General features: G+C 37.2%; 2 protein-coding genes and 1 long non-coding RNA gene across 3 annotated transcripts; all 3 read right to left on the bottom strand.

The window, feature by feature from the left end:
* Positions 1-8,865: 8,865 nt before the first annotated feature.
* Positions 8,866-9,207, bottom strand: LOC125868534 (uncharacterized). The gene has a single exon (XM_049549158.1). The coding sequence runs from the start codon at positions 9,205-9,207 to the stop codon at positions 8,866-8,868; it is 342 nt and encodes a 113-aa protein (XP_049405115.1).
* A 20,315-nt stretch (positions 9,208-29,522) lies between these two features.
* LOC125868535 (uncharacterized) lies at positions 29,523-30,532 on the bottom strand. The gene is made up of 3 exons (XM_049549159.1): positions 30,490-30,532; positions 29,933-30,426; positions 29,523-29,879 (listed from the first exon to the last, which is right to left on the bottom strand). Exons 1-3 carry the CDS (start codon positions 30,530-30,532, stop codon positions 29,523-29,525), a joined length of 894 nt encoding a protein of 297 aa, XP_049405116.1.
* Positions 30,533-36,980: 6,448 nt separating this feature from the next.
* Positions 36,981-38,225, bottom strand: LOC125869449 (uncharacterized). The gene is made up of 2 exons (XR_007446825.1): positions 38,090-38,225; positions 36,981-37,113 (listed from the first exon to the last, which is right to left on the bottom strand). It is a non-coding gene; the product is annotated as an uncharacterized LOC125869449 (long non-coding RNA).
* Between the last annotated feature and the right edge of the window lie 33,864 nt (positions 38,226-72,089).

Consider the following 72,089-nt stretch of genomic DNA (forward strand, 5'->3'; position numbering starts at 1 on the left):
AACAAGCAACTCGATTAAATTAGAAGAGGAAGCAAACCTCTATTTTTCCACCAAACTACGTATACACAACAAGAAGAGACCGCTGCTATGGAAATCCACTGTTGTTGAGATTGGGGCAGAGTTTCGCTGGAAAAATACTATAGAAGCATTGATCCTGATGATTTGAAGAGATTACTAGGTTAAAGTTGCGATCATATTCTAGAAAATAAAGACTTTTCCTTTTACGTTTTTACTTTTTAGAAACCGAGGAGTTTTTTACTTTTTTGGTTTCTATGAAAAAAAATTGGGGCCTGAAATTTTGGTGAAAAGAAAAGCTTTTCTTATTAAGAATTAATTTATTAATTAGGGTGGAAGTATATTTTCCCGCTTAAGTCCTTCAATTAGAATTTGGGACTAGTTAATTAGTTCTTTAGGGACCGGATTTAGTATCTTCGCAATAAAGTATATAAATAAGGACTGGAATATAATATCATCCTAATACATATATATTTAGAGACGAGATTACTAGATCCCCCCTAAATGTTGGTCTTAACTGACAGCTTTTCTTGTAGTGATTGCAAAATAATTTCAAAAGACCAAAACAAAAGTCTAAAATAATGTCTAACTCGCAAAAACAGAAATAACAACTAATATTTATAGTACACACCCTAAAGCAAGTAGGAAACAAAATAAGGAAATAATTTCTCAAATGCGGTTTCAATCGACTACATGACCTACGGATCGTGGGTCAACCTATTGTCCGTGGTCTCCCTCCGTGAATCAACACTTGGAAATTATTTCAGGGCCTTCAGACGACGGTTGGACCTACGGTCCATGGACTGGACTATGGTCCGTCACTTGCCTCTGTTGTTCAAGTACTGGAACTTCAACTTTGTGATCACAAACGATGGACATGCAGGGCAGTCTGTCAATCGATCTACGGGGCGTCGATGGCCTCTGTGGTTCCACACGTTGTCAGAATTTCTTGAACCCTAATCTACGATTCGTGGTTGGCTCTGTCACTGGCCACTTCTGCAATTTTTATCTTTTATCTCAATCCACCGTATTCGAACTTAGTTCCTGCAAGAATTACACAAAAACCATCATATCTAAAAACAAAATGCTCAAGACTTACACAAAACTCCAAGTGAAATGCATCAAAAATACAGTAAAATCACGGTAGATCACCCTCAACTTAAAATTGTTGTCTGTCCTCAAGCGACACACTAAAACTCAAAATGACACTTGTGTAGAAGCAAACATCCAAACTCAAGAAATCACATGTCTTTCTCAATCAAGTCCTTCACTTAGTGCATATATTTCAATTTAGACTGAATAAGCTAACTCATGTGGATCAAAACATGACATAGACAGACCAACATATATCATCACATGCACTTTCAACAATCACAAAGGTACCAACTCTCCAACAATGTAATTAGTGCCCTGACATCAAAGAAATCCTTATTCCCACAACAAATCTGATCTTAAGTTCAACGATTCAGTTAACACTCACTCTCAGAAGTGAACTCAATACGGTTAGTGCTCAATACCATAGACTTGCCCTTATTTTCATTGCATAGACTCTCAAAACTAGTCACTAGGATTACTATAAAGCTTTCTTAGCCTGTAACGTAGGCTCAGGGTCAGGTAGGATATATTTGGGTATTTTAAGTGACTTTTCTACTGTCCTTGACATTGCATTGGCTATTTACCTCCTTTCTCAACCCATTCTGACATATTTTTATCTTTCTGCTCTTTTCCTTGACTTTATTTAGTACATATGTGACTTTGCCTTTTTCATTCTTCTTTTTCACTTTTCTTTTTCATTCTTTGTTATTCTTCATCGTTATCACTGTGTTGTTTCTTTTGGATTTAGTCACATCTCAGTCGCAACTTTTTCAATCCTTTTCCTTCTTCTATACACAACTCTTTTAATACCCTTTTTCTTTCGGTTTCCTTTTTCATAGCCACCCTCAACTTGTTTATTTATCATGAGTTGAGTTGCACAATGCCTGAGGTTTGACCAGGGCCAAGATTAAGGTAACTTTTGAATCAAACAGTCTTTTAGGGAAGGTGAGTTAGGTGTATTGAGAGAACTGGTCTATCTTAGGCTCAAACATTTGGATCAAAGGGAACATTTATTTCTTTTGGTTGGATCATTTTAGGCTTAAGTGGACTCATTTGAACAATGGCATCAGATCATTTCCCAATTCCTAGCTTAGATTTTCTTAATAGGACCAATGGGGCAAGTTCTAGATTGGCACACACTGCATGAACATACAAAATTATCTCTCACACTCTTGGCACATTGTTTCATTATTGAATTATTGAAGCACCTAGTTCAAATTTTAGCTTAAGCATGCTATCATACCGGGTCCTATCATGTCATAAGAAGATCCAACACATTCATCTCATTCAGACTATAAATCTAGCACATTTTCAAAATATTTAGACAGGTATCGATTTCAAGCCTTTTATGCCATCATGCTTTAATTCTTTCTATCTACTTCTACACAAAACAATCCTCCACATGCCGGTTAAACAGAAAAGTAAAACAATCCCTTGGAGAAAAAGAACACAGGCAAGAAAACCCCAAGGTAGGGTTATGAGTTGGTTACTCGGACTTCACCCTATCACTCACAACCCATTTACCCCACCCCCACGAAAATTTGGTGCAATTACCCTCAATGCACAGAAAAGAAAAATAAAACATAGGGTGATGCAACTTGTGACACATAAGCGCCGATTACGTATCAAGAAGCGGGTGGGTTCGGTTTCCCGGAACCCACTAGATCAGCAATAGTTACACCATCAGTAGCACTCCAAACAATAGTGGGAACACCCACAGTAGTGCTCCTCGAACAAGATGGGCCAACACCTATCTTACTGGCCCTCTGCTGCCGCATCTCTTCATCAATAATCGACTATCTCTGGGCTACTGCCATCTCCTACCGCTTTCTCTTTCTTGCCCATCAGGCCTCATCAGTATCAGAAGTGTGCTCAGAAGAGCAGTGGCGCTTCCCAACAACATAGGAAGGGTCGAGTGGTGGCATAGTATCACAAACAGTGCAGACATCACCACCTCATCCTCCTTAACCTCAGGAGCAGTCTCCGGTACAACCTTAGCAGGGGCGTGCAGGGCATCAACATCAGACCAATCCCAGATAAATCATTATTCATCTCTTTCAAATTTTCATCTATCGCATCAAACTTCTTCATCATCATTTGCATCATATCCTCAATGCGAGTCATACTAGTACCACCCTCTCTAATATCATATTCTTTATTACCAGGTTGAACATAGGGCCAAACTCTCTCATTCTTGTTTCCATAGTTGTTTCGGTTGTAGTTGTTATCACGATTGAAGTTCCCATCCCTGACATAGTTTCCCTCTCGATTTTAGTTTTCATAGTTCTGACCTTGGTACCAATTATCCGAATTGGAACCTTGGGCGTTGGTTTAGAAACCCGTCGTCTGATCATTAACCAAATTCGCAAACTCCTCATAGTAACATTCCTGAACTAGCGGTGATGGAGTTCTAGTTAAATAATTTACTGCATTCACTTTTTCTGCATTTCCACTCACATGTTTCAATACCAAGCCCAGTTTTGTCCTCACTTGAGCCATCTCTTCATGAATGTCATCATTGGATTGGCTTGGTGCAGTTTGGACCGCGGACGTGCTCCTACTAGTATTTTCCTTTCTAGTGTTCCATGCCTTATTGTTTTAGGAAATCCTCTCAAGTTTTTCAGCAATCTCCTAAAAAGTGCAGTCACCATATGATCCTCCAACAGTAGTATCTAACACAATCCTTCCATTTTCATCCTGTCCTCTGTAGAAGTACTCATTGAGTGAGTCGTCATCTATGCGGTGATATGGAACACTCCTCATGAACGCAATGAACCTATCCCAAGAACTTCTTATGTACTCTCCAGGTAGTGTTGTGAAATTATTCATTTTATCCTTGTGATTTAACTTCTTGGACACTAGAAAATACCTTGCCATGAACACCTTATGTAATTGGTCCCATGTATAGATCTAATTGTATGGCAGCTCAGAAAACCACACAGCAAAATCACCAGTCAACGACAACGGGAAATCTCTCAAACCTATGACATTCATATCCAATTTTGGTCGTCTCACACAACTCTTACATACCCTTTTTAATTTAGCAATGTGAGCATATGGATTTTCCGAAGCTAACCCAAAAAACAACCCTCTTGTTGTAAGCATTTGCATAAGACTGTTGGTCACCACAAATATATGCCCTTGAGGTAGATGAGGATGTACAATAGGTCCTTGTGATTAAATCGTGTCGTAGTTAACCCTGTAATTGTCACGAACCCTTGGTGCTGGCGAATTCTGCACCCTGCTTGCATTTTATATTATATTACCATCATGGACCTTAGCGGACACATTAACATCCATAGGAGGCTGCAATTCAACTCCATCTCCTAGACCCTCTACGATTGGATTTTTGGATTTTTGTGTACCCTTTGATTATTCATCTTCCTCGAAGTTCTTCTTCATTCAAGATCTTAGGAGGCCAAGGGTTCGCCTTAGCTGCGTGTACTTGGCATACATAAGAGGTAAGACCTATAGAAAATTAAAACAAAACAAAAATGTAAAATCAGGAAATACTTGAATAAAGTTCAATAATGTAGTTAAACTTAATCTAAAAGTCGTATTCCCCGGTAGCGGCGCCAAAATTTGATACCCTCAAATTACACCTCTCTAATGAAGCATAAGCGATCGTTATCAAGTAAAGAACCCAACTTGTAGGTTGAGGTCGATCCCACGAGGAATATGGCTTAGACTTAAACTTAACTCACAATTATCTCGTTTTAGTCAAACTATTTTTGAGAAAAGTAAACATGGGGCTTTTGTAACTAAAGTAACAAATTGTTGATTTGAATCAATAAGTAACAAGTAAACAAGATTCACAATTTGAGATATCAATAGAAGATGGAAACTAGGGTATATGTGTTCCCTACAAGCTCTTAACGCAATAATCCTAATAATAGTAATCCTATCCTAGTATTTGATATGCAAGGCTGATAAGTTATGTTTCCCTACATTATTGGTAATATTAGTAGGAACTTTCATTCGCGACTTGGTAAATCTACGAGTGTATGCTTTACTAACCCTTACCTTCACCCCAGATTAGTCATTGTGTCAATTAACTTAGGGTATTAACTGATTAACGTATCAACTACACCTCATCCGATCTAGGTGTAGACTATCGTTAAGCAGTATAAACCCAATAAGAGAATTGGGTCGATCCCACAAGGAGTAATTCTATTTTGAATTCAAGTATGTGATGAGTCCGAGAATTGGACTCATTTAAGGCTTTTTTTTATATAGAATTATTGTCCTCAAATGCTTAATTTGTGCCAATAACTGATGCAAAACCCTTGATTTTCAGGTATATTGATTGAGGAACAAAGCAAGGATACTAACAAGCAAAAATAAACAAAACTGGTTGAAGAAATAAAGATGCGCGAGCCTGAGGATCGCCAAGAGCACTCGACATGTCGTCGAGTGGCTCATCTAACTGCCTTAAGTTCTAATGCACCAAACCCTGAGGAAAGAAACTAATTCCGCGAGAGAAAGGAGCAATCAGCAGATCACCAAGTAGTTCTGCAATGCAATGCTAGATCGCCCAAAGTTACAGACCGTGAGGATGCTGAATGTCAAGGTAGAAGGGCGATAAAAGTGACCAAAGGGTAGCTTGCCGAGTGGTTCGGCGAGCAAAACTTACTTCGCCAAATGACTCTTCGCAGCATATTTTGGGTGACTATAAATACAGTTTTGAACATTTAGTATAGTATCATAATCTTTTTGAACTAGTTACTCTTTAGAACAATATTTTATTAAGTTCTTAGCATCTCGAGATAGTTTTCTCTAGTTTTCCTAAGCTTTGAAGGATTGAAGAAATTCACTTTTGAGAAATTGAAAGTGGGTCTTTGAGAAACTTCAAATTGGAGCATTGTAAGGATGAAATCATTCTTACCCAATCGATGGATAGTCAATTTGGTAACAAATTTTATCGTTTTATGATGTCTAGCTTAAACCCCAAATCTTGGGGTGTGATTTTGTGATTATGGTCTGATTTAGCTTATGGGTATTGCTAATTATTAGATTAGATTCTATTTAAAAGTGAGTTTAATCATTAATTATGGTTCAATTTAAGAATTGTAGTTGCAAATGCAGTTCTATGTTTGTGTTCTTGGCTTGCTCGAGAGAGAGGTTTTAGAACTGTAATTATTGATTAATGGTTTATGAGTATTGGGTTGACCTGGGTTCAGCTCGAGAGAGTTAATCCTAAACCCAATCCCACACATTCAGCTCGAGCGAGTGAATGGATTAAGGTGTGGGCTACTCTTATTTTGCATGCTTTTTGATGTTTGAGAGAAATCACTTGATTCGGGATAAATTATTCGAGAAAAAATTTACCTCCACTATAGTCTAGCTTACTTACTAATATCAAGCTATTTACTAATAGTTGCAATTATCCATTTCTCTATATTAGCCTATAATCGATCACATCCCAAGAACCCGTCTCATTCGTATTGTTATGAGTGCTGTTTGTAGTTGATAGCTTAAACGAAAACCCCCATTTGACATTCGTGTCACCCCTTAATTTGAATGATGTCTTTATTCGATAATGTTTATTCCTATGACTTATTTGACCATGTTCATACTTCCCAATTGAATCTTAAACACGTACCGCTCCCTGTGGGATTCGACCCCAACTCATTTAGTTGGGTTTTATACCGATTAGCGGTCGTTGACGCTTAGAATTGGATGAAGTGTCTTTGAAACGTTATTAATCGGTATGAAGTTAGACTAGTGATTTCCACAGCTGAAGGAATAGAAATTGTCGGAAACTTTTAATAAAATGAGAAGGGTGACATCAATGTCAGGGTAAGGGGTTTTAGATCAGAAAGCATCCTCAACAATTAATTAAAAGTGATGAAATAGGAGAACGATACTTGGGGGATTGACTGACCAATTGCTAAACCCAACTGAATGGGTGTTTATTGAGAATCAATAGTACTAACTTTTCATAGGTAAGATGAACTTTTAATGAGATACTTTTTCTCTCAAACAACTACCTTGTTCCAATTGAGTTCTCTCGAATCTCAATGTGCTAAATATGGAGGGTAGTGACCCTTTCGAAAGGATACTACCACTTAAAAAAGAAATATAATTAAATACTTGAAACATTTAAATGAGATTAACTATGACCATATTGATTATAATTTAGTAGAGGGATTATAAAATGGTCAACTTCCATTCTTGAGATGGACTGAAAATCCAGAGTCAAGATGGCAAATGATCTAAATCAAGAAGCATGCCAATAGTGATAAAGTCACAGCCACAAGAAGGACAAGGTGCCCACAAGAGTACCAAGTGATCAAACAATCCGTACAAGTGGGCGAGTTACACAAGCGTCTTTTATGTCTTAAAAGGATACCAACACGACAATGCAAAGTGACAAGGGGTAACCAAGGTACCAAGATAAACTTTCAGATATACCAGTAGGTAAAAAGAGTACAAGTACAAGTTTATACACAAACCTCAGTGCTTAGCTTAGAAACAGGCCTACACAACTTCAACAGTTCAAACTATAGACCAACCAACGTATCAAGGTCCTCAACTTGTTCATGAGTATATGCAACCTTAAAATAAAATTGAATAACTTCTTTAATCCCTAGTAGCTCAATAATGTTAATGTAAAACATGATTATCATAACAAGTAAGCTTAGCTTGTACAAATACGAATATGCTCCCGAAACATTAATTCTGGCCAGCCTAGTACCTCATGTCGCAACTTAGATTTGAAAAGGAAAATGGTAAAAAAATGGATTGTATATCCTTCATGAAATATGTAGGTACATCTTGTAAGGTTACAAACAATCAAGAATCACCGCAAAATAAATTTTGTACAAAAAGATATCATCAATACACTAACAGTTGTTCATAGAGGATTTCAGAATCCAAAATCCAGGAAGAACTTGTATCTCGAATTCCAGCAAAAAGGACCAAGATTTTCTTGAAATTTTGTGAGTAATATGGTTAGAGGAAGTTCTACAGGTTTCTTAGAGTTAAAGGACACGAATTCTAATAGAGGAGGTGTGAAATTATATATTGTAAAAGTGATATTTATCACTTACTAGATACAGCCAAAGTCAAAGGTTGGCTGCCCAAAAGAAAAAGGTGTGCTGCCCCAAAGTATACATATATACCAATATGTATATACCTCACCTCCCTTTCAAGTTATAGATAATTCCAACTAGAATATTACAAAACTACCTCAATACAATCCATTGAATTACGATCACAATTTATGTAAAGCAAATTTGCAAATTACACAACATTTCAAATTCCCAATATGAGAGTAAAACGTACAATAATAATTAATCAATGGTGTATCGACAAGCGACTCTTGCTTATCATTTGAGGGTGTTACAACTCTATCCCCCATAAAGAAATTTTGTCTCGAAATTTACGTTATGCTAGTCCCCCAACATGTGCGGATACTGGTCCTCATGTTTTCTTCTCTCTCCTAGGTTGCTTCTTTTCTAGAATGGTTCCTCCAAAGTACCTTTACTAAATGGATTCTCTTGTTTCTAAGTTACTTTACTTCTCGAGTTTCAATTCGTATAGGTTCTTCATTATAAATAAAGTCAGGATTAAACTAAATAGATTCAACTGGCAGAACATGTGATGGATCAGAACCATATCTTCTGAGCATAGATACATGAAAGCCATTGTGGATCTTGTCTAACTCCGGTGGCAAAGCTAAATATATGCAACTGGTCCAACCCTTTCAAGTATCTCATAAGGTCCAATAAATCGGGGACTAAGTTTTTCTTTTTAATCAAATCTCATAATCTTTTTCCATGGAGACGCCTTTAAGAATTCTTTATCTCCAACTTCATATTCAATGTCACGCCATCTAAGATCAGCGTACCACTTTTGGCTATCCGAAGAAATCTTTAGACGATCCTTGATAATTTTTACCTTGTCCTCTGTTTGTTCCATAATTTCAGGACCAACAAGCTTTCTTTCACCAACTTCACTCCAACAAAGAGGGGTCCGACATTTCCTTTCGTACAAGGCTTCATAAGGAGGCATTCCAATACTCAATTGGTAATTGTTATTGTAAGCATATTCTATCAAAGCCAAGTGTTTGTCCCAACTACCCTCAAACTCCATAATGCAAGCTCGAAGCATATCCTCCAAAATTTGAATCACTCTTTCCGACTGGCCATTTATATGAGGATGGAACGAAGTGCTAAATTTCAAGTTAGTACCCAAAGCTTCCTGCAAGCTGCCCTATAATCTATATGTAAACCTTGGGTCTCGTTCAGGTAAAATAGACACAAGGTATCCTATGTAGTCTTACAATCTCATTGATGTACAATTCGACTAAATGCTCAAGTGAGTAATCCAACATGATTGCTAAGAAGTGAGCATTGTTGGTTAGCCTGTACACAATCACCCATATTGCATCATGATTCCTTTGAGTATGAGAAAGTCCACAAACAAAGTCCATAGTTATTCTCTCCCATTTCCATTCCGGTATCGACAGGGGTGGTAGTAAACCAACTAGGACTTGACGCTCTGCCTTTACTTATTGACAAACTAAACATTATCGAAAGGATACTACCACTTAAACAAGAAGTCTAATTAAATGCTTGCGACATTTAAAAGAGATTAACTATGGCAATATTGATTATAATTTAGTAGAGGGATTAGGTTCATAAAAAAAAATAGTTAAGGCAGTGCATCCTTCCCATTTAAACATTTATTTGATGTCAAATTGATGTTGCGCAGATTTTAACTTATGGTGGAAAAACCCTTCCAAAATAATATAAACCAATAACTCACAAGATCTTTACGCATATATTATCCTCACAGTGCGAAAATGATATAAAAAGAATATTACCAACTTTTGAGTACCCAAATTAGGTGATTCATGCTTCGCACAACCAATCAAAACAAGTGGAAAATTTAATATATTACAAGACTTGGGCTTACACAACCCAAAAGAACAAAACATATAGCCAAACATATATTACAACCCATGGTGATATGATCAAATTAGCCCTCAAAATGTCATGTAAATATACAACACATAGATCATGTATAAGTCCCATGGTTTATATAAAATATAGATGCCTATATGCAAATGTGTTCTTCCTTAAGGCTCTCAAAATCTCCATCTCCAATGGCCAGTTTCATGCCTCCTCTCGATCATTCCCTACGATATAAACTACTATCGCTAAGCATATAGCTTAGTGGTGTAAGAACTATAGCTTCGGATACGTCAGATTCACCAAGCTACCTTTCTCAAGTCATAGGCAGCATAATTGAAACATAACAACAAATCGAGTAAACAATATATAAAGAGTATCAAGTTTGATATTTAAAGATCCAAATGTCAAGAACGCTCATAGCACCATTTTCCAACAGATTCAATAACAAAGCTCGCCCAATATATACATCAAGTCGTCACACCAAGCACAAGCAGGTATCAAGAAGGGAAAACTCCTGGTATCAAGAAGGGTCAAAGCCCAAAAATCAAGAGAACCAAGAACCATATTAAAAATGGATTTCTAGTTCGTACTTAAAATGAACAACTTCCATTCTCAAGACGGAGTAAAAATCCAGAGTCAATATGGCAAATGATCTGAATAAAGAAACATGTCAATAGTGACAAAGTCACAGCCACAAGAAGGACATGGTCCCAACAAGAATACCAAGTGATCAAACAATCCGTACAAGTGGGTGAGTTACACGAGCGTCTTTAATGTATTAAAGGATACCAACACGACAATGCAAAGTGACATGGGGTAACCAAGGTACCAAGAAAAACTTTCAGATATACCAGCAGGTAAAATGTCTACAACTACAAGTTTATACACAAACCTTAGTTCTTAGCTTAGAAACAGTCCAACACAACTTCAAGAGTTCAAACTGTAGACCAACCAACAAATAAAGGTCCTCAACTTATTCATGAGTATATACAACCCTAAAATAAAATTGAATAACTTCTTTAAACTCTAGTAGCTCAATAATGTTAATGTAAAACATGATTATCATCACAAGTAAGCTTAGCTTGTACAAATACGACTATCCTCCCGAAACAGTAATTCTGGCCATCCTAGTACCTCATGTCGCAACTTAGATTTGAAAAGGAAAAAGGTAAAAAAATGTATTGTATATCCTTCATGAGATATGTAGGTACATCTTGTAAGGTTACAAACAATCAATAATCACCGCAAAATAAATTTTGTACAAAAATATATCATCGATACTTTAACAGTTGTTCATACAGGATTTCAAAATCCGAAATTCGGAAAGAACTTGTATCTCGAATTCCAGAAAAAGGACCATGATTTTCTTGAAATTTTGTGAGTAATATGGTTAGAGGAAGTTCTACAGGTTTCTTAGAGTTAAAGGACACAAATTCTTATAGAGGAGGTGTGAAATTATATGTTGTAAAAGTGATATTTATCACTTACTAGATACAGCCAAAGTCAAAGGTTGGCTGCCCAAAAGTAAAAGGTGTGCTGCCCAAAAGTATACATCTCTACCAATATGTATATACCTCACCTCCCTTTCATGTTATAGATAATTCCAACTAGAATATTACACAAACACCCCAATACAATCCATTGAATTATGATCACAATTTATGTAAAGCAAGTTTGCAAATATCACAACATTTCAAGTTCCCAATATGAGAGTAAAACATACAATAGTAATTAAGCAATGGTGTATCGACAAGCGTCTCTTGCTTATCATTTAAGGGTGTTACAACTCTCTCCCCCATAAAGAAATTTTGTCTAAAAATTTAAGTTATGCTAGTCCTGCAACAACTGCGGATACTGGGTCCTCATGTCTTCTTCTCTCTCCTAGGTTGCTTTTTTTCTAGAATGGTTCCTCCAAAGTACCTTTACTAAATGGATTCTCTTGTTTCTAAGTTACTTTACTTCTCGAGCTTCAATTCGGATAGGTTCTTCATTATAAGTAAAGTCAGGATTAAACTAAATAGATTCAACTGGCAGAACATGTGATGGACCAGAACCGTATCTTCTGAGCATAGAAACATGAAAGCCATTGTGGATCTTGTCTAACTCCGGTGGCAAACCTAATTTATATGCAACTGGTCCTACCCTTTCAAGTATCTCATAAGGTCCAATAAATCGGGGACTAAGTTTTTCTTTTTAATCAAATCTCATAATCTTTTTCCATGGAGACGCCTTTAAGAATACATTACGCCAACATCATATTCAATGTCACAACATATAAGATCAGCGTACCACTTATGTCTATCCGAAGAAATCTTTAGACGATCCTTGATAAGTTTTACCTTGTCCTCTGTTTGTTCCATAATTTCAGGACCAACAAGCGTTTTTTCACCAACTTCACTCCAACAAAGAGGTGTCCGACATTTCCTTCCGTACAAGGCTTCATAGGGAGACATTCCAATACTCAATTGGTAACTGTTATTCTACGCAAATTCGTTCAAAGCCAAGTGTTTGTCCCAACTACCCTAAAACTCCATAATGCAAGCTCGAAGCATATCCTCCAAAATTTGAATCACTCTTTCCGACTGGCCATCTATCTGAGGATGGAACGAAGTGCTAAATTTCAACTTAGTACCCAAAGCTTCCTGCAAGCTGCCCCAAAATCTATATGTAAACCTTGGATCTCGTTCAGATAAAATAGACACAAGGTATACTATGTAGTCTTACAATCTCATATGTACAATTCGGCTAAATGCTCAAGTGAGTAATCCAAAATGATTGCTAAGATGTGAGCATTGTTGGTTAGCTTGTACACAATCACCCATATTGCATCATGATTCCTTTGAGTACGAGAAAGTCCACAAACAAAGTCCATAGTTATTCTCTCCCATTTCCATTCCGGTATCGACAAGGGTTGTAGTAAACCAACTGGGACTTGATGCTCTGCCTTTACTTATTGACAAACTAAACATTATCGAAAGGATACTACCACTAAAACAAGAAATCTAATTAAATGCTTGCGACATTTAAAAGAGATTAACTGTGGGAATATTGATAATAATTTAGTAGAGGGATTAGGTTCATAAAGAAAAAAAAATTGTTAAAGCAGTGCATCCTGCCTATTTAAACATTTATTTGATGTCAAATTGATATCGCGTAGATTTTAACTTATGGTGGAAAAACCCTTCCAAAATCATATAAGCCAATAACTCACAAGATCTTTATGCATATATTATCCTCACACTGCAAAAATGATATAAAATGAATATTATCAACTTCCAAGTACCCAAATTAGGTGGTTCATGCTTCGCACAACCAATCAAAACAAGTGAAAATTTAATATATTACAAGACTTGGGCTTACACAACCCAAAACAACAAAATATAGTGCCAAACATATATTACAACCCATGGTGACATGATCAAATTAGCTCTCAAAATGTCATGTAAATATACAACACATTGATCATGTATAAGTCCCATGGTTTATAAAAAACATAGATGCCTATATGCAAATGTGATCTTCCTTAAGGCTCTCAAAATCTCCATCTCCATTGGCCAGTTTCATGCCTCCTCTCGATCATTCCTTACGATAGAAACAACTATCGCTAAGCATATAGCTTAGTGGTGTAAAAACTATAGCTTCGGATCCCTTAGATTCACCAAGCTACCTTTCTCAAGTCATAGGCAGCACAATTGAAACATAACAACAAATCAAGTAAACAATATATAAAGAGTATCAAGTGTGATATTTAAAGATCCAAATGTCAAGAACGCTAATCACACAATTTTCTAACAGATTCAATGACAGGGCTCACCCAATATATACATCAAGTCGTCACACAAAGCACAAGCAGGTATCAAGAAGGGACGACGCCCGGTATCAAGAAGGGTCAAAGCCTAATAATCAAGAGAACCAAGAACCATATCAAAAATGGATTTCTAGTTCGTACTTAAAATGAACAACTTCCATTCTTAAGACGGAGTAAAAATCCAGAGTCAATATAGCAAATGATCCGAATAAAAAAGGATTTCAATACTGACATAGTCACAGCCACAAGAAGGACAAGGTCCCAACAAGAGTACCAAGTGATCAAACAATTTGTACAAATGGGCGAGTTACACGAGCGTTTTTAATGCCTTAAAGGATACCAACACGACAATGCAAAGTGACAAGGGGTAACCAAAGAACCAAGATAAACTTTCAGATATAACAGCAAGTAAAAAGTCTACAACTACAAGTTTATACACAAACCTTAGTTCTTAGCTTAGAAACAGTCCAACACAACTTCAAGAGTTCAAACCGTAGACCAACTAACAAATAAAGGTCCTCTACTTGTTCATGAGTATATACAACCTTAAAATATAATTGAATAACTTCTTTAATCCCTAGTAGCTCAATAATTTTAATGTAAAACATGATTATCATAAGCTTAGCCTGTACAAATACGACTATGCTCCCGAAACAATAATTCTGGCCAGCCTGGTACCTCATGTCGCACCTTAGATTAAAAAAGGAAAATGGTAAAAAAATGGAATGTATATCCTTCATGAAATATGTAGGTACATCTTGTAAGGTTACAAACAATCAAGAATCACCGCAAAATAAATTTTGTACAAAATTATATCATCGATACACTAACAGTTGTTCATACAGGATTTCAAAATCCGAAATCTGGAAAGAACTTGTATCTCGAATTCCAGCAAAAAGGACCAATATTTTCTTGAAATTTTGTGAGTAATATGGCTAGAGGAAGTTCTACAGATTTCTTAGAGTTAAAGGACCAGAATTCTTATAGAGGAGGTGTGAAATTATATGTTGTAAAAGTGATATTTATCACTTACTAGATACAGCCAAAGTCAAAGGTTGGCTGCCCAAAAGTAAAAGGTGTGCTGCCCAAAAGTATACATCTCTACCAATATGTATATACCTCACCTCCCTTTCAAGTTATAGATAATTCCAACTAGAATATTACACGAATACCCCAATACAATCCATTGAATTACGATCACAATATATGTAAAGCAAGTTAGCAAATATCATAACATTTCAAGTTCCCAATATGAGAGTAAAAAATACAATAGTAATTAAGCAATGGTGTATCGACAAGTGACTCTTGCTTATCATTTGAGGGTGTTACAACTCTCTCCCCCATAAAGAAATTTTTTCTCAAAATTTACGTTATGCTAGTCCCGCAACAAGTGCGGATACTTGGTCCTCATCTCTTCTTTTCTCTCCTAGGTTGCTTCTTTTGTAGAATGGTTCCTCCAAAGTACCTTTACTAAATGGATTCTCTTGTTTCTAAGTTACTTTACTTCTCGAGCTTCAATTCGGATAGGTTCTTCATTAAAATTAATGTCAGGATTAAACTAAATAGATTCAACTGGCAGAACATGTGATGGATCAGAACCATATCTTCTGAGCATAGAAACATGAAAGATATTGTGGATCTTGTTTAACTCCGGTGGCGAAGCTAATTTATATGCAACTGGTCCAACCCTTTCAAGTATCTCATAAGGTCCAATAATTCGGGGACTAAGTTCTACTTTTTGATCAAATCTCATAATATTTTTCCGTGGAGACTCCTTTAAGAATACTTTATCTCCAACTTCATATTCAATGTCACTCCATCTAAGATCAGCGTACCACTTTTGTCTATCCGAAGAAATCTTTAGACGATCCTTGATAATTTTTACCTTGTCCTCTGTTTGTTCCATAATTTCAGGACCAACAAGCTTTCTTTCACCAACTTCACTCCAACAAAGAGGGGTCCGACATTTCCTTCCGTACAAGGCTTAATAGGGAGGCTTTCCAATACTCAATTGGTAACTTTTATTGTAAGCAAATTCTACAAAGCCAAGTGTTTGTCCCAACTACCCTAAAACTCCATAATGCAAGCTCGAAGCATATCCTCCAAAATTTGAATCACTCTTTCCGACTGGCCATCTATCTGAGCATGGAACGAAGTGCTAAATTTCAACTTAGTACCCAAAGCTTCCTGCAAGCTACCCCAAAATCTATACGTAAACCTTGGGTCTTGTTCAGATAAAATAGACACAAGGTATCCTATGTAGTCTTACAATCTCATTGATGTACAATTCGGCTAAATGCTCAAGTGAGTAATCCAACATGATTGCTAAGAAGTGAGCATTGTTGGTTAGCCTGTACACAATCACCCATATTGCATCATGATTCCTTTGAGTACGAGAAAGTCCAGAAACAAAGTCCATAGTTATTCTCTCCCATTTTCATTATGGTATCGACAAGGGTTGTAGTAAATCAACTGGGACTTGATGTTATGCCTTTACTTGTTAACAAACTAAACATTTTCGAAAGGATACTACCACTTAAACAAGAAATCTATAAATGTTTGCGACATTTAAAATAGATTAACTATGGCCATATTGATTATAATTTAGTAGAGGGATTAGATTCAGAAAGAATAAAAGAAATATTTAAGGATGTGCATCCTGCCCATTTGAACATTTATTTGATGTCAAATTGATATTGCGCAGAATTTTAACCTATGGTGGAAAAACGGTTCCAAAATAATATAAGCCATTAACTCACAAGATATTTATGCATTTATTATCCTCACACTGCAAAAATAATATAAAAAGAATATTATCAACTTCCTAGTACCCAAATTAGGTTGTTCATGCTTAACACAACCATTCAAAACAAGTGGTAAATTTAATATATTACAAGACTTGGGCTTACACACCACAAAAGAACAAAACATATAGCCAAACTTATATTACAACCCATGGTGACATGATCAAATTATCCGTCAAAATCTCATGTAAATATACAACACATAGATCATGTATAAGTCCCAAGGTTTTTACAAAATATAGATGCCTATATGCAAATGTGATCTTCCTTAAGGCTCTAAAAATCTCCATCTCCAATGGCCAGCTTCATGCATCCTCTCGATCATTCTCTACGATAGAAACTACTATCGCTAAGCATGTAGCCTAGTGGTGTAAAAACTATAGGTTCGGATCCCTCAGATTCACCAAGCTGCAATTCTATTGAAACATAACAACAAATCAAGTAAACAATATATAAAGAGTATCAAGTTTGATGTGTAAAGATCCAAATGTCAAGAACCCTCATAGCACCATTTTCCAAGAGATTCAATAACAAGGCTCGCCCAATATATACATCAAGTCGTCACACCAAGCACAAGCAGGTATAAAGAAGGGCCGACACCCTGTATCAAGTAGGGTCAAAGCCCAATAATCAAGAGAACCAAGAACCATATTAAAAATGGATTTGTAGTTCGTACTTAAAATCGACAACTTCCATTCTTTAGACGGACTAAAAATCCAGAGTCAAGACAGCAAATGATCCGAAACAAGAAGCATGCCAATAGTGACAAAGTCACAGCCACAAGAAGGTCAAGGTCTCAACAAGAGTACCAAGTGGTCAAACAATCCGTACAAGTGGGCGAGTTACACAAGCGTCTTTAATGTCTTAAAGGATACCAACACGACAATGCAAAGTGACAAGGGGTAACCAAGGTACCAAGATAAACTTTCAGATATCCCAGTAGGTAAAAAGAGTACAAGTACAAGTTTATACACAAACCTCAGTGCTTAGCTTAGAAACAGTCCAACACAACTTCAAGAGTTCAAACCGTAGACCAACCAACGTATCAAGGTCCTCAACTGTTTCATGAGTATATACAACCTTAAAATAAAATTGAATAACTTATTTAATCCCTAGTAGCTCAATAATGTTAATGTAAAATAGGATTATTATCACAAGTAAGCTTAGCCTGTACAAATACGACTATGCTCCCAAAATAGTAATTTTGGCCAGCCTAGTACCTCATGTCGGAACTTAGATTTGAAAAGGTAAACGGCGAAAGTGGACTGTATATCCTTCATGAAAGATGTAGGTACATCTCTTAAGGTTGCAAACAATCGAAATCACCGCAAAATATATTTTGTACAAAAAGATATCATCGATACACTAACAGTTGTTCATACTGGATTTCTAAATCCAAAATCCGTAAATAACTTGTCATATGTTTTGTCCCATATTTTGAATCCATAACAGGTAAATTAGAGTTGTACAAAACATAAGAGTTGTAGGTATATGAATTATCTTTCCAAATCATTTTATTCACCGAAAGAGTAGTTCTATAGAACGAGATATTCTGAAAGTAATAAACACTACTCAGCTCAAAAAACAGATTTCGACAACTCCCCAAAGAGAAGAGTATATCTCAAATCCCAGCCAAAAGGACCAACATTTTCTTGAAATTTGGTGAGTAATATGGTTAGAGGAATTTCTCCAAGTTTCTTAGAGTTAAAGAACACGAATTCTTATAGAGGAGGTGTGAAATTATATGTTATAAAAGTGATATTTATCTCTTACTAGATAGAGCCAAATTCAAAAGCAGGCTGCCCAAAAGTATAAATATATACAAATATGTATATACCTCACCTCCTTTTCAGATTATAGATAATTTCAACTAGAATATTACGCAAATACCCCAATACAATCCAGTAAAATACGATCACAATTTATGTTACGGAAGTTTGCAAATATCACAACACTTTCAAGTTCCCAATGTGAGAGTAAAACATATGGTAGTAATTAAGCAATGGTGTATCGACAAGCGACTCTTGGTTAGCATTTCGGGGTGTTACAACTGTCTCCCCTTTAAAGAAATTTCATCTCGAAATTTACCTTACGCTAGTCCCAGAACAAGTGCGGATATTGGGTCCTCATGTCTTCTTTTGTCTCATAGGTAGCTTCTTTTCCAGAATGGTTCCTCCAAAGTACCTTCACTAAGTGGATTCTCTTGTTTCTAAGTTGCTTTACTTCTCGAGGTTCAATTCGGATAGGTTCTTCATTAAAAGTCAAGTCAGGATTAAACTAAATAAATTCAACTGGTAGAACATGCAATGGATCAGAACCATATCTTCTGAGCATAGAAACATGAAAGACATTGTGGATCTTGTCTAACTCCGGTGTCAAAGCAAATTTATATGCAACTGGTCCAACCCTTTCAAGTATCTCATAGGTTTCAATAAATCGGGGGCTAAGTTTTCCTTTTTGGCCAAATCTCATAATTTTTTTCCATGGAGACACCTTTAAGAATACTTTATCTTCAACTTGATATTCAATGTCACGCCTTCTAAGATCAGCGTAAGACTTTCTTCTATTCTAAGAAATCTTAAGACGATCCTTGATAATTTTGTCCTATATCCTTCAGGAAAGGATCAATTCCTTCTCTATTCTCTAACTTCTACTTGGGGTCACTCCTCGGAAAGATTCTTCATTCGAGTTAGCTTCTTTTGCTCCTTCACCCTTGACTGCATTCCCGGAAATACCATTCCCATCCGCTAAACCTGCTCCTTCGAGGAATTCTATCATCCATGGCGAAGATATCGTATAATAAGAAAGGGCTTACTTTTCAGAGTGATCTTTCTCGATTTCGGAACGGAAAGGCTTGGTTGAAGGCAAAAGAGACAGGGGAGGGGGAGTTGGCTGTAATTGAGACAATTCAGATGGACGATATGGATTTTTTTGAGATAGTTAACCACTTTTTTCACCGTGAGAGGGATGAAAAGGAAGCTCGACCGGATTTGACCCGCACCTCCTTTCTTTTTCTTTGTTTAGTGGAGATCTACTCCGATGCCTACTGGAGATAGGCTCCTATCTATGCTAACTATCTTTGTTTGGTTTTACTTATTATGTTTGCATGTATGGCAAAAACCCTAGTTGAAAATGTTTACTACTTATGCTAATATAATAATAAAGCCTTGGATTTTATTTGGATTCCTTACCACCGGGGATTCCCCTATCCTCACTGTAGGAACATAGAGAGCTGGGAATTTCTTGCTAATCAGGTGCTATCATCGTATTATAATGATTATTTCGACGTCAGAGCAGACGGGACTACCAATCCCAGAGTTAATTAAGCGATAGACCGAATTCAAAGATATAGGCCAATCAAAACAAAAGGAAGATGGTGAAAGACCACCACAAAGAGACCCTCGCTCACGCCTTAGTCTTATTCGAAAACAAAAGCGGATGGACCTTCCTCAAGAAAAAAGCCAATATGATTTCGGGGGGCATGTAGGAGGAGAAAGGTTGGGAAACTATAAGGTCTCATAGGAAAAAGACAAAACGTAGGTAGGCTGCCACGCGGAGTGAGGGTAACTAGCCAATTCCCCAAGTGATACATGCAAACAAAGACACTGAGCATAGGAGTAGATCTCCACCAAACAAAGAAAAAGAAGAAACACACTACTTTGCGTCAACAGATCAAATCAACCCACTACTCAACCGCCCACGTGTGTGTCTGAGTCAGTGCTGGCAGTCGCCTTCATTGACTTAGGTTAGTGTGCTTTGCATGCTTTTCTCGAAGATCATATTGAAGCTCGTCGGTCAAGAAGTTGCATTCCGCTAATCTCACTTTGTTCTAGTGGCTTGGTCCAATTCCAATAGACTTATTGGAGGGTCCCATTGGTGTGAATCCAGTAGGAATTGAACCTATGAATTCGCCAATTATGAGTTGGGCGCTTTAACCATTCAGCCATGGATGCAAAATCAGCGAGTGAAATAGGTTTTGGTATTCCTTCCTCCGTTTTTTGCACAATTTCAAGACCAACAAGCTTTCTTTCACCAACTTCACTCCAACAAAGAGGGGTCCGACATTTCCTTCCGTACAAGGCTTAATAGGGAGGCTTTCCAATACTCAATTGGTAACTGTTATTGTAAGCAAATTCTATCAAAGCCAAGTGTTTGTCCCAACTACCCTAAAACTCCATAATGCAAGCTCGAAGCATATCCTCCAAAATTTGAATCACTCTTTCCGACTGGCCATCTATCTGAGCATGGAACGAAGTGCTAAATTTCAACTTAGTACCCAAAGCTTCCTGCAAGCTACCCCAAAATCTATACGTAAACCTTGGGTCTTGTTCAGATAAAATAGACACAAGGTATCCTATGTAGTCTTACAATCTCATTGATGTACAATTCGGCTAAATGCTCAAGTGAGTAATCCAACATGATTGCTAAGAAGTGAGCATTGTTGGTTAGCCTGTACACAATCACCCATATTGCATCATGATTCCTTTGAGTACGAGAAAGTCCAGAAACAAAGTCCATAGTTATTCTCTCCCATTTTCATTATGGTATCGACAAGGGTTGTAGTAAATCAACTGGGACTTGATGTTATGCCTTTACTTGTTAACAAACTAAACATTTTCGAAAGGATACTACCACTTAAACAAGAAATCTATAAATGTTTGCGACATTTAAAATAGATTAACTATGGCAATATTGATTATAATTTACTAGAGTGATTAGGTTCATAAAAAAAAAGTAGTTAAGGAAGTGCATCGTGCCCATTTAAACATTTATTTGATGTCAAATTGATATTGCGCAGAAATTTAACTTACGGTGGAAAAACCCTTCCAAAATAATATAAGCCAATAACTCACAAGATTTTTATGCATGTATTATCCTCACTCGGCAAAAATGATATAAAAAGAATATTACCAACTTCCGAGTACCCAAACTAGGTGGTTCATGCCTCACACAACCAATCAAAACAAGTGGTAAATTTAATATATTACAAGACTTGGGCTTACACAACCCAAAAGAACAAAACATATTGCCAAACATATATTACAACCCATGGTGACATTGATCAAATTAGTCCTCAAAATATCATTTAAATATACAACACATTGATCATGTATAAATCACATGGTTTATACAAAATATAGATACCTATATGCAAATGTGATCTTCCTTAAGGCTCTCAAAATCTCCATCTCCAATCGCCAGTTTCATGCCTCCTCTCGATCATTCCATACGATAGAAACAACTATCGAAAGCGTATAGCTTAGTGGTGTAAAACCTATAGGTTCGGATCCCTCAGATTCACCAAGCTGCAATTCTCAATTCATAGGGAGCACAATTGAAACATAACAACAAATCAAGTAAACAATATATAAAGAGTATCAAGTTTGATGTGTAAAGATCCAAATGTCAAGAACCCTCATAGCACCATTTTCCAAGAGATTCAATAACAAGGCTCGCCCAATATATACATCAAGTCGTCACACCAAGCACAAGCAGGTATAAAGAAGGGCCGACACCCTGTATCAAGTAGGGTCAAAGCCCAATAATCAAGAGAACCAAGAACCATATTAAAAATGGATTTGTAGTTCGTACTTAAAATGGACAACTTCCATTCTTAAGACAGACTAAAAATCCAAAGTCAAGATAGCAAATGATCTGAAACAAGAAGCATGCCAATAGTGACAAAATCATTGCCACAAGAAGGACAAGGTCGCAACAAGAGTACCTAGTGATCAAGCAATCCGTACAAGTGGGCGAGTTACACAGGCGTCTTCAATGTTATAAAGGATACCAACATGACAATGCAAAGTGACAAGGGGTAACCAAGGTACCAAGATAAACTTTCAGATATACCAGAAGGTAAAAAGAGTACAAGTACAAGTTTTTACACAAACCTCAGTGCTTAGCTTAGAAACAGTCCAAAACAACTTCAAGAGTTGAAACCGTAGACCAACCAACGTATCAAGGTCCTCAACTTGTTAACGAGTATATAAAACCTTAAAATTAAATTAAATAATTTATTTAATCCCTAGTAGCACAATAATGTTAATGTAAAACAGGATTATCATCACAAGTAAGCTTAGCCTGTACAAATACGACTATGCTCCCAAAACAGTAATTCTGGTTAGCCTAGTACCTCATGTCGCAACTTAGATTTGGAAAGAAAAACAACCAAAATGGACTGTATATCCTTCATGAAAGATGTATGTGCATCCCTTAAGGTTTCCAACAATTAAGAATCGCCACAAAATATATTTAGTACAAAAAGATATCATCGATACACTAACAGTTGTTCATACAGGATTTCTAAATTTGAAATTTGGACAGAACTTGTCTTATGTTGCGTCCCATATTTTGAATCCATAACGGTTAAATTAGAGTTGTACATAAACATAAGAGTTGTAGGTATATGAATTATATTTCCAAATCATATTTATTAACCGAAAAAAGAGTTTTATAGAACGAGACATTCTAAAAATGATAAACACTACCCAACTTAGAAACAAATTTCGACTACTCACTAAAGAAAAGGGTGTATCTCGAATTCTAGCCAAAAGGACCAAGATTTTCTTCAAATTTTGTGAGTAATACGGTTAGAGGAAGTTCTAAAGGTTTCTTAAAGTTAAAGGACACGAATTCTTATAAATGAGGTGTGAAATTATATGTCATAAAAGTGATATTTATCACTTACTAGATACAGCCAAAGTCAAAGGTTGGCTGCGCAAAAGTAAAAGGTGTGCTGCCCAAAAGTATACATATATACCAATATGTATTTACCTTACCTCCCTTTCAAGTTATAGATAATTCCAACTAGAATATTATGCAAATACCCCAATACAATCCATTAAATTATGATCCCAATTTATGTTAAGCAAGTTTGCAAATATCACAACTTTTCAAGTTCCCAATATGAGAGTAAAACATACTGTAGTAATTAAGCAATGGTGTATCGATAAGCGACTCTTGGTTAGCATTTCGGGGTCTTACATAGAGACTAGCCCACAACCTCACTACATCCACTCTTTCGAGTTGAATACATAGAATGAATCTTGGGATTCACTCTCTCGAGTAGAACCCATTATGACCCAATAACTACGAGTGCCAACTTATCACTTTGGTTTTACATTTCTTTCTCAAGCAAGCATAAAACACTAAATCATACTGAAATAACATACAACAGAGCAATTAAACCACAACACTAAGTTATACCCATTTCGAAGTAGCACTAAAATTGATAATGACTAACACCAATCAAGCAAAATTCAACAATTAATCACATTGTCAAACACCTAAGGTTGGGGTTTTAGCTAATCATCATAAAAGAAGAAAATTCAGTACGTAATACATGCTCCATTGATGGGTATTGATTTTCAAAGTTCTAAGATGAATAATTATGTGTTTATTACAACACCCAATTGAAATCTCTCATAAAAATGCTAAAAAACAACAAGAATGGTATTTTTTGTTCTCTTTATTTCGTTCCACAATGACTGGATGCCTCTTCTCTCTTACAAACAACAACTGATACCGATCTAAGATGTGGCTTATTGGGGTTGATCGGCGAGGAAAGTCGGGCTTGGCCGACCAGTCGGTGACTCACCGATCATTTTTATCCATCGCCTTCTTTCTTCACATTTTCATCCATCATGCATTGTAACTTTAGGCGGTCTAGATCGGGATCGCCGATCACTTCTGCGATCCATCCTTTATTCCTTTTGCTCGCCAATTTTATTTCATCTTTATCTTGTTCACTGCGTTTGGTGAAACAATCTTGCTTCGCCGATATAGAACACAGTTCACCAAAATTTCTCTCATTCAGGCACAGTGTATTGTAAAATTAGGTGGTGTAGGGGCAATCGACGATTTGCCGAGTGCTCTTAGCGATCATCGAGCTTGCCTTTCTCCCCTTCTTTAGCTTGTTTTGTTCATTTTTTCTTGTTAGTGTCCTTGCTTTGCTCCTCTATCCACATACCTAAAAATTAAGTTTTTCACATCAGTTCATAGCATAAATTAAACGTTTGAGGACACTAAATTCATCAAAACAAAGCCCTAAATGAGTCCAAATCTCGGACTCAATAATACCCACAACTTAAACTTTTACTTGTCCTCAAGTAAAACTCAAGATTAGCAGTTCAAAAAGGATGTCTCAAATTGTGTTGCATAAGACTGAACATGAATGCACACAACAAGGTTCAACTTACTCATGCAATGCTCAATTGTGCACTCAAAGATTCAAATTGTGACTCACTATTATCAAAGATGCTCAAGTTCACAAATTAAAGGTACTCAAATTCTCTCATAGAAAAGATCATTTCATATTCACACAAAGTTCTTCAACAATTTATAGTTCCAGAATCACATACGACTCTCACACTCACAAATATGAACACATGCATGACTTCACCAATAGATTTGCCCTTATTTTCCAATCAACATTCGTTTCAGCTCACTAAATATCACAAAGGTCTTCAAGGCTTGTAACAGGGCTAAGTGTAAAGGTATGGTCATTTAGGTTCAATGGCTTCTACCTTCATGAAGTGTGGTCTGAACATTACTTTCTGTCTTTTCTTTAACATTTTGATCATGCTCATAATCCACCACATGATTCAACTTCATATGAACTATTGGATACCCCCATCTCTTTTTCCACTTCCATTACTTTATTTCACAACTTTTTCATTCTTTTTCTTTGATTTCATCTTTTATTTTCTTTCTTTTTTACATGGAGGGGTTCCAACTTTTTTCAAAACCATTGCTCAAGGGGGACTTTCTCACACTTCTTGATTTTCCCTTATCTTTTCACCATACCCCCAACTTAGTCTTTTGGACTAAGTTGGCTATTCCCAAAAAACCACAATTCACGAAAGTTATGGGTGACTGGATAAAGGGGGATCACAATTGTTCAAGTTTCTTCCAAGAAAATGATAAGGATCAAGAGGGTTCAAGCAAGATTCATACATCTCACAATGTTGGCCACAAAAGAGGTATATTGTCAAATTGTTTCACTGTTCAAAAAAATTTCCTAAGATCATTTCAAGTGCTTGCATCACTTAGTCAACAGGACCAACGGGGCAAGTTCTAGGTGTCATCACACACAATGTTCAAATTAATCTCATCACATAAGGCAGTGGCACCAATATCAAACAATACTTAACACTTTCTAGCTAGTGTGCAATGTTCACCACAAGAGACTCACTCAATAACCAGCTAGTCACAATGAGATGCTAAAAGTTCACGCATTGTCTATGCAACTTCATTGACCTCACCGTAGCCGCACATTCATTTTGTTCAATTAAGAGCACTATTCGAGTCATCGGTATTGATTACATCCGATACTCAAATAATTTCAATAGAACAATAGTCTTAACAACAGACTCCTACCACGCCCCACCAAAATCATCCAACATTGTCCTCAATGTGAGCAAAGAACAAACATTAACAAAAATAAAGATAAAATATTGGCACTCAAACAAACTGAGTAGGGTGAAAATGAATCTTCACTAGGCGGCCGTTTGGCCAAGACTGGCAGCAATTGCTGAATCACCAAGTTGCATGAATCTCGCTAAATTATCCAACATGTAACCACTCCATTTTAGGTCAGAAAGGTGGACAAGAGAACGTCCGCCGAGTAACATTGGCGCATCGCCTAATGGATGTGGAACCTCACCGAAAGATCCAAGACTCTAGTCTATTAGGGATGGTGCAAAAGGGTGGAGAAAGTCGGGCTCGCCTAATCATTTTGGCGCATCGCCGAGTGGTGTATGTATTCCACATAATATTCCAGTGTCTCAGTCCACTGTTGAAGCCAGAAAGTTGATCAACTTCGTGATCCCCAAACCTATTTGCGAATCGCAGAAGGAGTCTTAGCCTCGCAAAATTACCCACACATGCACGTTCAACACATATTATTCAAAGAAACTAACACTTGGGTTGCCTCCCAAGAAGCGTCTTAGTTAACGTCGTGGCATGACGTGAAAATGCTTTCAAGCATCTTCCAAGTATACCACTTCAATCACAAAAATTTCATGGCATTCTCCAAAATACAACTTCAAGCGTTGCCCATTCACCTTGAAGGCAGGGTCCTCTTTACCTTTGACTTCAGTGGCTCCATTTGAGAACACATACGTTACTCTAAATGGGACTGACCATTTTGATTTGAGCTTTCCCGTAAAGAGTCTTAGTCAAGCATTATATAGCAACACCCAATCTCCAACTTGGAACTCCCTCCTAAGTATTTTAGAATCGTGCCACTTCTTCATCTTTTCCTTGTAGAGGGATGAACTTTCATATGCCCTAAACCTGAATTCATCCAATTCGTTTAGTTGATTACTCTTCCTTTTGAAGACTTGACCTAGTCCAGATTCAATGCCTTTAATGCCTATAGTGCTTTGTGCTCCAGTTCAACCGGTAAATGGCAAGATTTCCCAAAAAATAGTTGATATGGAGACATACCAATTGGTGTCTTATAGGCAGTGTGATATTGCCATAGAGCATCATCTAACTTTCAAGACCAATCAGTCCTATTTTCATTCACTGCCTTAGCTAAAATACTTTTGATCTCCCGATTTGAAACCTCCACTTGACCACTCGTTTGAGGATGATATAGCGTTGCTACATTATGTCGCACCCTATATTTGCTTAATCCGGATGCAAAAAGCCTGTTGCAAAATTTGGATCCACCATCACTAATAATAGCTCGAGGGGTGCCAAACCTAGCAAAGATGTAACGCTTTAAGAACTGAACAACACTTTTCCCTTCATTATTTGGTAGTGCCACAACTTCAACTCATTTAGAAACATAATCTACCGCCACCAAAATGTACTCATTACCAAACGAACTCACAAATGGACCCATGAAATCTATTCCTTAAACATCAAATAACTCAACTTCAAGAATAGGCTTGAGAGGCAGCTCATGCCTTCTGGACACCCCACCTTATTTTTGACATTGTATGCATTTCTTAACAAATTCATGAGCATCTTTCTAGAGGATGGGCGGTAGTAACCACTTTGAAGAATTTTAGCAGTTGTACGCACACCGCTATGATGACCACCAACTGGTGAAGCATGACAAGCATGGAGAATTTCATTGAATTCCTCTACAGGTACACATCTCCTAATAATATGGTTTGCACATTCTCTAAATAAGTACGGTTCATCCCAAAAGTATGTCTTGACATCGAACAAGAACTGTTTTTGTTGATAGAAGTTCAGTTCCTCCATTATCAACCCACACAATACATGGTTAGCAAAATCAGCATACCAAGGAGTTTGTTTTAGAGTGACCGTGAATACCTATTCATCAGGAAATGAATCATTTATGTCTACCTCCAGCTCATCCTTTTCCTTGCCTTCTAACATGGATAGATGGTCAGCCACCTGATTTTCACAACCTCTTCTGTCTTTGACTTCAAAGTCAAATTCTTGAAGCAATAGCACCTACCTTATCAATCTTGGCTTTGCATCTTTCTTTTCCATCAAATAACGCAAAGTTGCGTGATCAGTGTGAACAACCACTTTTGTACCTAGAAAGTATGTCGGAAATTTCTCAAAGGCAATATACCATTCATGGTTTATCTTGCGTAGTAAATGGGATGGAATTACTTGTTGTGTTTTTTCCCCAACACGACACATAATGTAGTACCACTTGCATCACACATTATTTCGAAGGGTGTTGACCAATCAAGACTAATGATAACCGGGGTAAAGATCAATTTCTCTTTCAAGCAGTTAAAGGCTACCATACACGCATCACCAAAGTTGAATTTCACTTCCTTCTCCAAAAGTTTGCAAAAGGGGTATGCAATTTTTGAAAAGTCTTTGATGAACCTCCGGTAAAATCAGCATGCCCCAAAAAACTACGAATACCTTTTACCAAAATTGGGGGTGGTAGCTAGTCAATAACTTCGATCTTTGCTATATCAACTTCCAGCTCTTTCTTTGACACTTTGTGACCAAAAACTATACCTTCCCTAACCATGAAGTGGCATTTCTCCCAATTTAGGACCAAATTTTCCTCTTCACATCTCTGGAGGACCTGCCCCAAGTGTGCGAAGCATGCTTCAAAAGTATCACCTACAACTGAGAAGTTATCAATAAAAACTTCCATCGAATCTTCTACCATATCAGCGAAAATAGACAGCATGCAATGTTGAAACATTGCTGGAGCATTACACAACCCAAACGACATCCTTTTTGAAAGCAAAAGTTCCATATGGACAAGTGAAAGTGGTTTTATCTTGGTCTTCCGGAGCAATAGAGATTTGATTATATCCGGAATACCCATCCAAAAAGTAATACCATCCTCTCTTTGAAAGTCGATCAAGCATTTGATCCATAAAAGACATGGGAAAGTGATCTTTTTTGGTCCAAGAGTTTAACTTCTGGTAGTCCATGCATACTCGCCATCTGGTTACCGGTCTCATAGAAACAAGCTCCCCCTTTTTCATTTGGAACTACCATGATGCCTCCCTTTTTTGGTACACATTGTACCGGACTCACACATTTGCTATCCGCAATAGGGTAGATCACACATGTATCCAACCACTTTATTATCTCTTTTTTCACCACCTCTTTCATTGGTGGGTTCAATCTCTTTTGATGTTCAACACTCGGTTTACACTCGCTATCAAGCTGAATTTTACGAGAGCAAATGTCGGGTGAAATTCCCACAATGTCAGCAATAGTCCACCCAATAGCTTTGATGTATCTTCTCAACACTTTAACAAGCAACTTTACTTGCCATTCAAGCAAGTAAGTTGCCATGATTACGAGTAAGGTGTTATTTACCCCCAAGAATGCATATTGAAGATGAGCGGGGAGCACTTTCAACTCAAGCTTTGGTGGTTCCTCCGTTGATGGCTTGGCGGGTGGATTTTCTCAATTTTTTATATCAATATCCAACTTAAATGGATTCTTTAAATATTCCCCCAATCCCGAAAGGGAAGCTACCACCTCATAGTAACCTTGGAATTTGAACTCATCATAGTTTGCAAGCATATCCTCAAGTGACTCACTCATACACATCAAATGGCTCACACTAGCCATTTCTTCATCAATTACATCAATAGTCAAAACCAAATGAATATCTCTTGGGTGCTTCATTGACTTACACACATTAAAAGTGACTTCATCTTCATTCACCCAGAACTTCAATTGTCTGCTTTCAACATCTACTAACGCTCTCCCAATTTCTAAAAATGGTCTTCCCAAAACAATGGGAATTTCAGTATCAATCTCGCAATCAAGGATGACAAATCAGTCGAAAAGATGAATCGGTCAACCTTTACCAATATATCATAGAGTATCCCCAGGGGGTGCTTGATCGATCTGTCTTCCATCAGAAGCCTCATTGTTGTGGATTTCGGTTCACTCAACCCAAGTTGTTTATAGATTGCGATAGGCTTTAGATTTATACTTTCCCCCAAATCATATAAAGCTTTGGCAAATTGGAGCATACCGATAGTGCAAGGAACGGTGAAGGCTCTTGTATCTTCTTTATTTTTAATCATCTCATTAGTCATAATCGCACTACAACTATGAGACACTTCAATTGTTTTGAAGTCCAAGATTCTTTTCTTTGTGACTAACTTCTTCATGAACTTGGCATAACCCAACATTTCCAACAATGCTTCCACTAGTGGGAGATTAATCGATAATGTCTTGAACACTGATAAGAACTTCTTGAACTTTTCATCCTCATTTTTCTTCTTAAGACGTTGGGCAAATGGAGGAGTTATTTTGGGGAGAGTTTGTACCAATTTTGGGATTAAGGTGCTTTTTCCTGCATCTTTTTGTAACTCTTTGACAAAGCTTTATTGGATGGGGATCTCTTTTTCCTCAATACCTTTTTCTTCTTCAGGAGCTTGTGCTTCATCATTACCCTTCATATCACCTATCACTATCTTTCAACTACGAGTAACCACACACAGATTTCTATCACCATCCTTCATCAAAGTTGTTATGTGTACGATTTCGCCTTCCCCCATTACTTTTGGTTCTAATTGTGCTGAAAGTTGACTCAGCTGGCCTTCAAGTAGCTTGATTGCATCAGCATGAGAGTTCACTCTATTGATTAATGAAGAGAAATCGACTTTCATCCCTTTTAACAAATCATTTGAGCCCTCAACTTTGTCAAGGATGCGATACAACAAATCATCCACTCGGAGACTACTTGCACTCCCCTTTGACTTTGGGCTATTACTCGATTGTATGTGATCCTCTTTATGATCATCTTCTCTTTTCCAATGGTCACTTTATTTGGCCCATTCTTGATAGTATCTTCTCCGCTCTTCTTCTTTGTCAGAGTTCCAACCTTGATTCCCACCCCGCTGCAAGTAGCATGGGTGGAAACCCTCCTCAACTCTGTTAAAGTTCCAACCTTGATTCTCCCCTGCTTTAAGAAGCCCGAGGAAGAACCCGCCTCAACTCTAAACATTCCCCTTACTCCTTTGGGTTTGTCTACATTTTCTAACACTTGTTTTTGTAGCAGCTCCATTTGGGATAACATCTTGTTGATGTTCTCATCCCTTTCTCTTTATTTATCAGGCGGTTCTTGAATCTTCCTCAAGTAGAAAGGCGAAACTTGATCTTCTTGAGGGTACCATGCTTGATTTATTGTTGTCATGTCATCAAGAAAAAATGAAGCCACCTCAAACAATTGCAACATTATTCCACCGTGAACCAATTGATCAACTACTCCTTTATTTACCGAGTCAAGACTTAGATAGAAGTATTGTAGCAGCACATTGTTTAGAAGTCCATGAGGCTGGCATTGAAGTAGTAGCTTATTAAACCTCAGCCACGTTTTATAGATGGGTTCACCTTCCAATCGCTTGAAACTTAGAATGTTGTCTCTGAGTTTCATCATCCTTGATGGGGGGAAAGAACCTCACATTGAATGTCATGGTAAGCTCATCCCAAGATATGATGGAATTCTTCAGTAACTCAGCCAGCCATTTGCTAGCTTCACCCGTCAGAGATAATGGAAATAACCTGGGGTGGACTGATTCGTGTGACACATTCTTCAATGAGAACGGACCACAAACATCAATAAAATTCTGCATATGCTCATGCAGGTATTCGTGAGCCAACCTTCTGTAGAGTCCCTTCATTGGGAGGAGATGGAGAGTTGTGCTAATAACATGGAATATAGCATTCCCTTCTGCTGACAGTAGACAAATTGCACTAATTCCACCCAATTAGATTCGGTTATGCACACTATTAAGATCGTCAATGTCACCTTGGTGGCCCACTTGGCTACCGTTTATCTCTGCCTCACTCATTTCCTCTTCTGTTCAACACAACCAAAACAAACATAAAACAAATCAAATCAATTCAACTACAGCAAACAAAATCACAAATTAAACTTCGATAAGATAATTCTAAACAACACCACTTTCTGGCAGCGGCACCATTTTAAATAATGTATCAACTACAACTCATTAGATAATAGGAGTAGACGATCGTTAAGCAGTGTAAACCCAACAAGAGAGTTGGAGTCGATCCCACATGGAGTAGTTCTATTTTAAATTCAAGTATGAAGTTAGACTAGTGATTTCTGCAACTGAAGGAATAAAAATTGTCAGAAACTTTTAATAAAATTAGAAAGGTGACATCACTATCAGTGTAAAGGGTTTTAGATCAGAAAGCAACGTCCATAATAAATTAAAAGTAATCAAATAGGAGAACGATCCATGGGGGATTGACCGACCAATTGCTATACTCAACTCAATGGGTGTAAATTGATAACCAACAATACTAACTTTTCGTGGGTAAAATGAACTTTAGATTAGGTACTTTTCTCTCGAACAACTATCTCGTTTCAATTGAGTTCTCTCGAATCTTAATGTGCTAAATGTGGAGACCAGCCCACAACCTCACTACATCCACTCTTTCAAGTTGAATACATAGAATGAATCTTGGGATTCACTCTCTTGAGCTGAACCCACCACAACCCATTAATTACGACTACCAACTTATCACCTTGGCTTTACATTTCTTTATCAAGCAAGCATAAAACACTAAATCATACTGAAATAACATACAAAAGAGCAATTAAACCATAACAATAAGTAAGACCCACTTCGAAGTATCACTAAAATTAATAATGACTAACACCCATCGAGCGAAATTCAGCAATTAATCACATTATCAAATCCCCAAGATTGGGGTTTCTGGTAATCATCATAAAAAAAGAAAATGCAGTACCTAATACATGCTCCATAGATGGGTATTAATTTTCAAAGTTGTAAGACGAATAAATATTTTGTTATTACAACACCCAATTGAAATCTCTCACCAAAAATGCTAAAAATCAACAAGAATAGTGTTTTTGTTCTCTCTATTTCGTTCCACAATGACTGGATGCCTTCTCTCTCTTCCAAACATCAAATTATATTGATTTGAGATGTGGCTTTTTGGGGTTGATCGGTGAGGAAAGTCTGGCTTCGCCGACCAGTCTGCGACTCGCCAATCATTTTTGTCCATCACCTTCTTTCTTCACGTTTTCATCCATCACGCACTGTAACTTTAGGGGGTCTAGATCATGATCGCCAATCACTTCCGCGATCCACCCTTTAGTCCTTTGGCTCACCAATTCAATTTCATCTTTGTCTCATTTAGTGCATTCGGCGGTACAATCTTGCTTCACTGATCAATTTAGCGATTCGCTGATATAGAACATAGTTCGCCCAAATTTCTTTCGTTTCACGCACAGTGTACTATAAAATTAGGTGGTATGGGGCAACTCGGCAATTCGCCGAGTGCTCTTGGCGATCATTGGGATTGTCTTTCTCCCCTTCTTCAGCTTGTTTTGTTCCTTTTTGCATGTTAGTGTCCTTGCTTTGCTCCTCTAGCCACATACCTAAACATTAAGGTTTTCACATCAGTTCATAGAATAAATTTAACGTTTGAGGACACTAAATTCATCAAAACAAGCCCTAAATGAGTCTAAATCTCTGACTCATCATTCACCCTTTCCTGAAATGATTAAAGTCAGACTATTACATAGCAGCAAATCCTTAATAAAATCTATGTTGTTTAATCTTTTTCTCACTGATTATCCCCTTGGTAAGGCAAGTAGGAACGAGGCGAGTTCTAACATTGTACACCTATAGAAAGACTTCTAAACGAAAAGACTAACAATACATGCATAAACACTATTCAAGAATTACTTAGTTATTATGCATATGTTGTTCATTACTCATGGTTTCCACAACCCTAGTTGTGGATTAAGCTACTCATGCTTGAGAGTTCACAATTCATAATTAGGTTAAAGAAATCATGAACTTAAATTAGAATAGATGAAAACCGAAATTTTGAATTGAAATTCAAAGTGAAAATTTCATTAACCAACTTCTGGAAATTAAATTGATAAGAATTTGCAAAAAAATTCCAAAAGAACAAAACAGAAGTCTACAATAATGTCTAACTCCCAAAAACATAAATAACAACTAATATTTATAGTACACAAATCCTGAACCAAGTAGGAAACAAAATAAGGAAATAACTGCTCAAACGCAGTTTCAATTGACGACACGACCTATGGACCATGGGTCAACATACGGTCTGTGGTCTCCCTCTACTGATCAACACTTGAAAATTATTTCAGGGGCTTCAGACGATGGTTGGACCTACGATCCGTCATTTTCCTCTATGGTTCAAGTACTGGAATGTCAACTTTCTGATCTCAAACGACGGACATGGAGGACAATCCATCATTCGATCTACGGGTCGTCGATGGTCTCTGTGATTCCACACTTGGTCGGACTTCCTTGAACTCTCATCTACGCTGCATCACCTACGACCCTTCAAAGGACTTACGATCTGTGGTTGGCTCCGTCACTGGCCACTTCTGCAATTTTCAGCTCTTATCTCAATCCACCACATCCAAACCTATTTCCTGCAAGAATTACACACAAAACCATCATATCTAATATCAAAGTGCTCAAGAATCACAGAAAACTCCAAGTGAAATGCATCAAAAATACCGTAAAATCATGGTATATCATCTATAGGAGATAAAGCACAAATATGGTTCATCGACCACAATCTTCTTCAACTTCTCAAAGAAGAATGTCCAATATGAATCATTCTCATTGTCCATTAAATAAAACGCAATCGGATAAACATGATTCTCCGTATCTTGTAAAATAACGGTCAACAGCACGCCCTCATATTTACCAGGTATATGAGTGCCATCAATCTCAATTACCTTTCTCAAGTGAGGGAATCCTCTCATGCAAGAACCGAAGGCTAAGGAGTAATACATAAAGCTATGGCTATCCATATTTACCATGATACTATAGCTATAACCAACATTAAGAGTCTCAATAATGTAGGAAAAAGGCGGTAAGCATGAATATATGCTATTCGTTGTCCCTTATTTCCTAGGCAATGACACCTCCCTTCCAACATTTTCAATAGCTTGTACTACAACGAAAAGAACTAAACATAGCCCTATGAATCACTTTCACATTTGGACCTTTTCCATAACTATACATATTCACACAAAGCGAAGAAATGAGTTTGACCAAGATTTTTTTATGGCTATTGATGGCATGTTCAACACCATAACTATGCTCACCAATGTACTTATAGATACAAAATCGGTCGAAACACTTATATTTCCTCGCCTGCAACATCCACATACAGTTGTGAGATACACATTTCAACTTTAAGTTTTTAGTATAACTCGTCACAGTAGCAAAATCAAAAGATTTCTTCACCGCCGTTTTCACTAATGATAATTGCAGCTAATTCTTGCTATTGGTATGTTTAATTTATGTATAAATTAGGTTAATCAGAGAATGAATGGTTGGACTGTGATCCCAATTCCTATACTCGGGATCTTCCGCATCTATTGGCTAATTTTACATATCCATTAGATGATCATGTATATTCATTGAATAATCACTCAAGCTCTTATTTGAATAATCATCCAATCTTTCCTTGGAATGATCACCCAAGCTCTCATTTCCAATCGACTTATTGTCGTCGTTAATTTAATTCGTTTGTTCAATTAGAGGCCTCGCATTGACATTTATCGTCAATATAGGCTTAGAGCCATCAATACCAAAATCTAACATGTAAAATCTCACATGCCTATCATTTTTATGAATATGGGGTGTATTTTTCCCCTGCCATTGATTTGATAGTTAATCACCAAGTCATTTGGCTCGGAGGTTAACTCATCGGCCCCAATTACGGTTGCAATCATATCATCATATAAACCATTGTAAAGCAACGCAATGGGCACTGTCATCTTACTAAAAGATTTTTATTTCTAGATTATGGGAGTCTTCTCTCATACTCCCATATAATCACCACCACCAACAACAAATTCAGCTACTACCATCATAGACTACTGATAGATACCAGATTACATTATCAGTCTATAAGGATCGATGATTAATATGAAATTTGTACAAAAATGACACTGAACAAGATCAGGTTCAAAATCAAGCTTCTGCAATGGAGAAATGTATTTTCAATGCTTCTAAACTAATAAAATGTATCTACAAATAAGTTATCAAGTGAATATGGAAGATTTCTCAAGCTTCTAAAATGGCGGAAAAAAAACTTTAAAGCTCGGTATTTGAAAGATAATGGAGTAAAAATTAAAGCAATGAGTAGGATGATGATGATTTCACTGTGAAAAGGATATTATCACCAGAAAAATCGCCGAGATCAGAAAAATAGGCAGCAAAAACAAATCTCTTTGGATTTCTTGTTGAGAGTTTCTTCTTTTGAAAATATAGTTTTAATAAATGAAAATATACATATTCCATATTTCTTGGAAGAAGGGGGGACCAAAGTGTATTTATTAAAACTTGAGAGTTGATTTTGTATGCTAGAAGTAGTCACATGAATGATGTCAGAAATAGTGGTTATACTATTAATTTTTCAACGCCTGTGACTAAATGTCCAATTAAGTCAACCTTGATATGTCCCCCATAAGATGAAGGCATCCCCACAAGCCTTCCCACTGGTGGTGGTCTTCACCACGAGCTGTGAAGTGGCTCGTTGTCACGACCCAAGCCTAGGGTCTAGTCGTGACCGGCGAATGGGGAACCCAAAGGAACCCCAAACAAGCCTCATAGCGTATCTTACACATCATTGGTCGCGGAAGCAATTAAAATGACCATAAGCGATAAGCATAATCAAGGGGGAAATCGGGACTAAGGGAGCAAGAAAAAAAAAGAAGAAATGATACATAAATACCATAGATGAATCAAGCTCAAACATAATACACAACTTGTCCAACACCACCTCTAAACATAGGTACTTTAGCGGGGGCCAAGACAAACAACTGGGCTCACCCTCATAGACAAAACATAACTAAAAGGAAAAGTCTTATACATAGCAAAAGATCATAAGCAACGTCCCCGGAATGGAGGACTCACCAATAACCTTGATAGAAAATCGTATTAGCCACGCGGAGGACGAGGGTCAAGCGGTGCTCCGGTCCCTACATGGTGACATCATGTAGGCATAGAGTATGCGTTAGTACGTTTGAATGTACTAAGTATATGGGATGCAATGCAATGCAACAAGGGATGGACATCATAGGCAAAATGCATAATCGTACCCGATAGATAGCATATTAATGAGATGATATGTATAATGATGCTTATATAAAAATCATATTTAGTAGGGCATAGTATATGTGTAGTGAGTGACCATCAATATAGTATTTCCAAGGCCTACCACCCCCTTGGAGAGGCGAAAGAGGTACAAACCCCTCAATGTGGTTACCCGGGCCTACCACCCCCCGAGCTAGGGACCAAGGTACAAACCCCTCGATATGGTTATACGGGCCTACTACCCCCCGTACTAGGCAACCAAGGTACAAACCCCTCGATACGGTTATACGGGCCTACTACCCCCCGTACTAGGCAACCAAGGTACCAACCCCTTGATACGGTTACCCGGGCCTACAACCCCCCGAGCTAGGCTTGGTCGACTCACACACTATATAGAGAAAATCATATACATGTATCCATTTCATCATCATTTCAATACTTATATAATCATCCGACTCATAGGACGTACATTGGACCTTCCATTTCATAAGAATTCTATAAATGGCATTTTATCAAACATATGGTGGGCTACTTGTTCATGTAAATAAAATCATGTGTTTCAAGAGTACTAAGTCCAACCAATTTCAAAATCCATATAAAACAGCCCACCAACAACATACATATATATATACATATATAACAACCTTCATAATTTGATCATGGAGGCATGAAAACCATAAACATCATATAATCATTCCATTTCATGATAATATACAAAAATAGACCATAATAGGATGTGTAGTAATAATTCCATAATTCAAGAGTTCATAAATGATCATAAGGACCCATAAACTTGAAGTAAAATAGAGGATAAATGGTTGGACTTGTGGAAAGGAAGGTTTCCACAATCAACCCACATACCTCAACTTTGGAGAATTCTTGATGAAGATTGGAATGGAGAATTGCTTGAGATTGAATCTTGAATCCGGAATTAAAGCTTGGGATCCTTGAATTTGGTTGATGATCTTGGTGGAATTTTTGGAGAGGGTTTAGAGAGAGTTTTTGGATGTTTTGAAGTTAAATGACTAAGTATGGATATGTCCCCTTTTTATAAAAAAACGTCCCAACACTTAGAAAAAAAATTGAGGCGGGTGAACAGTGTTTTCGGCTACTGGAATTTGCATTTTCTGCCGGACAGGTTTTACGAAAATGGTCATAACTCCTTCATCCTAACTCGGAATGAGGTGAAACAAATTGCGTTGGAAAGCTAACTCACAGAGCTTTAATTTTGATAGTTTGAGCTCCTTCCAGTTCCTTGTGTGCTGAGAGATATGCCCCTTTAAAGTTGACCCTCAAAATCGCATTTTTTGCGATTTTCGAATTTTGATACGGTTGTTCTAAAATTCGGGTTAGACTCATTTCCCACTCAATTTGACCCCCTGAATAAGAATATGAAGTCGAATTTCCGAAATGATGCACGGATTTTGAGATATATGGAAATTACAATTTTAGGTGTTTTCGAAGCACATTTTCGGGCATTTTTGGGGTCGTTTCACTCGTGAAGGGGAGCCTTCTTGGGGCATCCCTTGGGAGGCTACTGCCTCACCATTACTGGTGGCACCACGGGGTGTGGTGGCCACCACGGGTCGTGAAGACTCTCGTGGTCATGGTGGTCAGTGCCAAATATATTACTATAAGGTGAAGTAAACAAAAAAAAAGAAGCTAAAGTTATTGCCTTCCCTAAAATGAATACCCATCAGCTAAATTGATATCATTAGTAGATCTCTAATTCAAACATCACTACATATCTATGGATAGTAAACAACATATTCCAACATTTGATTCAACATTTCAACTTGATAAAAGTGGATAGCTAATCACAGATTCACAAGCATTTGAAGAAAATTTATGACTTAACCATTTAATGACTCATATCAACGTGATAATGAACCCAACAACCAAACTTAACCCACAACAACTCATATACGAGCAAATCACAACCTCATACCAATATTATTTTACATTTCTCATGAACATAGTTTCTTGATGTAAGTTTGGAGTTTATCTTTTGCAAATTCACCTATATTCTCTACTACCTAGGTTATAGAGATGAATATGTTAGCTTGACTTGAGTTTTGTATTTATTTAGATAAATGGCATGGTAGATTAAAGTGTTATTTTCTTGATTATAAATTGGATTATCCATAACTTAAAATTAGTTCTCTATTAGAATATGGGATCTTTTGCTTTTAATAATGTTTGGTTGTACTTTTGATTTCTTACAACTTTCACAATTTGATTACTACGGTTTTGAAAAAATAGGACCCATTCTATCTTTATTATTTGATTGTTATGCATGAACTCCCTTTGAATGAGTCTTTTGAGACTCTTTCCTTGCATTTGGGTTGGGTTGAAATCCAACGTATCCCCATCAAGTTACGAATATCTAAAGTATTAATCTATGTCCGAATAAGAAGGACGGAGCAAAAGGAGAACTCTTGGTAGCCTGGAAGAACTGACTCACCCTTGAATTAGAATCGATCACTGGTCTTCTAAACGAGGTATGTCAATAGTTGCCTGAAGATGTTATGTACTCAACAAAGAAAGAGCATGTTTAGTATCAGTACACAACCACAACGTACTGGTAGGATCACACGGCTATTCCAATAGGTGAAACATATACTAGTAATCACAACATGATAAAACATGCATATACCGAACATATACAATATCAGTCATTATTTCAGGATCCACGACAATTCCACATTCTCAATAATACGTCAATATGACAAGTCAATGGTCCTCTCATGGACCCCACACCCAAAATGTTAGTGTATCGGTACGTGGTACCTGATCCAAGTTATTGTGTCGGACGTGATACCCGATCCCATATATGCGTCGGAACATGGAATCCGATCCAATTTAGTGTGTTGGAATGTAACACCCAATCCATTCAACAAACCACAATCATAAGCACAATGTATATTCTCAAAATCATACAATCAAGTGTTGGTTCATGAAATACAATCATTCATTCATACTCAGTTATGATTTGTGTGATCAATAATGCAACATTCGCATACATACATGCATTAAAATGAAGTAATTAATAACATACATCACCTACTTCGAACAAAGCTTGAACCCTCGTAAGAAACTTGATTCTTTCTGCTTGTTCTTGGTCTACAAACAATCAATATAACGTGAGGATCAATAAACGAGGCCTAATTACCCAAATTATAATCAAAATCATCAACCCTAGGCCAAACCCATGATCCTAATATGCAGCTAAGGATTTTTCCTACCATCCAAAACCATCCCCCAATAAAAAAATTACCCATGAATTTACATTCTACAAATTGAAAAATAGATTCGAGGAGTAAAAACCTTACCTTTAGCTTCAAGAATGGTGAAAAATTGTCAAGAAGTCGCTCTGGTTCATCTCCTAACTCTTAAGACTGAAATTTGTAGAATAATGATGATTTTGGGGTTTATTTCTGACTTAATTCGTGACTGACCCGCTATGGCGACCCCCGTCCCACCACGGCGGCCCCACCTTGGCGGGAGTAATCTCGCCTTAGCAGCTTGCACAGAAATAGAGAGCTAATTTATGAGTTTCAAACCCCTATTTCACAACACACCTTCACCCATGACACTTAGAAACTACTTTTTTATGCTAAGATCAATTTCGGGAGTTCTACTCACCCAAATTTGATTCCGTAAAGTCATATGGGTTCCTTAACGTCATAACTGTCAACTTAGGCGATCAAATTCATTATTAGATCGCTCATTTGTTGCCTAATTTCCCTAGACCTCACTGACTCCGATCTTGTCCAAATTTGGACTAGGCTAGGAATTCTCAAGTTATTATTTTTCTGGCCCAAAAATGCTCCCTGTTGGCTTTTCTATAACGACGGGAAAAGGTCGTTACAGGTTATCTTTTTATTCTTCTCTCGAGTTCAAAAGTAGACAATGTATTAATTTTAATGGTTATCATGCATCAAAATACCAATTCAAGAACAAAGGAATAATTTATACAATAACCAAATTTATCCATAAAATTGATGTTCAACAATTATTCATAGCTACAGGCACAAAACAAGGACTTCTAGCCATTCATACTATACAAAAACATAAACAAGATTATTTTCATGTAATTCAATAAATGGGAGGAGAAAGATGTGTTTCGAAGGAGTTGGATCTCAGGCACCTTGATAGAAGAAAACATGTACCTTATTATGGGATGCTCAACGGCCAAGGAGTTGTGAGAATTCTTGGAAGAAGCTTATCTTCAGGAGACAAAAGATGAGTTTCAGATTAAATAACTACAAAGTGTTAGGCTATGACCCAAAAAGATTGATGATACATAAAGGAATTCAAAGGCATATGTGATGGCTTTGTATCCATTCATAAACCTGTGGATGAAGATAGCAAAGTAATCAATTTTGCTAGAGGTTTAGGTCTCAAATATAAGACCTTCAGGACTGTAATGTTAGGTAAGACACCTTATTCCACCCTTAATCAATTTGTTAATGCTCTCAAGAGTTTTGATAAAAGGGAAGATGAAGAAAAGGTGCCACAACAAAACCATAATATGTTATTCTCTTCCCAAAGGGGTAGGGGAACTGAAAACAACAAGTTCAACTCCAAAGAAAGTTGTTTCAAGCCTACTGAACAGGGAACATGTTCTCAGAACAATCAATATGGACCATGTTCTCCAAACAATCAAAGTTTTCCAAGTGGAAATAAGAAGAAGAATAGTATTGAGTCATGTCAAATTTGTGGTAGGAATAACCATACTGCTCTTAAGTGTTTATATAGGTGGGAATACTCATATCAATTTGCATATGAACTATCACAAACAATGACTTGACATCACACTCATATCGAAGCATTGACAAAACAAGTTTGTGTTGGGTTTTCGAAGAAAGCTAGGAGTAACCGTTCCTCCACTCTCTAGCTTGAGGGGAAGTGTTGAAGATAAAGAAAACTGGAGACATGGACCAGGTTGAACAACCTTGTCCAATCAACGTGTACAACAGAGTTAGAATCACTCTAGGTTTAGGTCACTTATATCGACTAGGCTGCTACTTCTTGTACTAGTTGAAGTCGACTAGAATTAGATTACGACTAGGATTTTATTATTACTAGGATTAGATTATTTATAATTTTATAGTAGTAATATGTATTTTAGTAGGACTTTAAGTATAGTTAACTTAGGATTCTACAATTCTCTCCTATAAGGAGCATGTACTCAACAATTTAATTACCAATACAATCATTGTTTTTTCTAATCCTAGACGTTATTTAATCTTGGCCTCAATTATTTAACTGCCCTAATATTCCAAGAGGGAATACTAGTATGGGTAACATTAAGGGGTAGGTCCTTTGTTATTGTGCTGAGTCCTTTTTGTAGTACTAAGGAGATAGCCATCTGCTTTTATCCCCAACTTTATCTTGAGCACCTCTAGGAGAGGTTGTTGAATTGAACAATATTAACCTTGAAATTCTGATTATTAAGTTGAATAGAGTTAAACAATAGTGTCCTCTAAGGTCTTCTAGCATTCTCATCGTCCGATAAAGCTATCGGGACCCCTTCTTACAACATGTCTTTATCCATGTTACAAACCTTCTTTACTCTTGTCTGGACATTAGAAGATGACCCCAGTTTGGGGTCTTAGGACCATACAAATTTGTTCCCCACATGTTAAGATTAAGCTTGGTCACGCCATTTTCCTTTGTGCTCAAAGTCTGGAATATTTATGACTCTCACTTTGTTCTTAGATTTCTATTTTTTCATGACAACCAACTTCTCTAATTATTCATAAGGGATATTTAATAGATCAATTACTTCCAATTGAAGCACCTTTTTTCAGGACCACAATGTTAGCTTTCTTATTATCTTTCGTCTTCGTTTTATCAACAATTTTCTCTCTTATGGCTTTGAGCTTCCTTTCTCTTTTTAATTTCAAACCCAATTCAAAGGAAGCAAAATGACCGTCAATGAAAACATGCACCTTTAGAGCACCCTCATTGCCAAATATTACCATCTCAAAATCAATTATGCCCTTAGAACCATTTGCCATCTACTCAAGAGTGGTAGCATGCACCTCGAGAAACTGTAGTGTTAAATGCTACCATCTCTGAGTCAATAACTAAGACAATTGTACCAATTGTTGTTATCAAGTGGTAGCATGCACCTCAAACACATCCTCAATGCCAAATGCTACTACTTTTGAGTCATTTGTTCCATTTGCAACCTTGTCTTAGTTGTTATTGTCATCCAACTTCTAAGTAATGGCCATAAGGGACACTTCTTCAAGAACAAAAAGAAGCATTTTTTACTCCCTTGATAGTCTTGCTCTATGAAGCCTTAACTACTTTCTGCTCTTTCAACCACCATTATTTTTATTACTAATCACCTTAGTCCATTCCAGAGGTCTCTCTAGGTTTTGTTCCTTAATGTTTAGACTCCATCCCTTTTAAAGGCCCAAATGGAGTTTCATTTAGAAGGTATTGTCTACAAACTACACCAAAGTGCCCCTCCATCTTGTAATAGAAATAGAAATATGGAACTTGGTCATACTCCACTAGTTGACGAAAAGGTTTGGACCTTACCATTACTATCCACAAAAGCTACTTCAACTTCTGCAGGCTTTGGCCTAGTCTAATCAATTTCAATCTTGTACGTCATAGTAGTAGGCTTATTTTAGGCTATGGTAGCCTTATAAAGGCAAAGAAGAGCACTAATGGGATCTAAAATTCCTTCTAGTGCAGGACAAACATGGTAGTGCCAAGGCAAGGCAGGCAAAGTAACCCAAATCGGAGTGAATAGGATTCCATTTCATCAATTAACTTTAGAGTCCAATGTTGGATTCAAATAAGCATACAACAAAATAGGCATAGAATGCCCTGTTGGGTTTTATTTACCCCGACTTTCTTACCATAAATAGGTTTTCCTTTTTGGTAAAGATTTAAGATTTGACTAGTCCTTTTCTTGTAGAAAAAGGTTTAGGACTATAAATAGAGGTTTTTTCCTTCTAACTTAATCAACATTCACAATGTAGTCCTAGGGTTTTGAGAGTTTTGGTTATGGGGGAGAATTTGTGAACCTCCTTGTATTCCGAGTGAATTGATTGAGGTTATTTCTCTCTATATTTTTATCTCTCATATTTATAGTGGATTCCTCATCTCCATTGTGGACGTAGGTCGATTGACTGAGCCATATTAAATATTTGTGTCTTTTGGTATATTTCTCATTTGTCTTCTTAGTCGTGGTCTTTTGAGGTTTGTTTTGCTAGCTTCCGCATGACACCTGCTTATTTTTTATCCTAACAAGTGGTATCAAAGCATTGAGTTGTTGTTGTTTATCTTTTTGAATGATGGGGTCAAATATTAGCAAGATGGTTTGTTTGAATGGTAGTAATTATCGTACTTAGAAATGCAAGATGAAATATCTTCTATTTGTCAAGAAGATGCATCTACCTGTGTTTGCTTCTAACAAACCCAAATCTATGAATGATGAGGATTGGGAATTTGAGCATCTACAGGTTTGTGTCTATATTAGACAATGGGTTGAAGATAATGTTAGAAATCACATTGTGAATCGGACACATGCCAGAAGTTTATGGGACAAGCTCGAGACACTTTATGCTTTGAAGACTGGCATTAATAAGTTGTTTCTTTTGAAACAATTGATGAATATCAGGTATAAAGAGGAAACTCCTATTTCTATAATGATTTTTCAGGGTATTCTTGACTAGCTGTCTGGAATGGGTGTAAAATTCGATGAAGAATTATAGGGACTATGGCTTTTTAATACTCTGCCAGACTCTTTTGAAACTCTTCGATTCATTGACTAATTCTGCTCCCAGTGGTGTTCTGACCATGGAATACGCTAAGAGTGATAGCTTGAATGAAGATATGAGAAGAAGATCTCAAGGCTCATCTTCTTCTACTTCACACTCCGATGTTTTGGTTACTGAAGACAAGGGGAGAAGCAAATTTAGAGGTCAAAATGACAGAGATTAAAGTAGAGGAAAGTCAAAGTCTAGATTCAAGAATGTTACATGTGACTATTGCCACAAGAATGGGCATATCAGGAAATGTTGTTTCAGATAGAAGAGAGATATGAAACAACGAAATAAAAAAGGCGATAATTAAAATCGTGTTTCTATTGTTGCTAACGATGACCTTCTTGTTTCTTGCGATGAAAATGTTGTCAATCTTGTCGGCGATGAGTCTAGATGGTTTGTGAATTATGGTGCTACTTCTCATGTCACGCCTAGGAAGGAATTATTTTCTTCTTATACTCCAAGTAATTTTGGGATGTTGAAAATGGGCAATAATCATGAAGTTGTGGTTCATGGATTGGTACTGTTTGTTTGGATAGTAATAATGGTTCTAAACTAGTTCTAAATAATGTCAAGCATGCTCTAGATGTTCTCTTGAATTTAATTTCTGTTGTATACCTTGATAATGAGGTTTATATTAGTACCCTTGGTTCTAGCTGGTGGAAGCTTACTAGAGGTTCAATGGTTGTAGCCCGTGGTGACAAGTTGTCTAACTTGTACGTTTTTCACGGCTCAATTTTCAGAGGCTCAGTAAATATGGTGGAGAATGATACTTCATCATTCATATGACATAGAAGACTGAGTCATGTGAGCGATAAGGGGATGAACAAGTTGCCTAAGAAGAGTTTTCTTTCTGGAGTTGAAATGACCCAAAAAGGTTCTTAAAAATGTGCTTCGGAAGTTACCGGAAACTTGTTTAGCTATATCAAAAAAAAATCTGTTTCGTTTTTCGAAAATCCGACTTCATATTCTTGTTTAGGGGGTCAAATTGAGAGGGAAATGGGTCTAACCCAAATTTTAGAGCAACCGTATCAAAATCCGAAATTTCAAAGTGAAGCCTTTTTCGAGGGTCTTCTTTGGAAGGTCATATCTCCTAGCACACAAATAATTGGGTGGCCCATAACATATCCATGGAAATCCCTTTGAGTTAGCTACCTAACGCACTTCGTTTCACCTCATTCGGAGTTCGGACGAAGAAGTTATGCACATTTTCATAAAATCTGTCCGGCAGGAAATGCAATTTCCAGTGAGCGTTTTTACTGTTCACCCGCGTCATTTTTTTTCGAAGTGTTGGACCATTTTTCCAAAGGGCATATGTTATTTCCTATATACCATTAGTTCAATTCTCATCTCTAAAACATTTCCCAAAACACCTCTCCCATACTTAGACACATTTTCTCTCAAGTTCTCTCAAGAACCCTAATCCAAAACCTTCCTCAAGATTGAAGAGACTCTTGCTCCAAGTTCCAAGCTTCCATTGAAGACACTCTCAAGACCTTCATAAGAACTCAAGGTATGTGGTGTTGAACTCATGGGTCCTTCCACCCATAGTGCCTAGACTCTATTCTACTCACTAATTCATGGTTTAAGTTAAGATTCATAAATTAGTCTTGTTCTTTGTAATAATTTCCTGCACATTGAATTTTAAACATGAAAAGTGATTGTTTTGAGCATGTTGTGACTCTAGAACTTGAATCTAAATTTGGAATGGATGTGGAGATTTTCATGTGGTATTGTGGGTGTTAAAAGGTGTTGTTGTAGGTTGTTCACTGGTTTGGCTGCATAATTACTACCCTATTTTCCATGCTCTTTGATTCCATTACATGCCTTCAAGGTGTTTGACAAAATGTCCAACTATGGAGAATTGATGAATCGATGCTTTAAAGCTTGAGTTATGAGATGTATGGCAATCCAGAGATGTGTTGATGACAAACTAAGCTTGTGTATATGTTCATTCCATACGTGAGATTGCATTAGAGCCTAATGGGAATTTCCTATATAAAGTGTTGCATGACCATGCCCGGTCCGGGGGAAAAGAACCGGACAACCATGTGAGAGGTTTATATCTCACCACCTAGGATGCTTGGGGTGTGACCAACATCAACCATGTGAGAGGTTTATATCTCACCACCTAGGATGCTTGGGGTGTGACCAACATCAACCATGTGAGGGGTTTATACCTTGCCACCAGGGTGTCCGGGTGTGAACGGCATCCCCCATCCTAAGTTGGGGTTATAGATTGGTTGGATCATGCATACACATATGATATCTACTATTAGTATAGATTTACTTAAACATGTTTTGACTTCACTTTGATCATGCATCCTCATATTGTTATTCATAATGCCTATGAAACTATTTCTTGTATTTCGATTGTGTCCTTGTCTATTGTTGTGTTGCACCCCGCATACTTAGTACATTCCAAGTACTAACGCATATTTTGCCTACATGATGTCACCATGTAGGGACCGGAGCTACTCTTGATCCTTCTCTCCATTCACGTGGCTAGTACGGTGCTTATCCGAGTTTGTTGGTGAGTCCTCAATGATTCGAGGGCTATGTTATGTTTCCTACTCCTATGTTTTGAGACTTTAGCTTGCAATTGTATTTTGACTATGAGGGGAGCCGGTAGTATGTCATGGCCCCCGTCCTATCTATGTATGTAGAGGTGTGCGTTGGACAAGTATTTTGTAAATGAGCTTGACTCTTGTTCTATGATGTCATTTTGAAATGGTTTGCCCTTAGTCCCTATTTCCCGTTAATTAATGTTGATTGTACTTCCGCGACCGATGAAGTGTGATGACAAGTTTGAGAGGCTTGTTTGGGGTTCCTTCGGGTTCCTCATTCGCCATGTCACGTCTAGGCCCTAGGCTTGGGTCGTGATAGGAGTGAAACAAGCAAAGCTGAACAAGTGTGTTCATTGCTTAGATAGTAAACAGAAAAGAGTTTCTTTTCAAAGTCATCCGCCTTCAAGAAAGCTTGATTTTCTTGAGTTGGTACATTCTGATTTGTGTGGTCCTTTTAAGGTATAGTCTTATGGTAGTGCACTTTACTTTGTGACTTTTATTGATGATCATTCGCTCAAACTCTTGTATTCTCTTTGAAGTCCAAGGATTAGGTACTTGATGTGTTCAAGAATTTTCAAGCCAAGAGAAAGATAGGGAAGAAACTTAAATGCATCTGTTCTGATAATGGTAGTGTGTATATTGATCTTTTTGATAGATATTGCAGAGAGCAGGGTATTCAGTGTCAGAAAACTCCTCTGAATACTCCTCGGTTAAATAGTTTAGCAGAGAGGATGAACAGAGCTCTTGTTGAGGGGGTTAGAAGTATGCTTTCAGATGCTAAGCTACCAGATTCTTGTTGGGTAGAAGCACTTAATACTGATGCATATGTTATCAATTTATCTATTGCATTGAATGGTGATGTTCCTGATAGAGTTTGGTCCAATAAAATGTTTCTTATGATCATCTTAAAGTTTTTGGGTGTAAAGCCTTTGTGCATGTTCCTAAGGATGAGAATTCAAAGTTGGATGTTAAAACTAGGCAATGTATCTTTTTTGAATATGGTCAAGATGAATTTGCTATCATTTCTTTGATCTAGTTGAGAAGAAACTTGTTAGAAGTCGTGATGTTGTGTTCATTAAAGACCAAATTAAACAATTCAAGATCTTAACAAAGCTGAGAAAGTTGATTCACAGAGTCATGAGAGCCTAGTTGATGTTGATCCAGTTCCTTTGACTATTCCACCAGATGAAAATCTTCAAAATGATGAAAATCAATTTGATATTGAAGATAATGATCATATTCACAATGAAAATCAATTTGGTCAGCAACTAACTATTATTGATGCTCCAGAGAGTTCTCTGAAAAGATCTACTAGAAAGAAAATACATTCATCTCGTTATTCTCCTAGTAAGTATGTCCTCTTCACTGATGGGGGAGAATCTGAGAGTCTTGATCAGGCCATGGAAAGTGAAGAAAAAAAAGGTGGTTTGATGCTATGAAAGATGACATGAAGTCTCTACATGATAATCATACCTTTGATTTGGTTATGTTACCTAAAGATTGAAAAGCTTTGAAAAACAGGTGGATCTTCCGATTGAAACGTGAAGATGGTAACCCAGTTCCACGGTACACGGCTAGATTTGTTGTGGAGGTTTTTAACCAGAAAAAAGGGAATTGATTCTGATGAGATATTCTCTCCGGTTGTAAAGATGTCATCCATTTGTGTGGTTCTAGGCTTGGCTGCAAGTCTAAACTTGGAGGTTGAACAGATAGATGTTAAAACTGCTTTTCTCGCTGGTGACTTGGATAAAGAAATTTATATGGAGCAGCCGAAAGGCTTTGAAGTCAAGGGAAAAGAGAATTATATTTGGAAATTGAAGAAGAACTTGTATGGTATAAAACAAGATCCCAGATAATGGTACAAGAAGTTTGGTTCTTTTATGAGTCAGCATGGCTTCAAGAAGACTTCTTTAGACCATTGTGTTTTTGTGGAAAAATTCTATGATAGTGACTTTATTATCATTTTGCTTTATGTTGATGACATGCTTGTTGTTGGTCATAATGCTTGCAGGATTAAAAGGTTGAAGAAAGATTTGAATAAGTCTTTTGATATGAAAGACTTGGGACCGACAAGGCAGATTCTTGGCATGCAGATTTTCTGTGATAGAGATGCGAAGAAATTGTGGTTATCACAAGAGAAGTACATTCAGAATGCACTTCGTAGATTTAACATGGACAACGATAAGGTTGTCAGTACACCATTAACTATGCACTTCAAATTGAGTACTAAGAATTGTCCTTCCAGTGATGGTGAGAAGCAAGATATGAAGAATATTTCTTATGTTTCGATTGTTGGTAGTTTGATGTATGCAATGGCGTGTATAAAACCAGATATTGCTCATGTTATTGGTATTGTTAGCCATTTTCTTTCTAATTCGGAAAGAGAACATTGGATTGTTGTAAAGTGGATTATGAGATATCGTTATGGCACTTGTAGTCTGAGTTTGTGTTTTGGTACAGCCAATCCTATTATTTGGGTTATACTGATTCAAACATGGCCGGTGATGTTCATACTCGTAAGTCTACTTCAGGCTACTTGATTACTTTTGCAGGGCGAGCAGTGTCTTCGCAATCTAGATTGCAAAAATGTGTTGCTTTATCTACAACAGAAGCTAACCTTGTTGAAGCTTGAAAATAGTTGATTTGGATGAAGATATTTTTGGGGGAACTTGGTTGTGCTCAAGAGAGGTATGTGCTTTATTGCGACAGTCAAAGTGTTGTTCATCTTGGAAAAAATTCTACATTTCATGGTCGGTCTAAACACATTGATGTAAGGTATAATTGGATTCAAGACGTGTTGGATTCTAAGTTGCTTGAACTTGAAAAGATCCACACCAATGATAATGGTTCCGACATGACGACTAATGATTTGCCAAGAGGGAAGTTTGAAGAATGTTGCATGATCGCTGGGATGACGGTTTCCTTCACATAGTCGGTCGGAGGAGAATTATTGGGTTTTGGGCCTTTTTCCCTTCCTATGTGGATAAATAAAAGTCCAAGGTTTTAGGTCTCCTTCCTTCCTTTGTGGATAAATTTATGCCTAAATTTGACTAGTCCACTTTGTCCATAAGCCTTATATTATGGTGCATATGTAAGCCTTTCTTTTAGGTCTTATATTTTGAAGAATCATAAGATATAGATTAGGCCACATAAAGAGAATAGTGAGAGAGTGCAGATTTTTGCACAAGACCTAGCAGCCAATTTCAAATCACGATTTTCGCTTAGTTACTTATCCGATTGAGCTGATTTTTGGACAGCTTGTTTCTTTCAACTTAATCTTTGATTGGAAACTGAGTAAGGGTGATTTGGAGTCCTGTAGCTCTAGAATTTTGCTCTTGAACAGTAGCTGCGTATTGGGTATTTTACTCCTTTTATTTCTCTAGTTTTTGGTGCTATTTTGTAGTTGTGTTGCTCATTAATTGGCACTTTGTTGGTGGCCATTTTGGAGAACACTTTTGTAAATCTTGTTGATTTTCGTGGAGCTTTGTTCTTGTGATTGTTACTCTTCACACCAAAGAGGTTTTCCTCGTTAAATTTGATGTCTCGTGCGTTGATTAATTCTTCTTTCTTGGTTGATTTGTTTGTTGCTCAAACAGTTTTTCCTTGCATTATTTTGTCTTCTCTTGGTTCAAATAGAAGTCCAGGCTGGGTTTTCTTCTGCTATTGCCCTGTCGTGCATATTTATTTTGTGCTTAACTTTCCCAACAAAGCGGTATCAGAGCCATACTCAATGGTTCAGTGATGTAGCCAGGTTGAATGGCTCAATGATAGAGTCAGATTAGAGACGTGTGTTCATCTTGGCAGGTGTAGTTCTAGCTGCAACCTTTTTGACAGTAATGAAGATTTTGTTGGAGAAATATTTCATAGAGTTTCTTTGTGTCGAGACTAGATTTGATGGAAGAACTTATGGAGAAGACATGCAATCTATAGAAGATTATGTGAAGAAGGTGGACAAATTATGTTTTTAGAAATTCAGGCCAAGGGGAGATTTATTGGTTTTTATTTGCCTTGACTTTTCATGAGTCCGAGATTTAGACTCATTTGGGGCTTTATTTATAATGATTTAGTGTCCTCAAATGCTTGTTTTATGCCAATAACTGATGTAAAACCCTTGATTTCCAGGTATATGGATTGTGGAACAATGCCAGGACACTAATTTGCAAAAAGGAACGAAGCAAGCTGAAAGAGTGAAGAAAAGAAAGCCTGGTGATCGCCAAGTCTACTTGGTGAGTCGTCAAAGGGATTCTTGACCGCCTAAAGTTCCAGTGTGCCAAGCCTTGAAGGAGAAAATCAAGTCGGCGAGAGAAAGGAGATGTCAGCGGATCGCTAAGTGGTTCCGTGATGAATTGTTAGATCGCCCAAAGTTACAGACTTGAAGGATGCTGAAGGCCAAGAAAAAAAGGCGATGGAATTGACCAAAGGGCATATCGCCGAGTTGGTCGGTGAGCCCAACTTACTGCGCCGAATGGCCATGCACAACATATTTTTGGCGACTATAAATACATTTTTGAACACCTAGTTTAGCATCTTATCATCAGACTTTTTATCAATCTTTGAACTTTTAGTTTGAACTCTGAGTATTGAGATAAGTTTTTCCTTAGCTTTGAAAAATTGAAGTTTTTCACTTTTGAGAAATTGAAAGTGGGTCTTTGAGATTCTTCTATTTGGACCTTTGTAAAGACAAAATCAATCTTACCGAGTTATGGCTATTGCTAATTGTTAGTTTAAATGTTGTTTAGAAGTAATTTCAATCATTAATTGTGGTTTAATTTAAGAATAGTAGTTGCAAATGTAGTTCTACCTTCGTGTTTTGGCTTGCTCGAGAGAGAGAGGGGTTTTAAAACCAAGATTATTGATTGATGGTTTGTGGGTATTGGGTTGTCATGGGTTCAGCTCGAGAGAGTGAATCCTAAACCCTTTTCCATACATTCAACTCGAGAGAGTGAATGGACTAAGGCGTAGGCTGTTCTTATTTTTTTTGCTTGTCGATGTTCGAGAAAATTGACTTGATTCAAGGTAAATTGTTCGAGAGAACGTTTATATCCTCTATAGTCTAGCTTATTCACTAATATTCAGCTATTGCCTAATAGTTGCAATTACCCATTTGTCTATATTAGAGTATAATCGAATCACATCCCAAGAACCCGTCTCATTATTGTTATTCCGTATTATTTGTTGTTGTTGTAGTTGATAATTAAAATCAAAACCCCTTGTTATTTGACATTCGTGTCACCCCCTGATTTGAATTATGTTTTTATTCGTAAATGTCTATTCCTATGACTGACTCGATCATATTCGTACTTTCCTATTAAATCTTAAACACGTACTACTCACTGTGGGATTTGACCCCAACTCATTTAGTTGGGTTATATACTGACTAGTGATCGTTGACACTTAGAACTGGATGGAGTGTCCTTGAAACGTTAATCAAAATGGTGCTGCTGCCGGGGAGTGATGTTGGTTAAGTTGAATTTTGTTCGTTTTAGTCATAGTTGAATCTATTTTCTTTTAGTTTTGGTTTTCATGTTTCTTATTTAGAACAGAAGAAAGGAGCCTATCTTGTAGCAACGGTAACCCAATGGACCACCCTTATTTGAGATTGATGATTCTTAGGGATAACATCCTACTTTCAATCAATTGGAGGGTGAGACTATTCATGAGTTGTGGCCAAGATTTAAGGAACTATGGTAGTAGTGCCCAACTCATGGAATTCTAGATAAGATGCTACTGGAATAGAGGAGTGGCTGACAAAATTTCTCACGGTGGTCTCATACAACTACGTTATGCAATAGCAGCCCAACTCCTTAATCATATGGCCAAGACCAATAAGGAAACTGAGAAGGACCAGTTCTTGGCCGCATTGTTGACTCAGTTGGATCTCTTGGCCAGAAAGATCATGGAATTAGAAGTACTGTACCAAAAGAAAGATCGGTACATTCCCCCTCATGAGCGTAGAAAGTCCAAGGAGTACGAGGGTGGACAAGTAGAAGAGATTCTCTCACTCATTCTCCACAAANGAAGTACCGTACCAAAAGAAAGATCGGTACATTCCCCCTCATGAGCGTATAAAGTCCAAGGAGTACGAGGGTGGACAAGTAGAAGAGATTCTCTCACTCATTCTCCACAAAGTCGAAGAACATGACAGAGTGTTGAACGAGATATAAGAAAATGTCTCACTGTTGAATCAGATGATTGCTTCCCATTCCATATCTATTCTGCTGCTGGAGACCCAAATGGGTCATGTGTTATCTCATCTCCACCCCAGGAGTGAAGCCTAAGTGGGGACTTGCATCGTGCCACGACATTAACTAAGGCACTTCTTGGGAGGCAACCCAAGTGTTTATCACTTTATTTTTGTTTTAGAAATAATCATGTGCTGATTTTGCAGTTTGAAGTATGGAATGTGTTTGAAAAAATGCAGGTTAGCGAGCAAATGTCCACTCAGCGACTAACCAAAGAGGTCGACAAGCTCGACTTTGACCGCTGTTGGACTCAAGAAATTTCAAGGTTGGAGTCCATAAAACTTGGCGAGCCCATGGACTACTTGGTGAATCGCCGACCAAGTCGGCAATCGTGACTTTGTCCACCGTTTGGACCCCCACATTAATTGGAGGTCCTATAAAACTTGGCGAGGTAGGTGACCAATCGACGTGTCACCGAGTGGTTCTGCGAGCAAAATTAACGTCTCCGAATGGGCGAGAATTGTACGGTTTTAAATGCCAAATGTTCAAAAGTTCAAAATCTTTTACATTCCCTCACTTTTCAACTTTCCAAGATCACACCTGCACTCTATTTTCCTATATTGTTGTGTTTTTACCGCGTCCTAGTCATCAATCTTTTGTTTGGAGTCAGATATCTCTGCCGCCTAGCTTTTGAAACTATTTATTCATCATAAAAGGTTGGGTTTCCAAACCCTAAACACGTATTTAGTGATTTTTACGCATTTGCAATTGTGTTGATCTTAGTGAAGTGTGATGGACCTCTCTGATTTCATTATTTTTGTAAATGTATGCTTGTGTGTGCCTGTTTTAATTTGAAAATCATGCATATATTGCCTAATTGTTGATTTCCCAAAATTTCATGCTTAAAATTGATTGAAATTTGTTGGGTGGTTCTAATTTGTTGTTGGATCTAGTCGAGTGAAGTTTGAGTAACCCACATTTGTGCCAAATGAACTGCTTTGCCCAATGATGGAGCGGTTGACGTCATTCTTAAGGGCTAAAGTCGTCAAATGGACAAATTTGGCCAAACTGGGAGAAGTCTGAGTACCCCGAAGGCATGGGTAGTATGGGTCTTAGTCTAATTGAACTAGTGTGTGGTTTGATTTTGTTTTCAGTGGCTGCGGGGTTAGTTTTGGAAGTCGGGGTTGAAAGTAGGCACGTTGGGCAGTTTGGAAAGCTGGGTCGAGCTCATCGAACCGCTCGGCGGTTCACCAAATCCCCCTTGATGGCCTTTAATTTCATGTTAATCTTGAGTTTGGGTTATGTAACTTTCGGTGAGAAGCCTGATTTTGCCGAGTGAATTTGGCGACTCGCCGAAGGTCTTCTTTGATCTCCCTTTCTGCGCCCCTAACCCTTAAAATACACTATAACTTTCAGCGGGCTGGTCTGTGCTCGCCAAAAGTCCCCTTTTATCGCCAACATGCCAATTTTTCTGAGAATTGTTTAGCCAATCCTTTAAGGGATCCCAATCTATCTCGCCAAAGTGATTCAGCGACTCGCCGATCTGTCTATAACTATTTTTGTACTACTTTTTTTTTATTGATTCCTAACTTTCTATGATGTGTTTGCAGATATGGCTAGACCAAAAGTGGCTGGTAGAGACATGTCGCCCCGCGAGAGGGCCAAGGGAATCAAAATCAATGAAGATCCAGCTACATCCAAGGCTAAGGCTACCAAACTTCCCACCACAGGTGGGAAGGGAAAGGGAAAGACAAAGCTCCTTCTCCTGCAGCACCAGAGGCAGCTCCGACAGTGACGGCATCTATGCCACTCACCTCACCACTTCTGAGAATGAGGGTGAGCACCAAGATCCTCGGGCAACCAATTCTGAGCCTGAGGATGATGAGCTACTAGCATCCTAGAGGGTGGAGTTGCGATCCAAGAGGATGAATGATCCGTCTAGGATCAGGACTCCCCAGGCCACCACTACTTCTTATGCTCCAGCATAGGCTGTGGTCCTAGCACCACCTATAGAGGGTCCTTCTCCACGGTCTATGAATAGACTGAAGACTGAGGGGCTAAGATCCATTATAGAGGAGAAGAGATTGTTTACTGATGGCGTCATAGATAGGTATCCGGATATCATGAGCTGCTTGAGGTCCCACAAGTTCCAGTTGTTCACCTAACCCCGAGGCTCCTATGTTCCAAATTGGTTCTAAGAGTTCTACACTACTTACGGAGCCCTGGTGACACAAGGGAAGAAGTTGGCAGCCAAATTCAAGATGGTTGACTATGTGATTGTCAGGGGTAAAAAGGTGAAATGTGATAGTTATAGTGATGCTATCAATTCAGTCCTGGGGGTTTCAACACGAATTGAAGATAACTGCCATTATAAGATTAGAACAAATTCATTAGAAAACATGAAGAAGTAGTTGGCTCCTCTGATATCAAACGGTACTCCCAAGAGGCTCGAGGTTGGAGCACTTATTGAGAAGAAGGACCTAAATATAGGAGCAAAGTTCTGGTTTGGCTTCATCAGCAGTAACATCATGCCATCCCAGAATGAGTAAATTCTCCGCCATGCCAAAACAGTCTGTCTTGGTTGCATCATTGATGGGACAAGGCTGAACCTAAAGATGATTATTGCAAGGAGATGGTCATGAGGGCCAAGCAGCGCCAAACATCCCTCCCCTTTTCGTTGTTGATCACCGAGTTGTACAAGCAAGCTTGGGTGCCTAGATATGATAAGAAGGATGTGAAAGTGATTCCCACATCCTGTACCGACATCTGGAGGATTGAGGCGGAGTATTTGAATGATGAGACAGAGAAGAAAAAGGCAGCCCAGTGGACTTTTCCATGGTTGTTGATACTTAGACACTACCTGCAGAGGCAGCATTGCCTACTCCGACCCTGGGCCTTCAGGTACATCTAGTGTTGTCCCTCTATTACTCTAGTTCCTGTGCAGCCCCCTTGCCTCCTAGGTCGACTGCTGCTACTGCTGGCCGGCCCCCGCTCACCCGAGCTACATTATTACGGATAGGGCAACTATCCCATTCTGCGGATAGACGCGCCTCCATACTTGAGGCCACCATTCCTAGCATGATTGAAAGGGTCCTTACCGATGTTGTGACACCTCTAAGTTCTACTATTGATGCCTTTGCAGATCATAAGGTAAGGGACATGACATTTCAGACCGGTGAGAATGTTCTTCTTAAGGTGTCACCCATGAAAGGGGTGATGAGATTTGGCCATGTTGAAGAGATAGCATGGTGACGGAGATTATATCATTAAGTGGAAGTTAATTGTTTTAGACAAAGACCTCCAATATGTGGAGGAACCGATTGTAATTCTAGATCGTGATGTCCGAAAGCTGAGAACCAAGGATATTAAGTCCATGAAAGTTCAGTGGAAGCATCATCTATTTGAGGAAGCTACTTGGGAAACCAAGAAGGGCATGCGAGACAAGTATCCCCAATTGCTCATTGATTCAGGTACTACTCCATTCCTTCCTTAGCTTATTTTTCCTAAGTTTGTCACTCGAGGTCAAGTGATGGGTAAATTGGTATCTATTATAAAGACTGGGTTTCGTTATAGAAAGGCCAACAGGGAAAAATTTTGGTCGAAAAACTTTTTCATAGTAACTTGGAATTTCCCAACCTAGTCCAGATTTGGATGAAATCGGAGTCCTTAAAGTCTAAGTAAATCTGGTCACAATTGGGTGATTTAATTATAAATTTGATCACATGGGTAGATAGATAAGTCATTAAGGAACCCGTAGGACTTTACATAATTGAATTCGAAGGAGTAGAACTCCCGAAATTGATCTTAGTTTGAACGGGTAGTTTATAAGTGTCGCTGGTTAAAGGTGTGTTGTGAAATGGGGGTGAAATTCTTAAAACTGCTAACTGTTTCCGTGAAAGCCACTGAGGCAGGATTTCTACCGCCAAGGCGAGGCCGCTGTAGCGGGGTGGGTGCCACTGTGGCAGGGCAGACGTGACTTAAAGTCGTAAATAAACCCCAAAAATGTTTTATTATGCTATTTTCGAATTTGAGAGCTACGGAATGAACCCAGGTCTTTTCTTGATAATTTTCCACCATTCTTGAGGCTAAAGGTAAGATTTTCACTCCCCAAATCCATTTTTGATTCGTAGAACGTAATCTAATGGGTAATTATCAATAGGGAAGAGTTTTGATCTGAGAATTATGTTGGGAAAAGCACCTAATTTGGATATTGGGATCATGGGTATTATCTAGGGTTCATAGGATTATTAGTAATTCGGGTAATTAGTTATCATTTATTGATTCCCATATTATAATTATTGTTTGTAGACCAAGAACAAGCAGAACGAATCCGGAAAGGGAAGAATCAAGTTTCTTAAGGGTTTGAAGTTTGTTTTGAGGTAGGTGATGGTTGTGATTCTATGATTGTGTGATGTATGTTTGTTCTTGCTTCATTATAATACGTGTTTGTATGCGAATGTTGCATTATTGATCACACTTGTTGTAAATGAGATGGATGAATGATGAATGCCATGAATCATGACTTGATTGTATGAACTTGAGAATATATTTGTGATTGTGATTGTGATTGTGGCTTGTTGAATGGATCGGGTGTTATGTTCTAACACACTAATTTGGATCGGTTGACACGTTCCAGCATAATTATGGGATCGGCTGCCACGTTCCGATATACTAACAGTTTGGGTTTGGGTTCCATGAGAGGACCAATGATTTGTTATAATTGTGTATCTTGAGAAATATGAAACTGTACCTTGTTCGTAAATGTTGATAATATTGTATATGTTCGATATATGCATGTGATTATATTATTATGATGGCTTATATATGTTGCACTTAGTGGGATAGTCGTGTGATCCTACCAGTACATTGTGGTTGTGTACTGATATTGCACTTGCTCTTTCTTTGTTGAGTACAGGGCATCTTCAAGCGGCTATTGCAGACCTCATTTAGAAGATCAGTAATCGCCGATCGAACTCAAGGGTTAGCCAATTCTTCCAGGATGCCATGAGTTCTCTTTTTATCTATTCCACCATTTTGGACTTAGATTTTTCTAGTTAGTTAATTAGTTCATTAGTTTGGGGTTGTATCCCTTCTTGTTTAGACTTTGGTTCATTTTAGATGTTTTGGTACATTGACTTTCAAGTTCTAGGTATTTACTTCCACATTTGTTTAGTTGTTAGACTATTTATTTAGAGTTTATGGGAATTCTATTTCTTTCCTTAGTATTTAACTTGCTTCCATAATTTAAATGGTTAGTTTTTGGATTAGTTGTTGGGTTTGGATTGTAGTAATGGTTCTCTCACCGGAGGGTTAGTGTGGGTGTCAATCACGATGGTCTGGGTCGTGACAGTTTGGATGCTCGAAAGAACATTGTATCATAAGACTTTTCGTCTCCAACAATAAAACTTTTGAAGAAGTGGTAGAGGAAAGATTAGTAGGTTCATATTTCAGCTTTCTTATTTTCTGTGAACACGTTCGTAAAAATATATTATTCTTGTTTATATAATATTTTAAGAGTTTTAAATTTTATAAATTAGCAATGTTTCTTATATTCATGTTTATCAGTTAAAATCAAACTAATGTATGGACATAGAAGTGTCAGAGAGTGACTTTTGGTTCTCTTATATGTCATGCCTTTACCATTATCTTTGAGTCTTTGTTTATCTTGAAGTTGTTTGAAACTTTAATTTTTGATACCTCAAACTTGCTGAGGTTGGTAAAAAAAATGGATAAATGAATAGAATAGGTATTCATATATAACATTTTGGTGATATATGTTTATTAATGTTTTCCTAATTATATAATTATAAGTGGATGAATGAAACTACTCTAACCGTTGAAATAGGTAACCAAAACAACAAATGGAATACACATCAAGAAGAGTATCATGTAATATATGAATGCATTAAATGTTGCTCAAAATATAATTCATTATACATTTTACCTACCTAGATAAATTTAGTTGTTGAATTTTGTAGTTTCAAATAATATTTAATCATCTAATTATATTGTTCAATGAAGAAGTCATTTGAATATAAACTGACTATTCATTTATTTCAGCTTGTACTTTTATTTATTACAATGTATTTTTAATCATCTTTATTTTGTATGAACTACTTGTATGGGACGCACGTGTCCAGAAACTAGTATTTCCAATAACGTATACATATTCTTTTCCATTTCTAATTCTTATTTCTTATCAAATTAGGCATCCCACTCACTAATCCTATTTCTAATGATATTTGATTTGGTAGTAATATTTTATTATATTATAAATAAACTTGGAAGGGTCTAACAATATTGACTTCTCTCAATACTTGCAATATGTGGCCAACATGATTTGTATGCCATGATTGCTTCAAGCACACTCACGTTAGCGTTAAACCAATTTCTAAAGAAGAAAAATGGATTATTCCCCCAATTACTTCTTCATATTCTTCTTCTTTATTATATTTAACCATTCACTGTAATTTCAGTATAATACATAATTTTGGTATAATACAAAAATACACCAATGACCCAATTTATTAATAAGAAAGTAAAATATCCTTACAAAGATGGCGTAAGATTGCAGCCCAAAATAAAAAGCAATAAACAAAAACTGAATGTAAAATGGAGCTAAGTACTTTCCTAAAAAAATCAGAACCTCCTAACAGGAAACTGGAATTCTAGTTAAGAGGAAGACAATGATGAGATGTTGCTGCTCCGGCAAATCCAGTAAGATGGTAGAGTTACCATCATGCTTGACTTGTCCTAGGCCTTAAACTCATCCTCTTAGATGACCTTTCAACTCCCTCTCTAGTTAAGCCTTTTGTAAGTGAATCCGATACATTATCTTTTGACCTTACATAGACAATTGTAATAATTCCACTAGAGAGTAGTTCTCTAACGGTATTATGTCTCCGTCTTATGTGACGAGATTTACTGTCTTACATCATGCTCCCTGCCCTACCTATTGCAGCCTGACAACCACAATGTATGCATACAGGTGTCAATGGTTAAGGCTAATATGGAATATCTTCCAAGAAATTCCGAAGTCATTCAGCTTCTTCACCTGCTTTATCTAAAGCAATAAATTCAGATTTCATAGTGGAGCGAGCAATACATGTCTGTTTGGATGATTTCCAAGAGACTGCTCCACCACCAAGTGTAAATATATATCCACTTGTGGATTTACTTCATCTGATCCGGTGATCCATTTTGCATCATTATATCCTTCAATTACTGCGGGATATAATCATAATGCAAATAATAGTTTTGAGTATGTTTTAAATACCCTAAAACTCTCTTCATTTCCATCCAGTGAGTTTGATAGGGATTACTCGTGCACCGACTTAACTTACTAATAGCACATGTTTTATCTGGTCATGTACAATTCATGATATACATCAAACCAATTTCTGAAGAAGAAAAATAGATTATTCCTCCAATTACTTCTTCATATTCTTCTTCTTTACTCTATTTAACAACTCACTGTAATTTCAGTATAATACATTGGTGGTTAATGAGATGGGTGGAATCCTTATTAGGTTTGGGCAATCCTCCTCATTTTAAGCTATCTTTTGGGGTGTGAGTTAGGCTTAATACCAAATTTATCAGTATACGTCCTCCTCCGATCAGCTCCTTAATCCTCATGATTGTGTTCTAAAGGATTCTCCCATTCATCTTTAACCATGCATTTTAGTTAAATCTAATGAATCAATTTTCAGTATTAATCATAAAAGTTAATTCTCCACACATAATTTATAACCTTCCTTCATTGTCCGGCCATAGCTTCAACTAATATACTGGTAGGATCACTTATTTTCCATCATGAAGCATATTACATATACACATATTTATTTCTTAGACAAAATGTAATTGAGTTTGATTCACTGTTACCTCTTGATGTTCCGTCTGAGTTACATTTGTACCAATCTTGACTAAGCTTCTTCCATGTTTCAACTGTATAGTTGTGCAAAAATTCAAGTAGGAGTGGCCAACTAGTTGGAATATCCTTCAACTAAGTGCATCTGATGACCATATTCAAATTGATCTCATATATATATTCAGAGATACTGATCCATCATTATAAACTTTGTTTCTCCTTTTCAACAATTTCCAACACACCATTACAAGGCCAACTTGGACAATAGCCTTGAGCCTGCTAGCCATCTCAGTATCCCACCATTTTGTAAGTGTCTGATGACACCCTGCACTTACAACATAATACTCCCAAACTCTTGATGCAACATAGTACTTATCGATGAACTATTTCTAGATTAGGTATAATTAGAGGTGTCAAATGGGCGGGTCGGGGTCAAATGGGCTTAAAAGCAGGTTTGGTCTTGACCCACCCAATTTGACCTACTTAATCTCAATATTTTTAATATATTGTTATTTATGTTTTTTAACTACAATTTGAATTTCAACTCAAGAAGTTTTTTTTAAAGAAAAGTTACAAATAGATAGATAAATACTAAAAGATATAAAATAGATAGTAATTCATACCTGTAATATAGTAACATACATTACATCAATAAAAATAAAGAATCTTAAAACGGGTTGAAATTGGAGATTGAATTGGGTTCAATTGAGGATTTTCTTAAAATAAGTTAGGACTTGATGGGTTGAGATTAGACCCAATTCAAATTATCTTGAGCCCAACCCTTAAAATTATGAGCGGGTTGCCTATAATTGGGCTCATTTTTTACGCCCCTACCCTACTTGTAACTACTTACCATTACTAACGTTGACAACAGGTTGATGAATTAATTATGAAACAAATATGACTTTCTTGAATTAGAATTTTACATTCTGTACAGTTTTACTTGTTTTATTTATTTTTTCTCACCAATCCAACAATATTCAAACTGCTAATAATTGAACCTAATAAGAGTTGAATCAAGATGTGTGTTCTTTCCCTAATATAAATTTATTGTACTATTTTACTTGTAAATAGTTTGGCACCCATCGTGTGGCTAGAGCAATTGTTTGTTGATTTAACCATTGTCTTATTATCTTGAATATATTTGTCTCTTAGAGGTAGCATCAAATGAAACAAATGATGACAAAATCATTGGAAAATAGACTACGAAAAATGTGGTCAACAAAACAGTAGTGGAAACATTACCTTAACATGAGATAGTGGATGTCACGATCCAAGACTACGCCCTAGATGTGGCATGATACTTAGAATCCGAGACACTCGAAGCAAACCACATGACATAGCATGACACTAAGAAAACATACATAAATGAAATAAAGAGGATAACCAGAATAAGTCTCAAATGAAAATCTTAACATATCATGAAATCGGAGTACAAAGATTAATTGCGGAAAGACTAATATCTGACAACAAACCTCTAATGCATAATGAGGGACTAGGACAAGCCTTAGCTCACTTGAACAATCTGAGAGCTGAAATAAGTTTGAATGACATTAAAGAAACATAAGTGAGGCAATGTGTAACATCCTGCCTTAGAAAGAGCTAAATTTAGAAAGAATTAATTTGGAAAGAGTCAAAAATTGAAATTTTGTACGTTATGCTAAGTTATGAGTATTGGGTCAACTTCAAATGGTCATAACTTTCAGTATAAGATGATTTAGGTGGCCCATTTACCCTTCCCCTTAGAGTTCTCAAGCTTAGTTTGTATTTTTGGGATGGTTGGTGTGGTCCCCAATGTGATCGGATGTGTTTTTGGTAATTTGACCCTTCTTGAGTTGTGAATTCTTGATAGAGTTGATTTCGGTTAACATTTGGAGTTCCAAGCGTCGGATGGGATTTCTATCAGTTCCATCGCGTTCGGAACGTCGAGTTTGAGCTGGTGAGGTGGTTGGTAAGGTTTCCAAGGCCTTGAGTTGAGTTTTGAGGCGTTTGGGTGAAAAGTTGAGTTTTAGCCTTAAGAGTGGTTCGGAAGGATAATTCCATCATTTGACTTTTTTTGGAAATCTGGTGATTTCAGTGAGTTCGATTGTCGATTCTAGTGGGTAGTATGTCCAGTTTCTTTTGATTGGACCCTGAACGATTCTCGATGTTTTATTGAAAAAGAGATAAAAGACTTGTTTTTCAAAAATCATTTAACGTTTTAAGAAAAAATCAATTTTCAAGAGTCGCCACTTAATTTTTTTGAAGAAAAATTATAAATTTTAAAAGACTTGAATAGAAAAATCATTTTAAAATACTAAAAGAGTTTGGGGTTCAATTTAGACTTCAAGAAGGTGTTAGGCACTTGAAATGTCCGCTATCGTGCAGTTGACCTACGACTTGACTAAGTTATTTTACCAACTTTAAATATATTAATTAAGTAAATAAAATATTTAAAATTATTTGAAAATAAATTAACTTAAACACATTGAAATAATTTAGAAAGGAAAGTAAGCTTTAGAAAAAATGACTGAGTAAAGACAAACCAATAGACTAAATCATTTCAATGAAATAAATCTTCATAACAAAAATGGTTCATCATTAAGGGATCTAATGAAATTAACCAAATAAATAAAGTTAGAGTTAAACAATAATAATGATAAGTAAAGGAGAGAATAAAGTTGTGCTTTTGCCCAAGTTCAGATTGTTGGAGCTATAGGCCCATTCTTCCACATGTCCTAAATTATAATGAGGCTGCATCATTTGGGCCCTCTGAGCCCATTTTTCGTTATGAAATTTGCTTTTTTTAGTCCCCTTTGGACAGCTAGTACAAAGATCTTGGGCTTGAGGCCTAATTTTGAGTTTACTAGAATTATATACACTTTCTGCTTACATCTGTTTATTGTTGTGTATCAGTGTATATTAGTTCCTTCCACCTGTATATTGGCTTCCAATTTCACTCGATTTCGCGGCCATGCTCCTTTGGATAAGGTTGGCTCGATGGAAAAAGCAAATGGACCTCGATGGCCCACTTCGAAGATGTCACGACCCAATTCCTCGAGACATAGTGGCACCTACTATATCCCACCAATAGGTAAGCCAATCCGAAACCCAGAACAGCTAGTAGTGGGTAAAAGGGCAGAAACCAAGTGACAGAAACAATAACAACAAAAAGGAATAAGGCAAGCTAAAAGAATACATACATAAGAACTGAATCCCTCCCAGAACCTGGAAGTCACAAATACAGAGCCATACTAAGAGTACAAGTCCCAAAAGTGGACCAACATACAAAAATATACGCAACTACAAAGGACCTATCTCAAGTACAAAAGATGAGCCACAAAATATATGTACAGAAGGAGACGACGATGATCAGGAGGATGTGCTCACCCTCGCCTCCGGATGCTAGCTGCTACTTGCTCGAATGGCGGCGCTAATGGCTGGTGGTCGGTCCTGCATCATGAAAATAGATGAAGAGTGTAGTATGAGTACCAGTGAAAAGGTACCCAGTAGGCATCATAGGTCAGCTAAGTAAGAAAGGTAAAAGCAATAGGAAATGCTAGAATAAAACACAGATAGAGGTCACGAACAAGAAAAGTAAAGTTATGCACACGAGCGTAAGGCAAACAAACCTAAGGTGACTACTCCAACTAGGCCTCCATAAGCCCAGGAGGTACACTCGTGCGCAAATTGAAGTAAAAACCAGAACGGACCCCCATAAGCTCGACAGGTACACAGAGAAGCTAAACTAAGACTAGAGGAGATTTGTAAACCCAAAGCATTACAGAAATGACAGTATTCCCGAGCTATGAAAGAAAGGAAACACAGGGTGAGTCTTTCTATAGTAGATATGTTGATAGAGCCAAACTCTGCAAGGGATAGCATAGAGCCCGGACCTCGAACCTCAGATGTTGACTACCCATAGATAAAGTGATATAACCCAAGAAGGGGGGAACTCTGTATGTCGACTCCATTATGGGAGGGTAAATAAGCAGCAGGAAGTACAGAGCCCGGACCTCGAACCGCGGGTGAAACCTTTTGTTAAGTTACCACAGCAGCGTAAAACTTCCAGCTAAGCCATCCAAGTATTCCCACATCTAAAAGTCATGGGCAACTCTTCGTAACCATCTTCTATATCATATAACCATCTCTCGGTGACAAGAGAACTAGACTGAAGCTGTATGTATTACCGAATGGGCCCAAAGGGCGGCCGAAAATGCATAAAGTTAGGATCATATGGGAATTATGGATTTTAAGGCCACACAACTGAGTTAATTCCTAGCTAAGGCTCATCTCTATCAGACCCAAGTCTGCTATATCTGTCTACCCGAACCTACACCACTCAAAGTCACACCGAGGCAGAAATAATATAATTTATCAGCTCTGAACAATCGTGAGTCTATGGCATCACTAATCTAAGTCTAGACTAAGGCCAAATATGCTCCAATATAACTCATAAGTCAAAACCATGCCAATCAAGGAAGCACGGATGGTGAAATACAACAATTCAAGTACCTGATGAACTCGAAGACAACGTAAATATCAATTTTAACGAACATAGCATACTAATCTAGTTCCCCCCCCCCAATATTCAGGCAAATCCACATACGCTCACACATTCAGACTCAATCTAAAAGAAAAGGGAAGTTGTATCCTACCTGAAGGCCGAATACGCGTGCTCCAAACTACTCTGCATGAGAATTTCCCTTCCGAACGGCTTCGGGTCACTTCCACGGTGTCAAAAACAGAATCACAACTTTGTTACGGTCATTTAGACACTAAATTCGCAAGAAACGGAGGCGGACCAATTTCGGGTTCAAAAATGGGAAAAGTGGGACCCGCATCAGAAATTTTGGAATTAACCCCAAAAATAGGTTCTAAACAGCTCCCTGAACTTTTTTTCCAAATTGGAATACTACTCGGGGCTCGGAACAGTCCCAACACGAATATGTAATGAAAAACCCAAAATTACGCTAAAAATGAACAACAATGGTAGCTGCTATTTACAAGAAATTACGAGAAATGAGGGCCCAACTGCTGAAACCAACCATGACACGACGATTCTCACAAAAAACTCCATAATTTTGGCTCTTCAATCACCAAATTCGGACCTAAAATGGCCAAGAAATCATCTTCCAAAATTTTTCAAAAATTAAGCTCGAAAATGAGCTATGGCAGCAGCTAAAACATAATTATTTCCTCCAACTAAGCTTCAAATACGAATTCTAACCACGCCAACACGTTCTCCTTGAAAAAACACTCAAGATAGCCCCAAGAATCACATAAATCGGACTTGAAATGAGAGAGTTTTGAAGGTTTGAAGTTGAAAAATGGGGCTGATATGGCCTGCACCAGCTATATATATTAGCTGAAAAGCTGATTTTTTTATTCCAACTTTAAAATCTCCGATGGGGTGCTCGGGATTCGTTCTGAATGTGATAAAAAATAATAGATATGCTACCCTACTAAATTTGATATTTCAGACTAAACGGCAGGGTCAAAATTTCCATCAGAGGTCATCTCGATAAAAAGTGGGTCCCACTCCCAAAGGCCATTTTTAACCAAAATCCACCGAGGGGTTGAAAAGGTCGTTCTAGACCAAACTCGACATTCCAGGGCTAACCGTGCTGTCAGAATTTTCATTCGGACACATTTCCAAGAATGTTGACCAAAGTGAACCGCTTGCCAATTTTCAAGGCTAAAACGCTAAAAATGGTTTAAACTCGCACTGAAAGCCTCGGGACTCGAGTCAACCACGCCTCTAGCCTAATTTTGCCATTTCGGAGCTGATGGAACTGTCAAAATTCTATTCTGAGGCCGTTTTTCTGATGAACTGACTAAAAGACACTTTTCAAGCTTCAAAGCCTCTAAAACACGGAAAGCTGCACAAAATCCAAACGAATGACCAGGAGACTGAACTGTTAGTGCCAGCAAGTCATAAATTACTTGGGGTCATTGTAGGAAAGCTCTAACCAATGAAAATAAGGCGGGTACACAAAAATGATCTGGAGGGTCATTATAGAAGATGAGATTTGGTAAACCGTTTTTAAACGTTTCTTTCAATTTGATGCTTATGTATGCTTGAGTTAGTCATCTGCTTGTAGTCAACCAGGATGAGGGCTCACTTGAGGACCATCAATGCTTCTCTAGTGTCGTCCACGTCTAGGGTGTAGGCTCAGGTCGTGACATAAACAAGCATCTCTTCTTAATTCGTTTAATATATATGGAATGTACTAGCACAAGTAGTTGAATTATGACCACCCCCATAGTTTAGATCAAATTATATTTAATCTTGTTCTACAATCATCAAGATGTTTTTCTACTTCATATTTAATTGTGAACATTAATTTATAACTTATGAGAACCGAAAATTTGAATCTTTCGTGCATGAGTTAGATAACTCCGTACACAAAAATTGTCTACTATATAAGTAATGAAAACACATATTAACACAATAATTTATTCAAATAAAGACTTTATTACAATAAATAAAGAAAAAAAAATAGTCCTTACTTAGATTAACTGAAATAAAATATAATTACTCAACAACATGATTAGTAGTAAATCTCAACACAAATAACTACTAGGACAAAGATATAATAGTGTCTCATTAGCTCAATGATGCCAACACTTTTCGTAAGATGATCACAGGTCCTTGATATTGGGAGTACAAGCATCTTCAAAATAATCATTTTCTATCCCATATAGTAGAAAGGAATCGTCTAATTCTGCACATTTAGAAAAAAATATTCATCAAAGTAATATGGTAAATGACATTAGTTATGTGAAAATAAAATATGATATTTCAAGTTCTTGTAACTCATTAAATTTTTCGTTTACTAAAAGACTTATACATTGAGAACCTACCTTATTTAGGTGTGAAAAGATCAAAATTATCCATATTTATAAAAATGTTATCATGAGAGATTAGATGATCCTCTTTTCCATGTGAGTCCTCAAGTGTAGTCTTGTCTCCCTCTTTTGCATTGTCTATTTTCATTGGAGGAGCGACTTCATGTAGGGCAAAGTTTGTAGTACTGCATACTCCTTCCTTATCATTTTCACCTACAAATTATGTGAAGATTTAATATTAAAAAGCAAATTAATGTAGCTAATAGTATTGATTATGTAAAAGAACTCAAACTAAATATTTATACATTAATTGTATAATTCTTGTGATCTATTCAGTGCAATCATTCAACGTTTTGTCGTGAATATAATTCTTGTGATTTATCTAGTGCATTCACTAAAAGATTTTATGGTGAAAAATACATTTATTTAGTGTAAAATTGTATGTGGCCATAGACTTAACATCATTGGCCACCATTTATTCCTAAAAATAAGTGGATTTTAACTTATTTTCTAATATTTGTAGGTAAGTAAAAATTATAATCTCAGATATATTAGTATATAGTTTTGACAAATTAGACGAGGGATGGTTATGATGGTAGGGGTGTGAGGTAGGAGATATGAGGGCTATGTGATTGATTGTGAGATGTGTTGGAGAATGAATATTAAACAATTAGTATAGAATATCACTAATGTGATTGGATGATGGGTATTAGACAATTAGTGTAGAATGTCACTTATATTACTTGTTTTCCCTAATTCCGTAAGAGAAGCAGTTTTTCTTAGTTTTAACATACTTACTTTCCTTTTTTTTTAAAAAATTTCACAAAGTTTGACCAACGAAACATGAAAATAATTAAATGTTTTTTCCAAACCAGACACGTCCTAATTGCATAAATATTATGATTATCTCATGCATTTGTTCACAACCCAACCCATCGGGCCATGCGGGCACCGCACCCACTCTAACACCTAAGTAGGAGAACCATCATATGTCAATAGTTAATACATGCAGAAAATTTCGAAAAAAATGGAAATAAAATATTATAAAAACCTTTAACACAATTTTAGTTAAGACTTGTAAAGAAATTAACACCCCCAAGGATCTAGTCTAAACTGGTACAAGAGCTACTACGAGTACAACTGGACATAATAAATAAAGACACAGCTCCCACCATGCGGAAGGAAAGATAGAAGTTGGTGAAAATTTTCTTCGTCTTCACCTAATGAAACATCACCAACCTGCATCCAGACTATGTCAAAAGACATAGCAAGAGTAGTATCAGTACAAAACACATGTACTCGTAGGCATCATCGGTCAACCTGACGCCCACCACATAACATCAGAAATCAACTAGTAAGATCATGAAATAAACCACTCGCTTCTCTACCTTTACCCTCTCTCAAAATACCTCCGAATTACACTAGTACTCTAACTACTAACCACTTTCTTGATCAACCTAATTACTAGGTACTTGATCATAGTCTAACCATTCTAAAACATAGAAAAGTCCCCAATACAACTACCAACATTCCAACTAACCGCTCACGTCATAGCCTTACTTCCTTTTCATATTACCCAGCCATAGACACATAGTACATTACATCACGCTTTCTGACCACTACACACAAATCCCTTTCTCCAAGTGAAATCCACCTAAGCACTTACTTCACGCTACCCCCACTTTTCACCCTTGCAACTCACGAACCACCCTTGTCTATCCGAATTCACTCAACAACAAGATGCATAACGGGTTAAATCAACAAAGTAGAACAACATAAGAAGATCATCATATTCATTTACAAATCTGGTAAACACAACAAATATCACTTACAAACCACGTTCAATTTCACAACCCTCGAGGTATATAATTATATAAAATCATTAGTCCTCTCATGGAACTCAAACCCAAACAGTTAGCATACCAAAATGTGGTACCCGATCAAATATTTATGCCGAAATGTGGCAACTGATCTCATTATTATGCTGGAACGTGGCAACCGATCCAAGTTAGTGTATCAGAACGCAACAACCGATCCATTCAACAAGCCACAATCACAATCACAAGTACATTCTCAAGTACATGCAATCAAGTCATGATTCATGGCATTCATCATTCGTCTATCTCATTTACAACAAGTGTGATCAATAATGCAACATTCACATACATACATGTATCATAATGAAACAATAACAAACACACATCACACAATCATAGAATCATAACCATCACCTACGAACTACTCACCCACGTATAGCATCTAAGCATGAATTCGGCCAAACTTAACCCTAGTTCATCATCTAAGGCTTCTTCCTAGGATTTAACCATAACTCGTTCGGTGCACGAAGGCCTACGCATAATTCCTACCATTGCTTTACATATATTAAGTAGTGAGCACAGATTTATAACTACTAAATTCATAAATCTAGCCTACCTGGGGGCCAAGTAGTTGAACAAATTTTTGGTCTTTGATTCTTGTTTTCGGAATTCGTGACGGTGATCTTGACTGAAAATTCGCAATCCATCAACATCTTCACGCTAGAAAACTCTCCCTCCCTTTTCCCAAGCTTGCAGCAGCTTTTTGGGGGTTCTAAGGTATTTTTCGACTAAATTAGGTATTTTAGGGAGAAGGAGAAAATAAGAGTTCACGTTATTTACATTTTGTCTCGCCTATCCCGCTCTGGCGTCAACTTACCCCGCCCTAGCGACATTTGTCCTACCCTGGCGGGACAGTGGCCCAGAATTTCCCGATTTTTTGCTTTTCTAATTAACGACGGTTCGGGTCGTTACAATTTGTTAGGAGTTGATTAAAATACATGTATCTAGTGTGAAATCAGCAGCAGTCACAAACTTAACATTATTTGTCAAGTTTACAATCATTTCTTTTTCTCCATAATTGTCTTCATAAGGAAGTCCCTTATCCATATGAGCATTCTTATTATTCTCGATTTCTAATGATTGTGAAATGGGGACTTGCTCTATATTTTTTGCAAAAATAAATGAAGTCTATGTATAAATATTTTTTAAAATGCTTTTTTTATCTTAATTTATATGATAGATATGAAATTTAAGAAACAAATAAATACTTTCAAGAATTATGATCCAAAATTTCCTTAAAATTATTACGTGGTTATAAATTATTTCATCAAACATAAACTAAAATTTTAAAATTAATTATTTTCAAATATTGAGATGCATCATTATTTTTAGAATAAACTAAAATAAGTATATCATGTAAAATGGAACAAAGAAAATAATAATAATCATACCATGGAACTAAAACATTTTCTTTTGGATTAAAAGTTAATTACCAAAAACTATAGATGCAATGACTAACTATATAATGCACGTAGCTTATTGAATGTGATCGTTAAGAGCATGCTTGCTTGGCTAAATTATCAATTCTTCGTTCTTGGCCAAGGTTAAGACCACATGATCATTGATTTCTCCGTGTGCTTTATCTTTAGGAACAACATTTTGAAGCTCCAAGTTTGCAAAAGCTTGTATTCTCTACTTCTTAAAATAATGGTGACATCAAGTGAAGGACATCTATCGAGACATTGGAGGAAGAAAGCATGTCGAATTTTGAAGATCTTGAACATTCTTTTTCTATACACATGAT

This window comes from Solanum stenotomum, chromosome 6 (assembly GCF_019186545.1).
Source record: "Solanum stenotomum isolate F172 chromosome 6, ASM1918654v1, whole genome shotgun sequence".
NCBI classification, from domain to species: Eukaryota; Viridiplantae; Streptophyta; class Magnoliopsida; order Solanales; family Solanaceae; genus Solanum; species Solanum stenotomum.

Coding starts and splice junctions, on each gene's coding strand:
- LOC125868534 (XM_049549158.1), bottom strand. CDS start 9,207: ATGGAGTTTGAGGGTAGTTGGGACAAACACTTGGCTTTGATAGAATAT.
- LOC125868535 (XM_049549159.1), bottom strand. CDS start 30,532: ATGAAGGGTAATGATGAAGCACAAGCTCCTGAAGAAGAAAAAG. Junction 30,427..30,489: donor AGCTCCTGAAGAAGAAAAAG/GTATTGAGGAAA, acceptor AAAAAGATGCAG/GAAAAAGCACCTTAATCCCA. Junction 29,880..29,932: donor GGATACTCTATGATATATTG/GTAAAGGTTGAC, acceptor CTTGATTGCGAG/ATTGATACTGAAATTCCCAT.